This window comes from Triticum urartu, chromosome 1, assembly GCF_003073215.2.
Source record: "Triticum urartu cultivar G1812 chromosome 1, Tu2.1, whole genome shotgun sequence".
Classification (NCBI taxonomy): Eukaryota; Viridiplantae; Streptophyta; class Magnoliopsida; order Poales; family Poaceae; genus Triticum; species Triticum urartu.
The window spans coordinates 441,501,868-441,573,956 of NC_053022.1; the positions used below are offsets into that span (position 1 = coordinate 441,501,868).

Consider the following 72,089-nt stretch of genomic DNA (forward strand, 5'->3'; position numbering starts at 1 on the left):
CGCATCAAGCCATAGGATGGATTCTCCATGTACAATCCTCCAAGCTGGGTAAGTTATATCTCCCTGCCCCCATTTTTCCCGCATTCTTAGTCGTAAGTATTCACCTGGCCACTTTGCGGCAAGAACTGCGAAAAGCCATAAAGGAGGTCAGCAGCCCTTCTCCACAACCAGAGGAGCCTGACCGGGCCCTCGATTCCGGACTTGAAGAAGATCCGGTTATCTCCGTGGAATTGATAGACCGGCAGTTCTATCAGTTAAGCTGCGACGATGCCCTGGTGGCCATTACGGCCGACTATCCCGGACTGCTCCCTGCATCACAGGTAAGAAAAATCAAAAAGTCCCAACTCCAAAACTAGGATCCCCTTTTACGCACTTCACCCACCATATACACATGACATCTTTTACAGGGAAGGCATTTGGGACGCCCTGTCGAACCCGCAACAACTCGCCAACAAGAGGCACCGAGGCCGGGTAGGCCAAAAAGGAAGGCAGTCAGGACGGAGACGCCGGCTCAAAGGTATAGGAAAAACCCCGCTCCGTGGTTGTCGTCTTTCTCAAAATGTAATGATGCCCGCGTTTCTTTAACAGAAAAAACGCTCGCTGGAATATGTCCGGCGATGCTGCCAATCAAGCTTCCACCAGTCAGGCGCCAGGACCGGACATGCAGGCGGAAGACGATATGGGGCAGGCGCCGGATAATCCCCCTATAGAGGATGCGGATAGATTATCCGCTACAAACTCAGAAGTGGAAAGCACCATGAATCATAGGCGCCGCCGGGCCGTACTCCGCGACGCTTGTTTCTCACCAGAGGCGTTCGACACCTTCAATTCTGGAGAGGCGTACCTCCGTGCTACTCAAGATGGTCTAGCCAGAGCCACGAATCAGTATGTAAAGGATGTACGGGTGAGTAAATCTGGCGATTTATATGTATCAGTAGCCCCTAAGACTTAAAACAGTTAGCAGAACTGATTTAAGGATCATCTTTAATATGCATGTTCTTACAGAGAAGAATACTAGGCTGTCCCAGGAGCTGGAGGAATGCAAGACCCAAATGCGGGCCGCTCTTGCCGCATTGCAGGAACAGAAAAAGCCTCCCGCTGGTAACATTTACTTTGAAGAATGATGGTTACCATATAGTGTGCGGCGTGTCTGCAGATCTAACAATTGATTTTGCAGATGAATCCAGAGAAAATCCGGGGGACCAGCATGTTATGCGACAGCTAGAGGCTAGCAAACGCGTGCTGACTGAGGTTATGCGGGAGAAAAACAATCTCCAAGACGCCAATATTAAGCTGAACGTGGAACTAAAAGACGTTTGGGGACAGCTTGCGGACTCCGAGAAGGAGAATAAGCGGCTTCGGTGCGGCATTTTCAGTAAGTGTTTGAACGAATCCTTTTAAAGGAGTCCGGCGAACAAACTGACTAACAGTGTTATGTCTGTAGGTATGCTGACGGGTCATCCCGCGGAGGAAATGCCCAGGTCTGCGGGTGATCTTCTATCCGATCTGCCACGTATGCACGAACAAGTTCGGCAGGTGATGCAGGGTGTTGCCCAGGCCTTGTGGCCGTCCGTCTCCCTGCCAGAAGGCGTTGCAGAGCTTGCGGAGAAGCTAAAGGGAGCACGGCGGCGCTTCCGATTATGGAAGATATCAGCGTGCCGACAGGGTGCCAGAGAAGCCTGGGCCATGGTGAAGACGCGGTATACCAAGGCACACCCAAAATCACATGGCCGAAGTCGGACCTGTGGGGCCCGACGGAAAAGAGATCCCCGTTAGCTTAGTTTATGGGCAAGTAGAATTAGCCGCAAAGTATTCCCAATAGGATTGTAAGCTAGACCGCCTGTTGGATGGTATAGAGGAGGAATTTAGTCAGTCGCATGACTATGTAATTAAAGTGACATGTATAATGCCTTCTAGCCGAATTGTAGATCATTTGTCGTTGCGGACCTTTTCGCTTCAACCTCCGGGCCCGATAGTCCGGAGTGAATCCGAATACCCGCTCAGTTATATAAAACCGGGGTATGCGTGGAGACCAGGCGTAGGGGTCATTAGTGCTTTATCAGACAAGTGCCCAACTGTTATGTTATATTACATGGGTAGTAAGAAACATCTTCCAGGGAGAATAGTTCCGTTAAGGGTTCCTTTCCCTGGGTAAGCATGCCCTAAAGTGCATGTCTGGACTGCGATAGGAAACGCAGAAAAAACATCTGGGGGCAGATATGGACAATAAATAAAAATCATCTTTTGTTCACCGACTGAATATTCCCTTAAGAACGCTAGCTTTCGGCTTCACCCAGTCTGAGGTACACATCCGGCTGACCCAGCAGTAACAATCGCAGAGGTGCTCCCCTTATGCCCTAGCCGAATTAACGGGAACGTAGGGCATAAATACAAGAGCCAGGCAACCCAGCTTGGCCAAAACTTAAGTCATATTGATGCATATAATGGTGAAAAAAGGTACATGCGGAAGTATAACACATGTGTTGGGCATGAGGCCCAGATAAATAATTTAAGCTTCTGTGAAAGAAGCCCCCAAGTATGAAGAGTGTGGCTAGCGCATCTGTAATGTACAAGCGAGGCACAAGGTGACCCTTGAAGGCCTAGAGAAATAATAAAAGAAAGAAAGAAAGGGAAACAAGACAGATGATGTATATGCAGAAAATGGACAAAGGGAGGGGACTAACATAGAGTCCGGTGCTAGGCATAGAATCTTCGGAGCCTGGCCGCGTTCCATGGGTTCGGCTCGAGTCGACTAGTCGATGCATCCCGTAGTTGGTACGATCCACCGGTCAGAACTTGGTCAATAATGAAAGGACCTTCCCATTTGGGCTCGAGCTTGTTCTTTTTCTTATCCGGTAGGCGTAGAACTAGTTCGCCAATGTTATAAGTTTTGGCCCGTACTTCTCTGCTTTGGTATCTGCGAGCCTGTTGCTGATAAAATGCGGAACGGGCTTTGGCTACGTCGCGCTCCTCTTCCAGGGTGTCTAGACTATCCTGCCGATCGAGCTCGGCTTCTCTTTCTTCGTACATGCGCACTCGAGGTGAGTCATGAATTATGTCACGGGGCAAGACTGCCTCTGTGCCGTACACCATAAAGAAGGGTGTATATCTGGTACTACAATTCGGCATGGTCTGCAGCCCCCAGAGTACGGATTCTAGCTCCTCTACCCAGTGCGTGTTAGACTCCGTTAAGGAGCGTACTAATCTGGGTTTAATGCCGCTCATTATAAGACCGTTTGCTCGCTCGACTTGACCGTTGGTTTGTGGGTGATAGACTGAAGCGTAATCGAGCTTGATGCCCATTTTGCTGCACTAGAGTTTTACCTCATCGGCCGTGAAGTTCGTGCCATTATCAGTGATGATGCTGTGGGGGACGCCATAACGGTGTACAACCCCGGATATGAAGTCTATCACTGGTCCGGATTCGGCTATTTTAACAGGTTTGGCCTCTATCCATTTGGTGAATTTATCCACCATGACCAATAAGTATTTTTTCTTGTGGGTTTCCCCTTTAAGGGGTCCAACCATGTCAAGCCCCCAGACCGCAAAGGGCCATGTAATGGGGATTGTTTGGAGGGCGGTGGGTAGCATGTGGCTTTGATTTGCAAAGAGCTGGCAACCGGCGCAACGTTGGACCAAGTCCTGTGCATCTGCCCGGCCATTGGCCAATAGAATCCTGTACGGAAGGCCTTGCTTACAAGAGACCGGGCTGCAGCGTGATGACCGCCGAGTCCGGCGTGAATTTCTGCCAAAAGATTCCACCCTTCCAGTTCGGAGATGCACCTTTGAAGGACTCCGGTAGTACTTTTTTTGTACAATTCTCCCTCATGGACCCTGTAGGCCTTGGATCACCGCACTATGCAGCGTGCCTCATTTTGGTCCTTCGGAAGTTCCTGTCTAGTTAGGTAGGCCAGGAATGGTTCAGTCCACGGGGCAATAATGGCCATTATTTCGTGGGCTGAAGGTGTTATTTCGGTGACGGAGCCTCCGATTGTGTCAGAGAGTTCGGTATCGGGTATTTTGGCCGGGTCCGGACTGTTGTTACCGGTGTCCCCTTCCCATACTACGGATGGTTTAAACAACCTTTCCAAAAATATGTTAGGGGGACTGCATCGCGTTTTGCGCCGATGCGGGCGAGGATATCCGCCGCCTGATTGTTTTCCCGAGCCACATGGTGAAATTCGAGCCCCTCGAACCGAGTTGACATTTTTAGGACGGCGTTTCGATAGGCCGCCATTTTCGGATCCTTGGCGTCAAAGTCTCCATTTATTTGGGATATTGCGAGGTTTGAATCCCCACGCACCTCCAAACGTTGAATGCCCATGGAGACTACCATCCGAAGACCATGCAACAGAGCTTCGTATTCGGCTGCATTCTTGGAGTCTGTATACAATATTTGTAGCACGTACTGAACGGTATCTCCGGTTGGGGACGTCAGGACGACGCCAGCCCCTAGACCAGCCAGCATTTTAGAACCGTCGAAGTGCATGATCCAATTGGAGTATGCGTCGTACTCTTTAGGGAGTTCGGCCTCCGTTCATTCGGCGACGAAGTCGGCCAATACTTGCGACTTGATGGCTCGTCGAGGTTTATATGTTATGTCGAACGGGAGGAGCTCAATGGCCCATTTGGCAATCCGGCCCGTAACGTCGCGGTTGTTTATAATATCATTAAGTGGCACTTCCGAGGCTACTGTAATCGAACACTCTTGAAAGTAGTGTCATAGCTTCCGGGATGCCATGAATACCGCATAGGCTATCTTTTGATAATGTGGGTACCGTGATTTGCATGGAGTGAGGACAGTGGATACATAGTATACCGGCTTTTGAAGAGGGAATTTGTGTCCGTCTGCTTCTTGTTCGATGACGAGCACTGCGCTGACAACTTGATGAGTTGCCGCAATGTACAACAGCATTGGTTCACCGATGTTTGGCGCAGCCAGGATTGGGTTGGTTGCCAAAATGGCCTTTATTTCTTCCAGTCCGGCTGTGGCCGCGTCCGTCCACTCGAAGTGTTCGGTGCGCCGAAGGAGGCGATAAAGGAGTAAAGCCTTTTCTCCGAAGCGGGAGATAAAGCGGCTTAGAGCCGCCACGCATCTAGTTAACTTCTGGATTTGTTTGAGATCTGTTGGGGTAGCCAACTGTGACAAAGCTCGGATTTTGGCCGGATTAGCTTCAATACCTCTACTGGAGACAATGAAACCTAGGAGCTTTCTGGCTGGTACGCTGAAAACGCATTTTTCCAGATTGAGCTTGATGTCGTATGTTCGGAGGTTGTCGAATGTGAGCCTCAAGTCGTCTATCAAAGAGTCGACGTGTTTGGTTTTGACGACCACATCGTCTACGTATGCCTCTACTGTTTTGCCGATTTGTTTCTCCAGACATGTCTGAATCATGCGCTGATATGTTGCGCCGGCTTTTTGAGCCCAAAAGGCATTGTGTTAAAACAGAAGGGGCCTTATGGTGTGATGAATGCCGTTGCGGCTTGGTCGGACTCCGCCATCTTTATTTGGTGGTAACCGGAGTGTGCGTCGAGGAAACACAATGACTCGTGTCCTGCGGTAGCATCAATGATTTGATCGATGCGTGGGAGGGGGAAGGGATCCTTTGGGCAAGCTTTATTGAGGTCTTTGAAATCGACATAAAGGCGCCAGGATTTGTCCTTCTTTGGTACCATCACCAGGTTTGCTAGCCAGTCTGGGTGTTTTATTTCTCTGATGAATCTGGCCTCCAATAACTTGGCTAGTTCCTCTCCCATGGCCTGTCTCTTAGGTTCGGAGAAACGCCGAAGAGCTTGCTTGACCGGCTTGAATCCCTTTAGGATATTGAGGCTATGCTTGGCCAGCCTGCGTGGGAATCCTGGCATGTCTGAGGGATGCCATGCGAATATGTCCCAGTTCTTACGCAGGAACTCTCGTAGTGCGGCGTCCACAGCGGGTGAGGGAGTCCTGGATTAGGGGGTGTCTGGATAGCCGGACTATAACCTTTGGCCGGACTCTTGGACTATGAAGATACAAGATTGAAGACTTCATCCCGTGTCCGGATGGGACTTTCCTTGGCGTGGAAGGCAAGCTTGGCAATATGGATATGTAGATCTCCTCCCATTGTAACCGACTCTGTGTAACCCTAGCCCTCTCCGGTGTCTATATAAACTGGAGGGTTTTAGTCCATAGGACGAACAACAATCATACCATAGGCTAGCTTCTAGGGTTTAGCCTCTCTGATCTCATGGTAGATCTACTCTTGTACTACCCGTATCATCAATATTAATCAAGCAGGACGTAGGGTTTTACCTCCATCAAGAGGGCCCGAACCTAGGTAAAACATTGTGTCCCCTGCCTCCTGTTACCATCTGGCCTAGACGCACAGTTCGGGACCCCCTACCCGAGATCCGCCGGTTTTGACACCGACATTGGTGCTTTCATTGAGAGTTCCTCTGTGTCGTCGCCATTAGGCTTGATGGCTCCTACTATCATCGATAGCGATGCAGTCCAGGGTGATACTTTTCTCCCCTGACATATCTTCATGTTCGGCAGCTTTGCATTGCGGGCCAATTCGCTTGGCCATCTGGAGCAGATTGAAAGTTACGCCCCTAGCCACCAGGTCAGGTTTGGAAGCTTAAACTACACGACCGATATCCGTGGAGATTTGATCTTCGACGGATTCGAGCCTCTGCCTTGTGCGCCATGCGGTCACGATGAGTATGACTTAGCTCTCCCATCGGACAATGTTAAGGAGATCACACCGGCAGCCGCTCCGACCCTCAATTCGGAGCCAGTTGCGCCTTCCGCGGACGGGTGGATGGACCCCACCACGGAGGCCTTACCCTCAGCGGCGATCGAGCCGAACATCGACCTTACCTTGCACGAGAGCCGTGTTGTTAAACTGCCGGATCCTTCTCCGGCCATGGACTCCAAACCGCCTGCGCCCGTTCCTATCGAATCTGATTGGGTGCCGATCATGGAATTTACCTCCGTGGATATTTTTCAGCACTTGCCATTTGGCGACATACTGAACTCGTTAAGGTCTCTCTCCTTATAAGGAGGATCCTGTTCGAACTATGTCCGATAGGACTGGGATGTGGACGACGAAGAAATTCGCGACCCACCCACCACCCACTTAGTAGCCACTGTCGATGACTTAACCGACATGCTCGACTTCGACTCCGAAAACATCGACGGTATGGACGACGATGCGAGAGACAAAGAGGAACCATTGCCCATAGGGCACTGGACGTCCACCTCATCACATGACGTATACATGGTGGACACACCAAAGGAAAATGACGACAAGGAACGGAAGGACGCAACGAAGGGCTGTCCCCTCGAGAAGCAGTCAAAGCAGCGACGTAAGCGCCGCCCCAAATCCCGCCTTGACAGAAATAATGATCATATAGACCCAGCGTTAGAGCAGGGCGAACCACTGCCGGACCACGGCAACGCGGAGAATCAAACCGAACAAACCAACTCTGTCAAGGATAATAGTCCGGAGGACATAACATCGGACAGACGCCCGGAGCAACAAAATGCCCATCAAAGGCTTGTTGCCACCGCGAGGAGTCTAAAAAGGCAGAAGCAAAGGCTCAAGGCGGCGCAAGACACACTCCAAATCAGATGGAGTAAAGTACTCAACACAGCAGTGAAGTATGGCGGTAATCGCCTCACCAAGAGCTACTCGAAGCAGAAGTTGCTACCTGAATTTGATGAGGAGGCCTTAGATCCCCCGCAACCAAAAATTAAAACGGCCACCCGGCCGGATAGACGACCTCACGGCCAACATGGAGCGGCAAGCAACGCCGCACAGAAGCCAATATGCGATCCACGCAAGTGCTCGCATCAAAAGGACGGAGCAACTAGATCCATCTATGGACCGCCCAAGTGCACTCCAGCACACGATGCAACACACCAAACATCCGAACACCACGGCACGCCCAGATACAGGGGCGCCACACACCCCCTATGTTTCACCGATGAGGTGCTGGACCATGAATTTCCAAAGGGATTCAAACCCGTAAGCATAGAGGCATACGACGGAACAACAGACCCTGAGGTATGGATTGAGGACTATATCCTCCACATCCATATGGCTCGAGGAGACGTTCTCCACGCCATTAAATACTTACCCCTCAAACTCAAAGGGCCAGCTCGGCACTAGCTTAAAAGCCTCCCCGAAAACTCCATTGGAAGCTGGGAAGAGCTCGAAGATGCTTTTCGGGCAAATTTTTAAGGGACTTATGTCCGACCTCCAGACGCGGATGATTTGAGTCATATAACTCAACAGCCCGGAGAGTCAGCCCAAAAGCTTTGGAACAGGTTTCTTACTAAAAAGAACCAAATAGTTGACTGTCCGGACGCCGAAGCCTTGGCAGCTTTTTAGCATAGCGTCCGTGACGAATGGCTTGCCAGACACCTCGGCCAAGAAAAGCCGAGAACAATGGCAGCATTAACAAGCCTCATGACCCGCTTTTGCGTGGGTGAGGATAGCTGGCTAGCCAGATGCAGCACCAGCGACCCCAGTACATCTGAAGCTAGAGATGGAAACAGGAAATCACGGTGCAACAACAATAACAAACGCCGAAATAAAGAAGACAGCACGAAGAGCACGGCAGTAAACGCCGGATTCAAAAGCTCTCGGCCAAGTCAGCAAAAGCCGCCCTCTAAAGGCGCCAGAGACGAACTGTCCAGCCTAAACAAAATTCTGGACCAAATATGTCAGATCCATAGCACGCCTGGTAAACCCGCTAATCATACCCATAGAGAATGTTGGGTCTTCAAGCAGTGCGGCAAGCTCAACGCCGTACACAAGGGGGAGGATACACCAAGCGAAGACGAGGATGAGCCTCTCAAGCAAGACACTGGGGAACAAAAAAAGTTTCCACTAGAAGTCAAAATAGTCAACGTGTTACACGTGATCAAGGGAAGCAAAGCGGCACTCCCAAAGAGACATGCCCAAGGGCCTATCACAGCGAAGTCCTACCACTGGTCGTCTCAAACGATCACTTTCGACCATCGTGATTACTCAGCAAGTATCCGGCGTGCAGGATGGGCTGTCCTGGTATTAGACCCAATAATTAATGGATACCACTTTACACGAGTCCTGATGGACGGTGGCAGCAGTTTAAACCTGATATACCAGGATACAATCCGCGAAATGGGGATAGACCCAACAAAAATCCGCCATAGCAACACTACCTTTAAAGGAGTAACGCCAGGCCCAGGGGCTCACTGCACGGGCTCCCTGCTACTAAAAGTTATATTTGGCTTCCCCGATAACTTCTGTAGCGAACATTTAACCTTCCACATTGCTCCGTTCCAAAGTGGTTATCAAGCACTACTTGGACGCGAAGCTTTTGCTAGCTTTAATGCAATACCGCATTACACTTCCCTCACACTCAAGATGCCCAGTCCACGTGGCATCATTACAGTGAACGGAAATATTAAGCGATCTTTGCGCGCCGAAAAGAATGCGATTGCCTTAGCAGCCGCACACTAAAAACGGCCTCACCAACTAAAGCATTCGATAGGTCGTCAAGACCACGGACACGGTTAGACGAGTCCGGCGCAACTATATGTAATTCATACCGGATTGAGGGCCACACCCCTATTACAAATACAAGGGGCTCAACGCGCGCAGACAAGTGGCAATTTTTTACTCATTTTTTATACATGGTTTCTTTAAAAAACCACCTTTTTGCATGACAACTTTTTCACCTAAGTTCCTCTCTTTTACAGATGACCATCGTGCTACACCCGTCCAGGATACGGCACAACGGAGACACAGCCGCAGACATGCAGCAGGGACTCGCTCCAAGGATTCTTTTTAGATTAAGACCCTGCGTAAACCTTTTTTACTGTCTCTTGTTGATACACATCCCTTAAATTCTCAGCACAATTGAGAAGGATGCTGACGTCTTGGCATGTGGCCACGTCAGAATAATGCACGTACCTAGACACAAGGGGCTTCTTACAAAGGGCACTATTTAGGCCCGGTTTATACCATAAAGACCGAATACCTTAGGGAGTGTTCGGCCTTGCGAGTTCGGCCTTATATGCATCAGCTCCGAATCATTGTCTTTGGTCAAATGTTGGGTTTGCCCGGCTCCTATGTTTTGGTGCCTTACATTCCGCTTTAACGGCTAAGGCAGCACCAAGAGAACTACTGCGATTGTGCCCTGGTTCATCCGGACGGGCACCTTAGTAGAGAAAGCCGAAAACTAACTGTCATGATATAGCGTGAGACTGGTCAACCACTCGATGACCTATCGGAATGTTAGAATTCCTCCGCCTTAACGAAGGGCCGTTTTCCGGCCAGGCATGTACGCACCCCGAGATCGGGAGAGTGCGGAGCCACCAGGGGCTATCTAGTAGCCCCACTGTCAAACTCCTATGGCTAAGTGAAAGTGTTAAAGCATTATAGTCTGGTTGCCTCATTCACTGCGCTATCACCTCCTTAATAGGACCAAGACATTGGGTTAAGTGTGAACACGCGTCTTCTGCAAACACCTCCGCATTATATGCGTGGGGGCTGAAGTCGACGACTGCAATCTTTCAGGTTATACACATGTATACATAAACGGCCGCACAGGAGACATCATATTACTTTCAGGCAAAAGTATAAACACAACCTTAATAAATTTCATAAAAACATTGTGTTTACAATGGGAATACATATCACTCAAACATAATATTCTTCGAGCACTGGGCCTCTATCAAACGAGCACCCTCGAGAACCTCTTCGAAATAGTGCTCGACAGCCACTCGGCCTATGGCCGAACCCTGCACCGCAACAGTGGTAGCATCCATCTCCACCCAGTATGCTTTAACACGGGCAAAGGCCATCCACGAGCCTTCTATGCACGCCGACCTCTTCATCGCATTGATGCGTGGCACCGCACCAAGGAACTGATGCACTAAGCTGAAATAGCTGTTCGGCTTCGGCTTCTCCGGCCACAAATGATCTACGACGGACCTCATGGCAAGTCCGGACAACCTATTAAGTTGGGACCATTCGGCTAGTTGATCAGTCAAGGGAAGCGGACGCTCTGGAGCGTTAAATTGCAACCAGAACAGCTTGTCCACTTCACGATCTGTCTGATCTTGGAAGTATTCGACCGCATCAACGGCGCTTGCTGCCAAGTCCATATATGCATTTGCCAAACTCCATAGCCGATCCAGAGGGGCATACCGCGGATCTCCGAACTTCCTCTGCAGCAGAAAGGGCTTCCCAGCCGCAATATCCCCAGCTTCGCACAGCTCCTCCTTCTTCGCCCTCATAGCAGAGCGAGTGTCTTTGGTCACCATCGTAGCCTTTTCAACATCCGCTGCCTTCACCCGGTTCTCCTTTTCAAGGAACTGGCAACGGTCGGCAGTGTCTTTTAATTCTACGGCCATCTTGGCCATCTTCTCTTTGCTTTCGCAATGCGCGGCCTTCTCGGCTCTTAACTCTTCGGCCGCCTTCAAAGCAGCCGCATTACTAACCCTCGCTTGTTCCTTGGCTCGGGCGAGTTCTGCCCGAAGGGTCTCCATGGTGGTAGCTCCGTCTGCAGTCACAAAATATTAAAGATACTGCCATCATGCTGCTCTTATTATGTGACATTCACCAGAAAACATTACTTACCCTGTGATTCGTCAAGCCGCTTGTTAACAAGCTCAATGTCGGCGTCTGCCGCATCCAGTTGCCGCTTTAATTCGGCAAACTCACTAGTCCGGCTAGCCACCTGAGCTTCCACCACCTGCACGTAAAGGCAGTCTGGTTATTGCCTGGGACTATGATCCTCTGTTCGCTGCCATTCTCGACGACAACCGGAGTCTCGGGGGCTACTATCTACACAAGGCACACCTAATATGTGCGGTACTATCAAATATCATTTCACGTACCTGAAAGCCTGTCAGTAGACTCGTAAAGGCTTCATGTAATCCGCTTTCGGCGGACGAAATTCTTTCCATCACCGTACCCATTAGCGTACGGTGTTCTTCTGAGATGGCCGCTCGCTCCGACAGCTCCCTCGGAACGTCCGACCGCATACCAGACGGTGCCGGACTCTTTTGTTTGCTCTCTTCGAGAGCCGGACGTTGGGGACTTTGGGTGACTATGGGATTATCTTCTGGCCTCACCGGATCCGGAGAGGCCCTCCGTGACGACACTTCGGGGTCGCCCGCTTCTTGAGCGGAGGAGTCCGGGGGAGGCGTTTCGCTCTCCATCATCTCCGGAAGAAGATCCCCCGAAGACGAGCTCAGCTGAGAAGGGCTAAGACCCGAACTGCATGATATATGTGGCGGTTATTCTCCTCAGAGGAAAGGTAGTATGCCTTCACTATTAAAGTATTTTTTGAATCACTTACGACTCGTTGGAGGACTGATCCTCCCGCGGACTTTGTGCGGCAAGAGCACCCCTCGAGGCAGGACCCTCTGTTGGAGACTTCTTCTCTCGTTTGGAGGCCTCGGCTTCCAGATCCTCAGAAGCAGTCCTCTTCCTCCCCCGATTATCCTCCTTTATGGAGGCGCTCATTCCCTCGGTTGGAACTGGCAGCAATGGGGGCCCGCTTTCGCTCATATTATTCCCCCTGTATCTTCCTTCAAGGGCTCCGGGCAAGGTGCGAGCTCGAGCATCTTTTCCAGCACCGGATTTTCCAAACCCTCAGGGAGGGGGGCCGAACACCGAATCATCTTCGCTTTTGTTAGCCAGTCCTGGTCAAAGAGCGAGTTCTCAGAGATGACGTCATTATGAATAAAAGACGGTGTGTTCGGCTAGAGGATTACTTACTTGTTCGGTGGCGCGGTTACTGCTCAGGCCCATGTCCTCGGTAGTATCTGGACACTCTATTTGAGGTCCGAAGAATGACTCGTACATTTCCTCATGCGTCAGGCCGGGGAAACTTTGAATAGCACATGGTCCTTCTGGGTTGAACTCCCATAAGCGAAGGGGCCGGCATTTGCAGGGCTGGACTCGACGAACCAGCATAACTTGCACTACCACAACCAAATTAAAATCTCCCTCGAAGAGATCTTGAATGCGTCTTTGCAGTATAAGCACGTCATTGGCTGGACCCCGGCTCAGTCCTCTGCTAATCCATGACATCAGTTGTGATGGGGGGCCCGAGCGGAAAGAGGGGGCAGCCGCCCACTTGGCACTTCTGGGAGCCGTGATGTAAAACCACTCCCATTGCCATAATACGGACACCTCTAGAAAGGAACCTTTCGGCCACGGAGCTCCTGCCATCTTGCTTATTGACGCGCCTCCGCACGCTGCATGTTGCCCCTCGATCATCTTCGGCTTCACTTCAAAGGTCTGGAGCCACATGCCAAAGTGAGGGGTAATGCGGAGGAAGGCCTCACACACGACAATAAATGTCGAGATGTGGAGAAAGGAGTCCGGAGCTAGATCGTGGAAATCTAGCCCGTAATAGAACATCAAACCCCTGACGAAGGGATCCAGAGTGAGGCCTAGGCCTCGGAGGAAGTGGGAGACGAACACGACGTTCTCATTGGGTTCGGGAGTGGGGACGACCTGCCCTCGAGCAGGCAGCCGATGTGAAACCTCGGCGGTCAGGTATCTGGCCTCCCTCAACTTCTTGATATCCTCTTCCGTGACGGAGGAGGGCATCCATCGGCCTTGAAGGCTGGATCCGGACATGATTGAATATCCGGAGCACCTGACCTGGGCTTTGGGTGTTAGAACTCGAGGCGGGGGAGGGGTTCGATTGAGCACGAGAGGGAAAAAGCGAAAACCTTGTCCCTTTATAAAGAGGGTGAATATCAAGCGTCCTTTCTGTAGCCGTTTGGGACTTGCCTATAATCTAGGAGTCCAAGACACGGTTGGGTTACCCACGACCGTATTAATGAGAATCCCGTAATTGGGGGAACACGATCTCTGCTTTGACAAGACGTGTCAAGAAACCGCCTCGCGTTATGTGTGGAGCTGGTTGAAGAAAAACGGTTCGAATAAGCACTGGGCCATGGCATAATGTCATGTTGCCAAAACGTGTCAGCAGATTAAGATTTGTGTAAATATTATTCTCTCTACGACAGTATGTGGAACTTATTTTGCAGAGCCGGACACTATCCTTGTGTTCAAAATCTTCTATGAAGTATTCGGAGGAGGAACCCGCCTTGCAATGCCGAAGACAATCTGCGCGCCGGACTCGTTGTCATTGAAGCCTGGTTTAGGGGCTACTGAGGGAGTCCTGGATTAGGGGGTGTCTGGATAGCCAGACTATAACCTTTCACCGGACTCTTGGACTATGAAGATACAAGATTGAAGACTTTGTCCCGTGTCCGGATGGGACTTTCCTTGGCGTGGAAGGCAAGCTTGGCAATACGGATATCTAGATCTCCTCCCATTGTAACTGACTCTGTGTAACCCTAGCCCTCTCCGGTGTCTATATAAACCGGAGGGTTTTAGTCCATAGGACGAACAACAATCATACCATAGGCTAGCTTCTAGGGTTTAGCCTCTCTGATCTCGTGGTAGATCTACTCTTGTACTACCCATATCATCAATATTAATCAAGCAGGACGTAGGGTTTTACCTCCATCAAGAGGGCCCGAACCTGGGTAAAACATTGTGTCCCCTGCCTCCTATTACCATCCGGCCTAGACACACAGTTCGGGACCCCCTACCCGAGATCCGCCGGTTTTGACACCGACAGCGGGGTTTAACTGTGCCCCGATGGAGGCTGTTTTTGTAGGGTCCGTTGGGTGGACTTGGAATTTGACTATTTCATCCGCTGGTTTAAAAGAGGTGGACTTGGATCTCTTGTCGAGTATCACGTCGTCCCTGTCCATTGTGGAGCGCAGCATGGTTAATTCCTCGGCCGAGAGGGCTTCGGATAATGCCTCAAGGGCCAGTGCGGCAGTTTTGTTTTCGGCACGGAGTGCTGTGTCCGGATCACTGGCGAGAGTGATGATTCCGTTGGGCCCGGGCATTTTGAGCTTCATGTACCTGTAATGGGGTATGGCTTGGAAGATTGTGAACGCCTCCCGTCCTAAAAGAGCGTGATAACCACTGCTGAACGGGGCCACTTGGAATGTAATTTCTTCGGACCTGTAATTATCCGGCGTGCCGAATACCACATCTAGTGTGATTTTCCCAGCGCAGCGTGCTTCCCGACTAGGGATGATTCCTCTAAAGGTTGTGCTACTTTGCTCAATGCGGTTCTAGTCTATTTCCATCTTTTGAAGAGTTTCCTCATAGATGAGGTTTAATCCGCTGCCGCCGTCCATGAGTACTTTGGTGAGTTGAAAGCCGTCCACGATTGGACTAAGGACCAGTGCGGCTGGTGCTCGGGCCGTTCGGAATTTAGGTTTGTCTCTGGCATTGAAGGTAATAGTCGTGTCACTCCATGGATTTATTGCTGCTACGTGGCAGATTTCGACCATGCTGCGGAGTGTTCGCTTGCGCCTATTATTTGACGCGAAGGTCTCGAAGACCGTTAACACCGTATTGTTATCCACGGGATGGTGCTCTGTGGTATTTGGGAGAAGAAGATCCTCACCACTTTTGGCCACCTGCCGGAGTATCCAACATGCTCTGAGGCTGTGCGTTGGTATTGTATCCACTGTACTATGAATTTTGCAGGGTCCGTTGAGCCATCCCTCCAGTACGGTTCCATACCCTGTAGAGGGTTTTTGCTTTTTGGTGGTTGACCCGGGTGTATTGTGATAATGCACCCTTTTGTTTTGGACTGGGTTTGTATTCAGGGCCGGATTATCCCAAAAGTGTATTTCGGTTCTCCAGGCACTTTCCATCGCAGTACTTTCGTACTATGGACGCCAAGTCAGCGAAGCGTGTTATCTCACGGAGTTTTATGGCCTTAAGGATTCCCTTGTCCGTGCAATTATTGCAGAAAAATAGGATTGCATCTTCCTCGCGACAGTCCTTAACCTTGTTCATCGCAAGGAGGAATCTTGCCTGATGTGGGAAAGATCGCTTATGTTTGGGTGGGTGGGTGGAATTGAATCCGAACCCTCACCTGATCTGGGATCCAGGGGCCGAGGAATTTCCAGTTTTGGAAGTTCTGGTTCCGGGGTGTGACCCGATAATCCTGGCCCGCTGCTTGACTCTAAGTTCAGGGATCGGGTGATGTCCTCCCGCGAACGGGCGTCCGGCTCAGAGAGCTCGGGAATTCGGACATAGTTGGTCCTCAAGATGGAGGAAAGGTCGCCACATTGTTCCTCCACCACTGCAACATGATGGGTGACCGATGGAGAGTTAATCTTCCTTTGATCGGGTTTAAGCCCAATCCGATCATAGTCCGTAGCGACTCCCAAGGCGGCGATGCGATCCAAGAGCTCATTTAAGGAGGTGAGCTCCATTGGATCCATCTGTTCGGCGAGTGCCGATTTGACATGGAGGCTGTTTTTGATGACCCGAGAAGTCATCGTCGGCGTAGCGGCCGAACAGGCGGTCATGATGAAACCGCATAGCCGGAGAGTTTGGCCGACAGCCAAAGTCCCCCCGACAGTAGTACCGTTTTTAAAGACGAGACGAGACATCCTTCCTTCTGGCGACGGCACAGAGGAACTCTCAATGAAAGCATCAATGTCGGTGTCAAAACCGGCGGATCTCGGGTAGGGGGTCCCGAACTGTGCGTCTAGGCGGATGGTAACAGGAGGCAGGGGACATGAAGTTTTGCCCAGGTTCGGGCCCTCTTGATGGAGGTAAAACCCTACGTCCTGCTTGATTAATATTGATGATATGGGTAGTACAAGAGTAGATCTACCACGAGATCAGAGAGGCTAAACCCTAGAAGCTAGCCTATGGTATGATTGTGTGTAGTCCTACCGACTAAAACCCTCCGGTTTATATAGACACCGGAGAGGGCTAGGGTTACACAAGGTCGGTTACAAAGGAGGAGATATGCATATCCGTATTGCCTAGCTTGCCTTCCACGCCAAGTAGAGTCCCATCCGGACACGAGACGAAGTCTTCAATCTTGTATCTTCATAGTCTAACAGTCCGGCCAAAGAATATAGTCCGGCTGTCCGGAGACCCCCTAATCCAGGACTCCCTCAGTCACTAATAGCAGAGAACAAGCGAAGAGATTATGGTAGGGTACGAAACCACCTCAAAGTTATCATTTCTGATCGATCTATTCAAGAGTCTGTAGTAAAATAACACGAAGCTATTCTTTTTGTTCAATCTATCATAGAGTTCGTACTAGAATAACACCTTAAGACGCAGATCAACCAAAACCCTAATGTCACCTAGATACTCCAATGTCACCTCAAGTATCCGTGGGTATGATTATATGATATGCATCACACAATCTCAGATTCATCTATTCAACCAACACAAAGAACTTCAAAGAGTGCCCCAAAGTTTCTACCGGAGAGTCAAGACGAAAGCATGTGCCAACCCCTATGCATAAGTTCACAAGGTCACGGAACTCGCAAGTTGATCACCAAAACATACATCAAGTGGATCACGTGATATCCCATTGTCACCATAGATAAGCACATGCAAGACATACATCAAGTGTTCTCAAATCCTTAAAGACTCAATCCGATAAGACAACTTCAAAGGGAAAACTCAATTCATCACAAGAGAGTAGAGGGGGAGAAACATCATAAGATCCAACTATAATAGCAAAGCTCGCGATACATCAATATCGTGACAACTCAAGAACACGAGAGAGAGAGAGAGAGAGAGATCAAACACATAGCTACTGGTACATACCCTCAGCCCCGAGGGTGGACTACTCCCTCCTCGTCATGGAGAGCGCCGGGATGATGAAGATGGCCACCGGAGAGGGATTCCTCCCTCCGGCAGGGTGCCGGAACGGGTCTAGATTTGTTTTCGATGGCTACGGAGACTTCTGGCGGCGGAACTCCCGATCTATTCTGTTCCCCGATGTTTTAGGGTATATGGACATATATAGGCGAAAGAACTCGGTCAGGGGAGCCACGAGGGGCCCACGAGGGTGGGGGGCGCCCAGGGGGTAGGGCGCGCCTCCCTGCCTCGTGGCCACCTCGAAGCTTCCCACACGTCTACTCCAAGTCTCCTGGATTGCTTCCGTTCCAAAAATAACTCTCCTGAAGGTTTCATTCCATTTGGACTCTGTTTGATATTCCTTTTCTTTGAAACACTGAAATAGGCAAGAAAACAACAATTTGGGCTGGGCCTCCAGTTAATAGGTTAGTCCCAAAAATAATATAAAAGTGTATAATAAAGCCCATAAACATCCAAAACAGATAATATAATAGCATGGAACAATAAAAAATTATAGATACGTTGGAGACGTATCACTCCGTGGCGTTCAAAACATCTTTGAAGCCCCAATTCTAAGCCGTAAAGCATGGTGCACTAAACTATCAAGTAGTCATCATATCGAACTCGCCAAGCGTTCATAACGTCTGCATCTGCTCCTGCAATCGGTCTGTCACCTAGCGGTGCATCAAGGACATAATTCTTCTGTGCAACAATGAGGATAATCCTCATATCACGGATCCAATCCGCATCATTGCTACTAACATCTTCCAACTTAGTTTTTCTCTAGGAACATATCAAAATAAACGGGGAGCTACGTAGCGAGCTATTGATCTACAACATAGTTATGCAAATACTATCAGGACTAAGTTCATGATAAATTTAAGTTCAATTAATCATATTACTTAAGAACTCCCACTTAGATAGATATCCCTCTAATTATCTAAGTGATTACGTGATCCAAATCAACTAAACCATAACCGATCATCATGTGAAATGGAGTAGTTTTCAATGGTGAACATCACTATGTTGATCATATCTACTATATGATTCACGCTCGACCTTTCGGTCTCAGTGTTCCGAGGCCATATCTGTTATATGCTAGGCTCGTCAAGTTTAACCTGAGTATTCCGCGTGTGCAACTGTTTTGCACCCGTTGTATTTGAACGTAGAGCCTATCACACCCGATCATCACGTGGTGTCTCGGCACGACGAACTTTTGCAACGGTGCATACTCAGGGAGAACACTTGTACCTTGAAATTTTTAGTGAGAGATCATCTTATAATGCTACTGCCAAACTAAGCAAAATAAGATGCATAAAGGATAAACATCACATGCAATCAAAATATGTGACATGATATGGCCATCATCATCTTGTGCCTTTGGTCTCCATCTCCAAGGTACCGTCATGATCTCTATCGTCACCGACATGACACCATGATCTCCATCATCTTGATCTCTATCAATGTGTCGTCACATGGTCGTCTCGCCAACTATTGCTCTTGCAACTATTGCTATCGCATAGCGATAAAGTAAAACAATTGTTTGGCGCTTGCATCTTATGCAATACAGAGACAACCATAAGGCTTCTGCCGGTTGCCGATAACTTCAACAAAACATGATCATCTCATACAACAACTTATATCTCATCACGTCTTGACCATATCGCATCACAACAAGCTCTGCAAAAACAAATTAGACGTCCTCTACTTTATTGTTGCAAGTTTTACGTGGCTGCTACGGGCTGAGCAAGAACCGTTCTTACCTACGCATCAAAACCACAACGATAGTTCGTCAATTTAGTGTTGTTTTAACCTTCAACAAGGACCAGGCGTAGTCACACTCGGTTCAACTAAAGTTGGAGAAACTGACACCTGCCAGCCACCTGTGTGCAAAGCACGTCGGTAGAACCAGTCTCGCGTAAGCATACGCGTAATGTCGGTCTGGGCCGCTTCATCCAACAATACCGCGAACCAAAGTATGACATGCTGGTAAGTAGTATGACTTGTATCGCCCACAACTCACTTGTGTTCTACTCATGCATATAACATATACGCATAAACCTGGCTCGGATGCCACTGTTGGGGAACGTAGTAATTTCAAAAAAAATTCCTACGCACACGCAAGATCATGGTGATGCATAGCAACGAGAGGGGAGAGTGTCGTCCACGTACCCTCGTAGACCGTTAAGCGGAAGCGTTATGACAACGCGGTTGATGTAGTCGTACGTCTTCACAATCGACCGATCCTCAGTACCGAACGTACGGCACCTCCGCGTTCAACACACGTTCAGCTCGGTGACGTCCCGCAAACTCACGATCCAGTAGAGCTCGAGGGAGAGTTTCGTCAGCACGATGGCATGGTGACGATGTTGATGAAGCTACCGACGCAGGGCTTCGCCTAAGCACCGCTACGATATGACCGAGGTGGATTATGGTGGAGGGAGGCACCGCACACGGCTGGGAGAGATCAATGATCAACTTGTGTGTTCTAGGGTGCCCCCTGCCCCCGTATATAAAGGAGCAAGGGGGAGGCCGGCCGGCCCTGTAGGGCGCACCAGGAGGAGGAGTCCTCCTAGTAGGAGTAGGACCTTTCCTACTCCTACTAGGAGGAGGAAAGGAAGGGGGAAGGGGAGAAGGAAGGAGAGGGAGGAAAGGAGGAAAGGGGGGCGGCCCCCTAGTCCAATTCGGTTTGGGCTAGGGGGGCCACGCGCCCTGCCTCCTCTCTTCCACCACTTGGCCCATGAGGCCCAATACTTCTTCCTCGTATTCCCGTAACTCCCCAGTACTCCGAAAAATACCCGAATCACTCGGAACCTTTCCGGTGTCCGAATATAGTCGTCCAATATATCGATCTTTACGTCTCGACCATTTCGAGACTCCTCGTCATGTCCCTGACCTCATTCGGGACTCCGAACTACCTTCGGTACATCAGATCACATAAACTCATAATACCGATCGTCACCGAACGTTAAGCGTGCGGACCCTACGGGTTCGAGAACTATGTAGAGATGATCAAGACATGTCTCCGGTCAATAACCAATAGCGGAACCTAAATGTTCATATTGGCTCCTACATATCCTCGAAGATCTTTATCAGTCAAACCGCATAACAACATACGTTGTTCCCTTTGTCATAGTTATGTTACTTGCCCGAGATTCGATCGTCGGTATCTCAATACCTAGTTCAATCTCGTTACCGGCAAGTCTCTTTACTCGTTCCGCAATGCATCATCTCGTAACTAACTCATTAGTCACATTGCTTGCAAGGCTTATAGTGATGTGCATTACCGAGAGGGCCCATAGATACCTCTCCGACAATCGGAGTGACAAATCCTATTCTCGATCTATGCCAACTCAACGAACACCATCGGAGACACCTGTAGAGCACCTTTATAATCACCCAGTTACGTTGTGACGTTTGGTAGCACACAAAGTGTTCTTCCGGTAATCGGGAGTTGCATAATCACATAGTCATAGAAACATGTATAAGTCATGAAGAAAGCAATAACAGTAAACTAAACGATCAAGTGCTAAGCTAACGGAATGGGTCATGTCAATCACATCATTCTTCTAATGATGTGATCCCGTTTATCAAATGACAACTCATGTCTATGGTTAGGAAACATAACCATCTTTGACCAACGAGCTAGTCAAGTAGAGGCATACTAGTAACACTCTGTTTGTCTATGTATTCACACATGTATTATGTTTCCGGTTAATACAATTCTAGCATGAATAATAAATATTTATCATGAAATAAGGAAATAAATAATAACTTTATTATTGCCTCTAGGGCATATTTCCTTCACCAGCTTCCGTCGATAACAGTTCAAACATCTACATCACATGGTTGTAGCTCTACTACTAGTTGGTTTCAGCAAAAATCAGAGGATTGCGAGTCGTCGCCTTTGCCCGCCCTTGCTGCAAAAAACCAACGGCTCCAGCATCCCCGTTACCCGGTTGTAGCAAATCGTCGACGACGGTGTCTCCGCTGAGCACGGTTGTAGCAAAAACCATCGACTACAGCATCGCCGGTTGTAGCTGGAAGTTCAGAGGTAGGGGATTGGGAGTAGAGAGAAACATGTGACAACGAGTGGTTGCGCTGCGTTATGGGATAAGACAAAGAAGTGCACGAGGGAACGAGAGTGGACGATCTGCACACGGGGGCATCTGCACCCGCTTTTCAAAAATATACTTTTTACGCGTTTTGTAATGTTCCAAAATTCTAAAAAAAAATTATGCATACATGTTGGCAAAGGTATGTCCACGTTACAAAGTTTTGTGTAAAAAAGTATTTATGTTTTGTCTCAGCAAAAAAACAAATTTTACTGCTTCTAAATAGCATTTCACGGCACAAAATTTTGTCTTTTTGCACAGGCTACAAAAAAAATTGTTGTTCTATGAAACTTTCTACACACATAGAATATGGAGATGTCCGCGCGCATATTTTTTCAGAATTTGTTGACATTGCAAATTGTGTTTTTCAAAGTGAGTTCATATGTATCCGGGTTCATTCATGCACTTCTCACGAGGGCACACGTGTGTTAGCGAGCGAGGCGTCCGGCGCGCCAGATACAAGCGTTTACCAATAGCTTTTGTTCTTTTTTCTTATATATACTGAACCTTGTATCGTTTATTTTCGAAAAATTAATAAAAGATGCAGTCCAGCTGTTTCCTTGGTGAAAAAAAACCCTGAATAACGCGCACCGTGTAGGCGTGTGAACACAGTGCACGGGCGAAGGCACGGGAGAGGGAATCCAGGCCGTCGATCGCCGCACCGAAGGCTCGCCGAAACGGGCGAGGAAACCGCAATAAAATCCCATCCCATCCCCTCCCCAACGGTCGTCTCTCAGCAGTACGCAGCCCCAATCCCGAACCCCCGCAGGTTCAAAAATCAAATCCGCCGCTGCCCAAATCTCACATTCCTCTCTCTCCGTCTCCCGTCTCCTCCCCCAATCTCGTCTCCGCCCTCCGCCCTCCGCCCCCGAACCCCCCGACTCCCCGACCCGAAGATCTCTGCTCCTCCCGCTCCGCTCCGGCCCCAGATCGCGGCGATGGGAGCGGATCCGGCCGCCTCGTCCCCCTCGCCGGCGGCGTCTCCGTCACGGCAGCCGCGGCAAGGTACGCGACGCGCGGGTCTGGGGTTCCGTCGTATACCGAGGTGTTGGGTTTCTCTTGTTGTCTCATGGCGAGGGTTTTTCTTTCGGCAGGCGAGGAAGAGCTCCGCGCCGTGGAGGACCACCTGAGCCCGAGCCGCCACGCGGATTCGAGCCCTGCGCCGCCGCCGTCGCCCGCGTCCGCCGCGCCGGTGCCCCAGCATCCCGAAGGTACGGTCCTCGGTCCTGTTTGCAAGCAATTGAGCGCTAGGGTTTGTTGGTATCCGTTTCACGGTGCGGGATTTGTCCACAGTGTCAGGCGAGGACGCGGAGCTGGCCAGCGAGGAGGCGGTGGAGGAACAGCCCGCCCTTGAGGAGGGGGTGGTGGAGGCGGAGGCCGCTGTTGCAGGAGGAGATGGGGAGGCTCTCCGCAGCTTCCTGGAGGTGGGGAATTTTGGGTTCTTGCGCTCAGATCTCGTGAATTCCGGCTCCTAACAATTATAAAATCCTGAGCCTTCTCTCCTTTACATCTGGCCCATTGTTTGTGTTCTATGCCAATGATTTCTAGATTTCTTCTTGCAGGAATTCGGGGATCAAGCGGACGATTGTCTTATCCCATCTCCGCGGCTGAAGGGGATCGCAACTCCTGACTGCCCTGCTGCCCTCCAATTCCTAGGTACACATCCAAGCATAATCCTTCCTTATGGATGGATGGTAAAACTTATTTGCTTAATTGCTTGCAGAACATACATTTGATCTTGTTTGTTGTACCTGTAGGGGGGAGGTACAATAGCCTGATGGAGAAGTACAAGCAGCAGGTGGCTAAGTGTGCCGAGGAGTGTGCACCAAGGTTCGATGGCTTGAAGAAGAAGTACACGGCGGAGTGTGCAGAGCGGCGTCGTTTGTACAATGAGCTCATCGAGCTGAGGGGAAACATCAGGGTATTCTGCCGGTGCCGCCCTCTAAGTTCCGATGAGATCTCCCGTGGCTGCTCATCAGTGGTTGAGGTTGATCCGTCCCAGGAGATGGACCTTCAGTTTGTTCCCACGGAAAAAGAGAGGAAGACCTTTAAATTTGACCATGTTTTTGGACCGGCTGATGATCAAGGTATTTACTGTCCTTACTCTGCTTGACATATACCCTAACCTATGTTTCAGATTCATAGTTTTGTGATATGAAATGGAGGTTAATCGCATATCCCACGCAATATGTTGCAGTAATAATTTGATTGAACTAATTGCATATGCATTCCTTCTCTGAATCTATTTTATACTCCCTCTGTAAAGTAGATCTTATATTAGTTCATAGAGGGAGTACATGATTGTACAGTTGAAGAATGTTGAATCTAATGGGTTTTATTCTAATTGTTTCCTTCAGAGGCTGTATTTGCTGAGAGCCTGCCAGTCGTGAGGTCCGTCATGGATGGTTTCAATGTATGCATCTTTGCATATGGGCAAACTGGAACAGGGAAAACCTTCACTATGGAAGGTGTTCCAGAGAATAGGGGTGTTAATTACAGGGCTCTTGAAGAACTGTTCAGGATCTCAGAGGAGAGAAGCTCATCTGTCTCGTACTCATTTGGTGTGAGTATCTTGGAAGTCTATAATGAAAAAATCAGGGACCTTCTTGATGACAACTCTGAACATACATCAAAAAGGTACGTCTCCTTTCTTATCATTTATCCTGACTCTCTAGTAAGGATTGGAGCTTAATATCATGTTGCATCTGAAGGTTGGACATAAAGCAAAGTGCTGATGGGGCACAAGAGGTGCCTGGCTTGGTTGAAGCTCCAATTTCTACAATAGATGGTGTGTGGGAGAAACTGAAAGCTGGCGCTAGAAATAGATCTGTTGGATCAACCAGTGTGAATGAACTGAGCAGTCGCTCCCATAGGTATTGTTTCTGCACTTGTATGACACTCGTTCTAATTAATTCAACTCATGATTGACTGTTAACAACTACTCCTAGATTCAAATTAGTATACTTGACATAGTAATGACATTATTTCAGCAATGCGATAATGATATCTGGACTTCTGTTGTACTTTCAGCTTGGTTAGGGTCACCGTTACAAGTGAGCATTTGGTGACTGGGGAAAGGAGCAGAAGCCACATGTGGTTGGTTGACCTTGCTGGAAGTGAGCGCTTGGCTAAAACTGAAGTAGAAGGAGAGAGGCTGAAGGAGGCAAAGTTCATCAACAAGTCACTCTCTGCACTGGGTGATGTTATTGCTGCCCTTGCCTCTAAAAATGCCCACATCCCATATCGGTCAGTCTTATTTATTATCCACATGCTTCAACATCTGCCTTGCTCAGTTACTAAAAGAAGCATACCCTCAGCTGAGTCTTACCACTACTCTTTGCTGTCAAATGTAGGAACTCCAAGCTAACTCATCTGCTCCAAAGCTCGTTAGGTAAGTGACTTTCTAAAAGAGTTATGCAAGTGCACTGATTTCTATCTAAATGGTTATGATTATGTCTCGTTTTATTGAACTTGCTTATATGCACTGGAATGTCCAAAGACAAAAATGAAGAGATAAAGAGTGTTCACCTTGCATTAACTGTTGCAGGTGGAGATTGCAAGACACTTATGTTTGTGCAGATAAGTCCAAGCTCTACAGATTCAGGAGAAACTTTATGCTCGCTAAATTTTGCTAGTAGAGTTCGAGCTATTGAACATGGCCCTGCTCGTAAACAAGTGGATCCAGCTGAAAACTTCAAGATCAAGCAGATGGTACTTTATTTCTGACCTTGTTGAATAATTATAACATGATTCAGCTATTGTATTAACTGGAAATTGTTCCAGGCCGAAAAGCTCTGCCATGAGGAAAAGGAAAATGCGAAGTTGAACGAAAGCTTGCAACTGATGCAACTCAAGTATGCTTCTCGTGAGAATGTCTTCAGAACTCTTCAAGATAAGGTATGTGGTGCCAACCAGAATTGCTAACTGACAGACTAAAAACCAATTCTTTTTTTTAAACAAAAAAAACAATTCATATATGGAACTAAGTTTTCACATATATGAATTTTGTGCAACAGATAAGGGAGACTGAGCAAGCCTGCAGAACTCATCAGCAGCGGGTAAGTAAGAGATTCAGTTCTGCTTGCTTGAGCAAGCCTGCAGAACTCATCTGCATGTATTTTCCTATGCTGGTATGTGTTTATGACAGTTCTATTTGTACAGGCTAGAGAGCTGGAGAATGAATTAGCTAATGAGAAGAAGGCTGCGAGGGATACGGGTAAATCGGCGAAGCCATCATTTGCAGCTCCTGTGAGGCAGAGACCACCACTTGCTCCTATGAGGCAGAGACCACCAAGCAACAACATGCCACAACCTTCAGGCCCTTCCAGACTGAGGTTCGCTGGTAAGGGATCTTCAGTTCAGAACAAAGAGAACATCCCTACGATGAACAAAACAACTGTGGACAAGACTGCTGGCAAAGCGCGGCGTGTATCTTTAGTTCCCATGATGCGACAGATCCCTCTCCAGCCTAAGAGGCGATCCTCGATCGCGATCCTACCAGGCGAGAGAGAGCGGATGTCCATATTTCCCGAGAAGAAGGCGATGTCACGACTGTCCCATGTCCAAATGTCAAGAACAGCAAGACCACAGGCTTTTAACTCAATTCCAGAAACACCACAAGCAGCAGTCGACGCAACTCCAGATGTCAGAGGGAAGTTTAGAAGAATGGAGTTCGGCAGCAGCAGCAGGTTCTCAAGCCCTCCAACGCTGTCCATGCGGAAGTCAAGGAACAATATCTCGTCTCCACAGCAGAGGTTGAGGATGCAGTCGGGCTCTGGAAATGCCAGCAAGCTATGCTTCAGCATCCAGAAAAGAGTCGCTCTTGGTTCACCTGCTCCAGCAAGAACGACTTCCATGACGTCTGGTACTGGCATCTTTGATCCAGCTCTGCGTGAACAAATAATGGCTGGGAGATTTGGCAATGCGCAGCGGGTGTTCAACGGCAAGAGGAGAATGTCTGTCCTCTAAGGTGAAGAAGATCGGTTCGGAATGTTGCGACAGCGGTGCGGAACCGGGATGCTGAAGGAATGTGGTGGTACTTTTGCTTCCTCGGAGAAGACCAACCATGGCTGGCTGGGGCTGGCTGGCTGGGGCTGGGAACTTGTGTTGATAAGAGGACTTGTAACTTGTGTTAGGGTTCTCTTGGCGATGATAAATGTCTACTTTGAGGGTTGTGTATAATTTTATACCCTGACGGGTTGGTTGGATTAGCCTTTGGCATCAGTCTGGATGCTCTTTCCCTCCTAGAAGCTGCTTGCCTATTATGCTACTTACTGATAAGAAAACTTAGGTTCCAGTTATTCATATCATTTGTTTGGAATGATATATATATGTTACATGACTCAATTATTCTGACTTGAATTTGCTTGCATCTGAACAGTAGTCTGTTGCCTATGGGTTATGTTTCCTTGCTAAGTACTCCCTCCGTTCGGAATTACTTGCGTAGAAATGGATGTATCTAGATGTATTTTAGTTTTAGATACATCCATATTCGAGACAAATAATTCCGAACAGAGGGAGTAATTTGTATCCATGCTACTACTGGTTGCAGCAATCCAGTAGCCAATTTGTTAGTTCTTGGTTCACTTGCCAATCATCACAGATCCTGTTATGCGACTCAATAGAATCAGATGATGCACATGTAAAGAACACAAGCCATCAACAGATCTTTGAAAAGCCAGATTCATCTGCCCACAGGATACTTGGCAACATATAAGTTAAACCCTGGTACTGTCATAGGACAGAATACTGTTTCCCAACTCGGTGGTGCAAATTTAAACAGATGAATGGACTGCTTTACAAGAATAATTTATGTAATCTGAACGCACAAACATTCAGATATACAAGAATAATCAGTAATCAGCAAAACTGTAGGCCCTACATAGCTTGCTCTAGCAAAACTCACTGGCACTACCACTATAGCTTGAATCTTTTCATCCATTGACACAATGAACCTGAACCGGCAATCTCTAGTGAAACCGCTGCATGTTTCTCCAGCTGCAAGCAGCAGCTCCCAAATGTCTCCAGGTTCACTTTCAGCCTGAAGTCCAGATTAAACAGCAAATCCAACTCAGGCTGATTCATATCGAATGCACTGATTCCTCCCACCCTATGCATGTTAGAATGCACTGTTGGAAAACCTGCAACACATGTATTACTGGAAAACCTGTGCATGTTTGTGATATACGATAAAACAATTGCAGTTGCTGTGCCAGTGGGTACTTACGCATCATCAGTGAATCTGGCAGCAACCACCACACCTGTAATTAGCAAGCGGTGAACACTAAAGGGCGTCATGTGCACATCTGGTTGCTAGCTATATCTCCATGTACACTAGTGCCAACACAAGGCAAGATGGCCTACACTCAGCATACTTGAAAATACGTTCTGCATAGAACTGTATACCTGACATTAGAACCTAGTACTTTTTTATTTTTCTGAATCGACCTGCCAAGATACGTTGCAAGAAGTGACAGCACCTTTGGAAACTTGGTATGTCCTTTCTTTGATTATGATACTGTCAAACCCCATGTCAGGTAGCTCTCCAAATGCTTATCACTAGCATCAGTTGTAGATGACCCCATAGGTGCTTCGGGGCAGTTGCCTGCCCTGCTCGTAACTGGACACTGTCCACATGCGCTTCTGGCCCGTGGACCGTGGTGGCATTGACAAGGGCATGCAAGTCCTATTATATACATAGAGTAACAGTCTATCAGATCACACTAAGTAACCGCCCGACGGCAAAATCCTATACAATTCTAACAAGAGATCACCACCAACCTGTGTACAAGATCTGTAGCAAAAAGATGTCAAGTAAATTAATCAGTCAGTAAGACAAACATGACGTCAAGTAAATTAATCAATCTGTAAGACAAGATACTATACGCATCACCATATATAAACACGAAGTAAAACCTGATTGCTGTTCTTTGCCTACATACTGGAGGATCAGATTTCTGCACCCTCTTGGGATAATGGCTTTTTCTTGATGCTCATAGTGCTTGCCTGCTTAACAATCCGCAGCTTAAGCTGCCTTACTGTCAGGTCATGGTAACCACATGACCATTCTGAGACGGTCCTAGCTGAATAATTACGTTAGTTGCCAGCTCACAGAGTGCAATCCAGGAACTGCTGAAGGCAATCAAATCCCTTACTCTCCTTGGGATCTTGTGTATGAATTATATCAACACAACCAGGAGCATGAATGCAATCCATCATGGAGATCTCATCCATCATGTCCCAGAACAATAGATCTAAAACTGCATACGTAGCTTCGCTTCCTTGATGCAATATTTCTTCAGATGTAAACACATGGATTTCATTCTTGATGCAGAGCCAGCTACATTCCCCAGCCTTCTTTGCACCTAAAGCTTCCATTGACCTCCACATTCTGGCCATGCTTTCCCACTTACATCTTGCACCATATGTTCGAGCCAGAACAGTGTATGGCAGTGATGACCGAGGCTTCAGTTTCAACATATTCTCTGCGATTGACTCTGCCATGGCGAAATCCCCTTGAATCATGCAAGCCTCAAGAATATTGAGGAGGGCAGCAGTATTGCATTTCTGCAACTTGTGCTGGACTAGATCTTCTGCCTCTCTAAACAATCCTGCACGGCTTAACATGTCAGCCACACATGCATAGTGCTCCAGACCAGGGACGACATGGTACTTGGCTTTAAACAGGGAAATTATATCCATTGCTTCATTAACCAGACCTCCCAAGCTACAAGCAGATAAAGCTCCGAAAAGAGTAATTCTATCTGGCTTGACACCACAGTCCAGCATCCACCAAAACACTCCAAGAGCTTCCCTACCTCTCCCATTCTGCGATAGACCGATGATCATTGTATTCCATAACACCAAATCCTTGACACAAACACTATCGAAGAGTTTCCTGGCATGCTTCAAGGAACCTAACTTACAATACATGTCAATGAGAGCAGTGGCAACAATCATATCATCCTCAAACCCACATTTACATACCAGCGCATGGATTTGGGTGCCCTGCTCCATCAGACCAAAACACGAACTCCATCTCAGCACACTCGCAAAAGTGAACTCAGTTGGAAGAACAGCATTTCGCAGAGCAATCACAAAGAGGCCCAGAGCTTGCTCCATCAAACCAGTCCTGGCATAGCACGATATCATTGCGTTACATGTTTCTGAGTCCCATTTTGTTAGTCCCTCGAAAAGCCTGACAGCATCAGGTAGTCTGTCAGACATGGACAATAGGCCGATCACAGCACTACAGATGATAGAATTTGACAGGAGTCCTGTTTTGACGCAGAGGGCCAAGAGCTGGTCACCCTTAGCCAAATCCTCGATATCTGTGCACGCGGTAAGCACCGTTGACACACTGCATTCGTCAACCGAAAACCCATGGCCTCTAGTCAACCGGAAACACTCAAACACCGCACTGCTCTGGCCATCATCCTTGTACACTGACATGACAGAGTTCATCGAAACCATGTCCAGTTCATTCATACTCCAAAAGACGCGCATGGCATATTCCAAGAGGCCGACACGCCGATACATGTCGACAAGCGTGTTGCCGACGACGGCATTGTGTTGGGCAGAGCCATGACGGACAGCAGCTGCATGGACCTGCATCCCGTGGGGAGCAGAGCAGACCGCGGACGAGACAATGGAGAAGGTGAAGGCGCTAGGCCTGACGCCTAGCTCCCTCATCCTGCGCACAAGCCGGAGCGCCTCCTCGGCGCGCCCGCTTTGAGCGTAGCCGGAGATCATGGAATTGTAGGCCACGGTGTCCCTGAGAGGCATTTCGTCGAACAGCCTCCGCGCCGCCGGGAGGTCACGGGACTTGAGCAGTGCGGCGAGGAGGATGTTGTGGGAGAAGCGGTTGGCTGCGCCGCCGGGCGCGTGGGTGAGCAGGGCGATGGCGGCAGGGGTGGCGCCGAGGCGGGAGTAAGCGGCGGCGAGGCAGTTGGCGAGGAAGGGGTGGCTGAAGAGGCGCGAGGAGCGGAGGAGGCGGGCGTGGAGCGCCGCAGCGGCGGACAGAGAAGCGGAGCGGGCAAGAAGCGCTGAGAGGGCGGCGACTGTCGGGTTGTCCCTCACCATTCGGCCGCCGTCACCCTCCGGCGCCGAGGAGGAGCCTTCCTGCCCCCTGCATCCCTGCCGGCGAGGCTGCGGCCCTCGACTCCGGTTGATGCCGTGCTGGAGAAGTTGATCAGAGCTTTATGTACTACAACCAGTAAACCAAAGTGGAAGCATCAAAGGAAGTGAATTCTTTTTTGAATTCTAGCCGCTTTCTTTTGAATCCAAGTTCAAATTAGATTAGAAAGACCCCATTTACTTTTTTTTGGATAAAGAGTGAAAATAGTTGTGTTCTTTTTTTCCCCGCGTAGTTTTCATAGTTGTGTTCGATAGAAAAACCTACGTACCTATCAACAACAAGGATACATTCCGTTTTCATAGTTGTGTTCTTTGTGGGTAGTTTTTATAATTTTGTTTGATAGAAAGACCCTACGTGCCTATTAGCAGCATGAAGAGACCCCCCCAGGGTCTCGCAACTAGGGTTTTCCAGTCTTCAAGCGGCGACGGCGCCATGAATTCATTCTTCCGGCTCTCCGCCGTTCACAAGTTCTCCCTCCTCCTTCTCCGCTGTTCACAAGTTCTCCCTCCTCCTTCTTGGGCCGATCTTGGGGACAACTCACTTGTCTACCCGACCTTGGTTGGACGATGGGAGTGTCTAGGGTCTAGGGGTTGTTGTCAGGCTTCTACAAGTTTTAACAATGACGGAATCACATGAAGGGATTGGTTCTCAGGATCAAGGATGAATGAGGCCACCAGGTTGCTAGAGCGGCTAAACATGTAGGATGAAGAGATTGATGATATGGTTTGGGATGAGGAATTGGACGTGGATGAAATCAAGTCGAAGTGGCTCGCGTTGGGTTGTCTCTTGATAGGAAGTTTCAGTCATAACGCCATGTTAGCTGGTATGAGGGTAACATGGAGCTCAGCTCAAGCAATAGTGTGGAGGAGGGTTAATTCCAACTTATTTGTAATTCAATTAAATTGTCTAGGGAACTGGAAGAAAGAAATGCATAAGAGTACGATGGCTTCTCAAGTCCTGAAAAAGTAAACTTGACAAGCTTGAGACTTGGCATGAGATACATAGATTGCTTGATCGGGTGCTAAGAAGTAAGTCTTTCCTTGAGAACTTCGCAAGTAGGATAGGTGAGGTACAGAAGGTGTAAGTTCCTTACCAACTGGCTTTCTTGGTCAATTCATCGGAGTGAGATTTAAATTGGATGTTAGTAAAAAAATTGACACGTTTTGTTTGGTTTTACAAAGGGTGGTGTGATGGAGCAGTATCAAGTGAAGTTCGAAAAGCTCCCAACTTTTTGTCATGCATGTGAAAAAATGGGACAATGGCATGAGGAATGCAGATGTGGTGAACATGATCAAACGAAACTTGAATGGGCCCCCTTCATACTTGCTCCAACTGAGAGGTGGGGGAGGAGGTTGTGGCGGGCGTGCAAATGGAGGAGGCCGTGGGGCTGATAATGTCAGAGCTAGATCCGGTAGATCCCTCGGTAGGGTATCTTACCTTAGATGATTTGACCCGATGGTAACAGGAGGCAAGGTTTACCCAGGTTCGGGTAGGTGTCGTCAGTCAGGATCAAATTGCGCATGGACATATGTTCCGTCCAACATGGAGCAAGGGTAGGGAAGTTTGATCAGAGCTTTATGTACAACCAGTAAACCAAAGTGGAAGCATCAAAGGAAGTAAATTCTAGCCGCTTTCTTTTGAATCCAAGTTCAAATTAGATTAGAAAGATCCCACTTACTTTATTTTTGGAGGAAGAGTGAATTTATTAGCTAGCAATAGAGATACGTTCAATTTTCATAGTTGTGTTCAATAGAAAAACCCTACGCACCTATTAGCGGCGTGAAGAGATTCCCCCTCCCCCCTAGGGTCTCGCGAATAGGGTTTTCCAGTCCTCAAGCGGCAGCGGCGGTGTGAGTTCATTCCTTCGGCCGTTCACAAGTCCCCCACCCCTCCTCCCTCCTTGCCCCCTTCTCCTTCTTGGGCCGATCTTGGGGACAACTCACTTGTCTACCCGACCTTGGTTGGACGACGGGAGTGTCTAGGGTCTAGGGGTTGTTGTCAGGCTTCTACGATTTTTGATATTGATGCGGAGCATCCTACGGTCATCCCGAAGGACCCACCATCGTCTCACGAAGTGCCAAGAGGACCCATGACTCGAGCTAGAGCTAGAGCTCTCGAGACCGAGGTGACTTCTTTCCTTAGTGATATTGCTTATGATCCCCTCGAGACATGGCTACTACGGTACTACCTAAGTCCGAGATGTTGTGCATGGTCAGGTACCAAGAGGACCCTCCCAAAGATGCACGTGAAGACAGACAAGCCGCCAAGTCCACGGATGAAGAGGAACGCTGAAAGGAGAAGAAGGCATCTCCAGGGCCCGGACATCCGGCCGCTGGAGGCATCCGCTACAGCAACCTCCCAGCCGCTGGACATCTCCAGGCCCCGGACATCCGGCCTGAGCCCGGACGTCCGGCCTCTCGCCCGGATATCCGGACAAGCTGCAACAGAGAACAGAAGGAAGCCCCTGCCATCTCGGACATTCGGCCACTCCAGCCCGGACATCGGGCCTTCCGCGAAAGCCCGGACATCCGGCTCGACGCCCGGACGTCCGGCCTCCCCTGTCTGCGCACAGTGTAAGGGCCCGAGGCCCGTGTACCCCTTCGCCCACCTAGACTATATATACTCTTCTCCTACCTACGTTTTAGGGTTAGCAAAGGATTAGCTCATATTTCGTGTGAGAGCTTTGCTCATCCACTTGGTTACCTTCTCCTCGGAGATCGCGCCTCCTCGGAGAAGATCCCCCAAGCGGATTCAAGACCCCTTTACGGGAAGAACCTCAAGACCTCCTCACGGAGAAGACCGGTTACCTTTGTATCGTCCCTGGTTGACCGTGGATCATGTGATCTCTTATGTACTCGAGGATCTAGCATATGTGTGACTATTTCTTGTTGGTTTTAGTGATTCTCCCATGTTTCCCCTCGTGATTTCCTTCGTTTTCCCCCTCGTGTTCCTTGTGTTCTTCGCAGGATCCGCTCCTTTCGTGAAAGATCGGCCCCTAGGGTTCCTACCCTACACCATCTTGGTATCTAGAGCCACATTGATCACGATTTCGGAGCCTCCCCGTTGTGTTTCTAGCCTAGCGTTTGTTGATTTTGTCCCTAATTCTAAAATTCCCCACAAAAATAGCCCCAATTTTTTTGTGATTTGTTGGTGTGATGAAGTTTTGTTGGATTTGATCCGCGGATTTCGTGTGTTGCATGTAGATCTAGCTTTCCATCCACTTTCCCCCAATTTCCATCCACAAATCTCTGCGAATTTTGCCCGGATTTGACCTTTCCACGCGGTGTTCATCACGTTCGTCCATGGATCCAGAGCCCGGACATCCGCCCTGACAGCCCAGACATCCGGCACCCCGGACATCCTTCCATCAAGCCTGGATATCCGCCCCCTGGCAGCATCACTTCCTCTCCACCGCCCGTTTTCCATCCATATTTTGCCCAATTTTGTCCCGGTGCCCACATACACTTCCGCATACCACCACCACTTCCGCATAGCACCGCCATATACCACATACACCACCATCGCTTACCACTACCAACTCCGACAACCTTGTCATGTTTTGCTTTGAGAATTTGAGTTGCGGTTCCGTGTCCTATTATGTTTCGGCTATTTAGGTACGGTTCGACATCAACATCACCGCTGCTCATCTTCGCCACGGACGCGTCATCAATAATGACCATCTCGACAACATCATATTGGTATTCGTGCTACTCATTGGATCACCGTCATCTGTTCTTGCTTACGGACAAGGAACCAAGAAACGGTAACTTCGTCTTGGTATCGTGATACATCATTCTTTCCTTTACATTGATGGCCATCATAACCTTACTCCTTTGCCTCGTTTACCCATCGAGACTAGCCTTTGAGTATTGCCGTCAAAGTGACTTATGCACATTAGTGATCATACTTCCCATAGCATACATACATCATCGGTGCATATCTTGGTATCATCTCTTGTGTCACAAGGTTGTCATCGCATACACAATTGATATCTTGGTTCGTGAAGCATTGCATGAGAAAAGAGCTCAAACAACAAGGAGCCAAACAAGCTTTTAAGCAAAAGGGAAAGATAAGCAAAGAGCTTTTAAGCAAGAACCATAGCATCATACAACATTAAGATTGTCATACTAGATCATCTTGGATCATATCATCGAAACACCATACATAGAGCATACTTGGGATAAAAGTCGTTGCATTTTTGCTTAGTAGGTCGTGCACAAGTCTTCGTATCCGCCTATTGTGCAATTGTGCTAGCGTCTCTCTAGTGTTGTGCAACAAGAGCATTTTTGTGGATTCCACATTTTGCCTCATCCTTGGTTGCACGACCCCACTTATCTTTTTGCATGTGTGTTTCCGTGTACCGTATATTGCTTGGTCTACTTGTTGCATTGCAAACTTGCGAATCTTTTCTAACATTATTGAAGCTCACTTACAATTGCATCAAATTTTGTGCCACCATCCTAACCAAGCTCCACCATAAGCTTTTACTTGTGTAGGTGTGAGAAACCGACAAGAATTGGTACCAATTGTGTTATTTCCTTGTCCACATTGGAGTGATCATTGATCCACCTTCAACTTCGGTCAAGGTACATTTGGTATACGTTCTTCTCTTTATACCACTCATATTTATCTCTTGGAATGATGGATAGGCCAAGTACATCTACCAACCCACTCCTCATTGAGCACGATGACGACATGAACTCCTACGTCACCAAGAGCCACCTCTTTGGTGCACAACGTGCTTTGCATCAAGAGCAACAAGCAATGAGTGAACGCATCGACAACCTCGCCGCCGACTTGTGACTCTCCGAGCAATGTACAAGGGACTACTTCGACCACATGCTCGACGATCACAAGCAAGAGAACGACGCAAGAATGGATGAGATTCGTGCTTTGTTGCTCAACCGCTCTTCTTCCACTTCGTCCTCATCAAGACGGAGCCGCTCAAGTCGTCACTCCGACTTCACCCTCTCCGGCTCAAGTACACCGACATCGAACACTCTTCGACGTGCCGCGCGCAACGATCGTCAAGCCAACCTCAATCCTCTCTGCGACAATGACTCTCAAGAGCACCGGCAACGTCAAACCCAAGAAGATTTTGCGCTAGCACAAGAACGGCAACGACAACACCAACATGAAGAGGAAGAGCAAGCGCGTTTACACCAAGATGCACAAGATGCCGAGGCACAACACCAAGAACAACAACTCCGTGAAGCTCAAGCACTTGAGGCGCATCGTGCCCTCCGAGATTCAAGTCGAGCCATAGCCAACCGAGGCTGACAAGCTCGTGAACATGAAGAAGCACTTCGCGAAGAAGTTCACGAACGAAGATATCAAGCTCGCGTGCAACGTCAAGCTCGACAAGTACCTCCACAAGCTCGCCAAGAACATGAAGTTCGCCAAGAGCATGAAGACAATGGAAATCCTCCACAACAAGGGCAACATGAGGTCGACAACCCTCCTCGCCAAGAGCACAACGAATTTGACAATCATCAACAACATGGGCGGCATCATCCCCGACCCCAACACAATGAAGAGCAACGCTACGGCAAGCTAAAGTTCACCATGCCCAAATTCAATGGAAGCAACGATCCCAAAGAGTACCTTTCATGGGCATTGAAGGTCGACAAAATCTTCAGCTTGCACAACTATGACGAAGAGAAGAAGATCGCGATGGCATCCCTTGAGTTCCAAGACTATGTCCTCATTTGGTGGGAACAAGTCATCGAGCGTCGTGAGGCAAGAGGTGAACCACCCATCACTACTTGGGTGCAAATGAAGGATGTCATGAGAGCACGCTTCGTGCCTACCTACTGCAACCGCGGCCTATTCAAGAAACTCCAACTACTCAAGCAAGGAACCAAGAGCGTTGAAGAGTACTACAAGGAAATGGAGATTGCCATGATAAGAACCAAAGTCACGGAAGATGATGAGCAAACTATGGCACGTTTCTTGAATGGACTCAACCATCCTATCAAGAAGATCGCCGACTTCCAACCATACTCGAACCTCATCGAGCTAGTGCATCAAGCTACCAAGGCGGAACGTCAAGTACAAGATGATTTCAACTATGCCAAGTTCTCATCCAAGACATATGGCTTCTCCAACACCCAAGCTTCAATGACTCCAACATCGTCTACCAAGACTTCTACCGTAGATTTGCGAAGGACTTTAGCACCATTGCTTCACCTTTGCATGCTTTGAGCAAGAAAAATGCACCTTTTGTTTGGGGACCATCCCAAGATACCGCTTTCAATGAGCTTAAGAATTTGCTTACTCATGCTCCTGTGCTTGCTTTACCCAACTTTGACAAGCCCTTTGAGATTCATTGTGATGCCAGTGGTAATGGCATAGGAGGTGTGCTAACGCAAGAGAAGCGCCCCATAGCTTACTTTAGTGAGAAACTTTCCGGAGCGCAACTCAATTACCCCATCTATGACAAACATCTATATGCTTTAGTGCGAGTTTTGCATGAATGGGAACACTATCTTCGCCCTCATGAATTTATCATTCATACCGATCATGAAACGCTTAAATACCTTAAGGGTCAAACCAAGTTGAACAAGCGTCATGCTAAGTGGAGTGAGTTCATAGAGTCTTTTCCTTATGTCATCAAGTACATTAAAGGTAAGGAAAATATTGTGGCGGATGCCCTTTCCCGCATATGCATGCTTGTTACTAAACTTGAATTGGATGTCATTGGCTTTGAGCACATAAAAGACTTGTATGCGCATGACCCAACTTTTTCTACTCCCTATGCCAAGTGTTTGAAGCATACATCTTGGGAACGCTATTACATCAAAGATGGATATCTTATGAGAGCTAACAAACTTTGCATCCCTGAGTCTTCTCTTCGTGTGTTGCTTTTGCAGGAATCCCATGGAGGAGGTGTAACGCCCCGAGACCGTTGCGCCAGGTGTCTTCCAGTTATTCGTTGTTGTTGCCTTGTCATTTGTTTGCGTGTCATGCATTTCATATCATGTCATCATGTGCATCGCATTTGCATACGTGTTCGTCTCATGCATCCGAGCATCTTCCCCGTTGTCCGTTTTGCAATCCGACACTCCTATGTCCTCCGGCGCCCCCTTTTGCCTCTTTTCATGTGCGGGTGTTAAACTTTCTCGGAATGGACCAAGATTTGCCAAGTGGCCTTGGTACACCACCGGTAGACCGCCTGTCAAGTTTCGTGCCATTTGGAGTCCGTTTGATACTCCAACGGTTAACCGGGGAACCGTAAAGGCATCGTGTGTGTTGCAGCCCAACACCCTTCAAAGTGGTCCAATAACCCATCCAAACCCCGTCCATCCTCTCGGTCGTTCGATCACGATCGCTTGGCTGAAAACCGCACCTCATTTGGACTCTCCTAGCTCCCGCTACATATAAATATGTGCACCCCTCCGAAATTTTCGGGCGAAACCCTAGTCTTCTCCTCCCTCTCGCCCGGCGGACATGTCCGCGCGCCGCCGGACGAAACCCGCCGCCACACCGCACCAGTGAGACGACGCCACATGGCAGCGCCACCCGCGCCGCGCTGTGGCCCGCGGCCGCCCCCGCAGCCCGCGCGCCTCGCCCCGCCGCCCCGACTCCCCGCGCCGCTCCTCCACGCCGGCGAGCTCGCTGCCCGGCTGCCCGGCGACCTCCGCCGCCCCGCTCGGCCGCACCATCGCCGGAGTGCACCCGCCGCCTCGCCGCCTCCACCGCATCGTCGCCTTCCCACTCCAGCCCCAACCCCGGCGAGCTCCCACGACGTCGGCCACCGCGTCCCTCAACTCCGGCGAAGGCCCCGACCATCCTCGGTTCACGTGCCAGATCTGGATGTGAAACCCTAGGTTGACCCGTTTTTCCCTAAGTCCCTAACTTTTTCTAGCTCTATTCATCATGCCATAACTCTGTCATCGTAGCTCCGTTTTGTGCGTGCCATATATCAAAATGTTCATCTGGATGTGCTCTTCATTTTGTTCCATTGTGCCATGCTTGTTTGAGTCCATCTTGATGCCCAAATGACTGTTGCAAGAGTGCTATAAAATGTTAGTTCCTGATTCTTATCAGTTTATGAGCATTTGTCATTTTTGCCATGATTATTGTGTGCTGCATATGGCTATGAGCCCTACATGTGTTTTGGGCTATGCCATGCCATCTTTACAGGGGTGTATGCCATGTATTTTTGTGATCAATGTGGTGACTAGCACAAGCATGCAAAGTAGCTCTCGTGATATTGTTGATTACAGGGACTTAGAATTTCACTAAGTCTTTGCTCTGCTGTTATTTTTATGCCATGTGTTCATGTTGCTACAGAGAAATCCATGCTTCTTTTGAGTATGTTCAGTAAGGATGATTTTGACATATGGTTATGCTCTATCCGTCCATATCCCTGTTTGCATTTATGGAGTACCCTAGCATGACTCAATCTTGCTCTACTTTTGCTATAAAATGTTCCTGGCAGATTGTTTACGTGTTAATCAATTTTGCCAAGGTTGTTGTAGTTGATCCATGCATGCTATGAGATTGTTCTTGCCATGGTTAGCTTCTTGAACATGTCTTCTTCCTGGTACTATGCTTAGCTTGTCATGCAATGCCTTGTGTTGAGTGCATCGAGCTCGCAAACATGCCTTCATAATTCTGATTATGCCATGCTCAGTTCTCTGCTAAGTCTGAATCTGTTATCGAAACTTGCTATGTTTACATGGGTGCCATCTTATCTTATGATCCTTTTTGGCTTATGGTCAGTAAGGGACTTTTGTTATATGCTTTGAGTAGATTCATGCCATGCCTTTGTTTGCTATGTCCTGTTCCTGTAGCATGTTGTTAGCTTGCTCTAAACATGTCTTCCTGATGTTAATTCCTGGCATGTTAGTATTTTCTCTAAGTCTGTGATGCTGATATCTTTTGCACTTTTCCCATGCTTGTTTGAACCTGCTCTTGTGTGATTTAGCCATAGCTTAGTGTTTATCTTTTGTCAAGAATCTTGAGTAGATCACTGCCATGTGCTTTGTTGCTATGTTGGAGTGCAGTAGCTTAGTTTCTTGTTGCATTCTAGGTGGCATCATGCTGTTAATCGCAGAATTGTGCCATTCTTGTTTTGCTTGCCATTTGCAAACCGTTCATCCGATTCCGGTGATCTTTATATCGATTTCGATCGAAATCAACTCATCCTTACAGTGACACACTTGGTTTTCCAAGTTGAGGCCTGGTTCAATCTTTTCCTTCCAGAGCTCGCATATGCATTGCATATCACATCCCGCATATCATGCCATGTTTTGCATCATGTTGCTTGCGCATTGCACCGTGGTTGATTGTGGTTTCCTTTGCTTGTGTTCTTGCCTTGGGTAAAGCCAGGAGACGATTACGTGATCGAGGAACCCGTTGAGTACGCTTACGAGGATCAAGCTTTCGTCAACACGGAGAACTTTGCAGGCAAGATGACCATACCCTCGAAATCACTTCTATTTTTGCTTGCTAGTTGCTCGCTCTATTGCTATGCTGCGATACCTACCACTTGCTATATCATGCCTCCCATATTGCCATGTCAAGCCTCTAACACACCTTTCCTAGCAAACCGTTGTTTGGCTATGTTACCGCTTTGCTCAGCCCCTCTTATAGCGTTGTTAGTTGTAGGTGAAGATGGAGTTTGTTCCTTGTTGGAACATGTTTATTTTGGGATATCATTATTATATCTTTATTACACTAATGCATCTATATACTTGGTAAAGGGTGGAAGGCTCGGCCTTATGCCTGGTGTTTTGTTCCACTCTTGCCGCCCTAGTTTCCGTCATGCCGGTGTTATGTTCCTTGATTTTGCGTTCCTTACACGGTTGGGTTATAATGGGAACCCCTTGACAGACCGCTTTGAATAAAACTCCTCCAGCAAGGCCCAACCTTGGTTTTACCATTTGCCACCTAAGACTTTTTCCCTTGGGTTCTGCAGACTCAAGGGTCATCTTTATTTTAAACCCCCCCAGGCCAGTGCTCATCTGAGTGTTGGTTCGAAATGGGCAGCCTGCGGAGCCACTTCGGGGCAACTCGAGGGTTGGTTTTACTTGTAGCTTGACCTATCCGGTGTGCCCTGAGAACGAGATACGTGTGACTCCTATCGGGATTTGTCGGCACATCAGGCGGCTTTGCTGGTCTTGTTTTACCATTGTCGAGATGTCTTGTAACCGGGATTCCAAGTCTGACCGGGTCTTCCTGGGAGAAGGAATATCCTTCATTGACCATGAGAGCTTGTGATGGGCTAAGTTGGGAAACCCCTGCAGGGATTTAAACTTTCAAAAGCCGTGCCCGCGGTTATGGGCAGATGGGAATTTGTTAATATCCAGTTGTAGAGAACTTGACACTTGACTTAATTAAAATGCATCAACCGTGTGTGTAGCCATGATGGTCTCTTCTCGGCGGAGTCCGGGAAGTGAACACGGTTCTTGTGTTATGCTTGAACATAAGTAGTTTCAGGATCACTTCTTGATCATTATAGCTTCTCGACCGTGCCTTGCTTCTCTTCTCGCTCTCATTTGCGTAAGTTAGCCACCATATATGCTAGTGCTTGTTGCAGCTCCACCTTACTACCTTTTCCTACCCATAAGCTTAAATAGTCTTGATCGTGAGGGTGTGAGATTGCCGAGTCCCCGTGACTCACATATTACTTCCAAAAACCAGATGCAGGTGCCGACGATGCCAGTGTAGGGGACGCAACCGAACTCAAGTGGGAGTTCGACGAGGATTCAGGACGTTACTATGTTTCCTTTCCAGACGATCAGTAGTGGAGCCCAGTTGGGGCGATCGGGGATCTATTGCATTTGGGGTTGTCTTTATTTTGGTTCCGTAGTCGGACCTTGATTGTATTTTGGATGATGTAATGCTATATTTATGTATTGTGTGAAGTGGCGATTGTAAGCCAACTCTTTATCTCTTTCTTATTCAGTACATGGGATGTGTAAAGATTACCCCTCTTGCGACATGCCTACTATGCGGCTATGCCTCTAAGTCGTGCTCCGACACGTGGGAGATATAGCCGCATCGTGGGTGTTACAAGTTGGTATCAGAGCCTTCCCTGACTTAGGAACCCCCTTCTTGATCGAATCGCTGGCGTTGTTGAGTCTAGGAAAAATGTTTTGAGTCTTATAGGATTATATATATCAAAGAGTAGGATTCTTTTTACTCCTCAGTCCCTTCGTCGCTTTGGTGAGGCCTCCTGACGTAGAGTTTTGACTCTTCTCTTCTCAAATTTCACTAAAAAAAATTTAGGATCACGCGGGTATCTTGGAATCGTTCCGATGGTTTTGTGACGAGAACATTGTTCTTGGTGCCTCCTGACATTTAGGGGTTGTAGCAGTGTCCCGGGGAGTTGAGGTCCGAGGTGTTGTCGTCACAATTTTATCGTTGCAGTTCTGGAATACCTGAGTTTCGCCGACATCGAAAATCTCTTTTATGCAGTTGTTGGTGAGATAACCTCGACGCCACCTAGTACTGGGGCGGGAGTTCGGGAGTATTTCCATAACTCGTATAACGGATGCTTTTCGAAGGTTGAGGTACACGATTTCCGAAGGTTTCTTGGTTATGTGTTGAAGGATGGATACAACTGGATGTAGGATTTGTTAGTTTTGGGTGAGATATTATGCTTCCCCTGTATCCCCAACATCTGATTGCATAACCAGAAAGTTTCGGGAGTTTATAAGTGGGAATTCAAGTATATCGTAGGATATCTTTCCAACATACACATGATACGATATGGGATCTATCATATGTTTGTTTCCGGCTTATTTTGCAAGCCAATCCTTTGTTTTCTTTTATTTGTGGTATTTGAGTTGCTTCAAAGTCAAGTGTTGATTCCATACCTTGCCTAAGCGGTGTTCTCATACTCCTATGTGAATACTAATCCTTCATGATAATCGAGATTGTCATGTCAATCCTTTTCAACCGACGTGCTTCTCTTCAAGTGGATCTGATCATTTTCAACATCCGCAAGATCAAATCTAAGTTTTCTCAATGGTGTTTGCTTCATCCGTTCCAAGTTGTCTTTGTTTTCCCGCCCTCCCACCCTTTTTCTTCAAGGACTCAGATTTCTTAATCAAGTATCCATCTTATGGATGTGAAGTCTCTTCATTCTTTACTTTCAATGTTCTTATTCGGTGATTCTCAGGAAGATTCTAACGGAGACTCAAGTTCATCATTCTTCGTTCTTTTCCTTCTCCGGTGGTTTCAATGCAAGCTTTCGGTGTTGATCATATCTTTTTATTTGGTTCGCATGATTTCCATGTTGGAAGTGCTTATCGAAGACTCTTATTTATTCACCTCTCGCTATTCATTTGTTCTGGAGTGCTGAAGATATCTCAAAAGATGCTAGTGTTTATTCTCATTCATTCAAGATCTTTCGAGAATGTTATCTCATTCAAGTCATTTAATTCAACCTGTGCAATCTCTCTTTTAAATCGTTCAACGGTGTATCTTTTGAGTGGGCCCTAACCCACAGGTCTTTTCCCAGGATCTTACCTGACTCTTTTAGTTTTCCGGAGGTATTCTCAAATTCTTTTCGAAGTTTGACGTAAGAATGATTTGTCATCAGTCAAATGTCTTTCTCCAAGATCTTTCAAATTCTTTTCATCGTTGGCTCAACCTCTTCGCTTTTGATTCTTCCAGAGTGTCTAAATAATTCATGGTGGTGTTTCTCGTCGTAATTCTCAGATTTTGAAGACCGAAGAAGAGTTTTCCTCCATATCCTATCCGTTCTCTCAAAGATGTGTACTTCAAGCTTGATGCCATCGTCTCATAATTGTTTTCGATTGTGAGAATTCTTTTCACTCATCCGGAGCTATTCAGGAGTCTTTTCAGTTTGTTTCTCCGCAGACCATCATCTCAGAATTATTCATTCTCAGCTTTCAGCTCTCGTTCTCCAAATCTTACCGGTGCTTCATTCAAGTATTCTCTAATCAGATCATGATCTCTTTGTTTCACTTGTACCTAAATCCTCTCAAGTATCTTCGTTCTCTAATTCTTCCTGGTGTTTCTTTATATTTTTCTTTGTTCATTTTCAATTCTTACGGTGGTTTGTTCAAATATTCTATCATATCAATTAATTCGTTCTTTCAAATCCTACCGGTGGTTCGCAGAAGACCTTTCTCAAGTTTATGTTATATCTCTCTTAATCCTTTTCAACGAGAATAAGTAGTATGCCAAATCCGTTTGCTCGTCATCAATTTAATTGGTGAAGGATACGCATAATGTAATTCTTATAATTGTTTCATCCAAGTGATCTAATTCCTGTTTTCCGGAGTGGTTCATCATATCACATTCTCGGTTTGAGATGCTATATCTTTTCTTTTCCAAGAGTTCCAAGCTCTCGCAATTATATCACCACAGAGATTCACCTAAATCATTGCAAGGATTCACCTTGTGTTTTCAACTTCTCTTTCCTTTTGTTTGATCATACTTTTGTTACCGGAGTTCTTCATGGAGCCTGCATGGTGGTTTGTCAAGGATTCTTTTCACTCTTCAATTGTTCTTCAAGATTTCTCTCGAAGTTAAGATCTGCCAACCTATACTCAAAATTAAACATGGTGTTCAACACATGTCTTGTTTTGAGGAGTTCAAGCATTCTTCATCTTGCATTCCGAAGTGCAATTCTTCCTACTTTATCTTTTGAGGTGGTTTTATGTCATTTTTGACAATTTCTGTGTGTTTCATGATTCACAAGGTCAGGAATGAGATATTTAAACCCATCATTCTCTTCATTGGAGTTATCTTGGGTTATATTTCACCTAAAGTTTTCCCTAAGGATTTTGCTATTAATGGTGCTTATAAATGACCCAAGTTCTTCATTTATCATCCCCGTGAAATAAGTTTCTCGTCTCCTTGTTTATATCAATCCAATCTATTTTTTTTCCTTAGTGGCAAAATTTCACCTCAAATTTAGAGATGTTTTTTATAAGCCCACAACAAGCTTACTCTTTTCGTTGTTGGTTTTCCAACAACTCCGTTCGACCCTTCTCCTAAAGATGCTTTCAAGCTCATTCGAGGTAGAAGATATTGTTTTCTCCTCCGTTCATTCCATTCCATCCTCTCATTTCTTCCGGAGGCATTGTGATGTTGCTCTCTTCAACCCATCTTCTTGTTTTGTCAGGATCGTGTTCTTTTCGTGCTTATCCATTTAACCGGAGTGTTGTGCCCTTTGCTCAAGTTCTTTCATCTTATCAAGTCTTGCATCTCTTTTCAACCGGAGTGCTGCCCAAATTTGTTCTTCCTTGTTCCTCTTTTATAACAGAGTGTTTTCAACTTTGTTCATCTCTGTTGTATTCTTTTCTCGAAATTGGTTAACCTATCAAGGTTCTTTGGTTTCACTCGTTTGTCAAAGAAGCAACTTAGTTTTACCTCTCTTCTTCCTCTTCCTTTTCCCTCCGGTGCCAAGTTGAGGCCTGGTTCAATATTTTCCTTCCGGAGCTCGCATATGCATTGCATATCACATCCCGCATATCATGCCATGTTTTGCATCATGTTGCTTGCGCATTGCACCGTGGTTGATTGTAGTTTCCTTTGCTTGTGTTCTTGCCTTGGGTAGAGCCGGGAGATGATTACGTGATTGAGGAACCCGTTGAGTACGGTTACGAGGATCAAGCTTTCGTCAACTCGGAGAACTTTGCAGGCAAGATGACCATACCCTCGAAATCACTTCTATCTTTGCTTGCTAGTTTCTCGCTCTATTGCTATGCTGCGATACCTACCACTTGCTATATCATGCCTCCCATATTGCCATGTCAAGCCTCTAATCCACCTTTCCTAGCAAACCGTTGTTTGGCTATGTTACCGCTTTGCTCAGCCCCTCTTATAGCGTTGTTAGTTGTAGGTGAAGATGGAGGTTGTTCCTTGTTGGAACATGTTTATTTTGGGATATCATTATTATATCTTGATTACACTAATGCATCTATATACTTGGTAAATGGTGGAAGGCTCGGCCTTATGCCTGGTGTTTTGTTCCACTCTTGCCGCCCTAGTTTCTATCATGCCGGTGTTATGTTCCTTGATTTTGCGTTCCTTACGCGGTTGGGTTATAATGGGAACCCCTTGACAGATCGCTTTGAATAAAACTCCTCCAGCAAGGCCCAACCTTGGTTTTACCATTTGCCACCTAAGCCTTTTTCCCTTGGGTTCTGCAGACTCAAGGGTCATCTTTATTTTAAACCCCCCCGGGCCAGTGCTCCTCCGAGTGTTGGTCCGAAACGGGCAGCTTGCGGGGCCACCTCGGGGCAACTCGAGGGTTGGTTTTACTCGTAGCTTGACCTATCCGGTGTGCCCTGAGAACGAGATACGTGCGACTCCTATCGGGATTTGTCAGCACATCGGGCGGCTTTGCTGGTCTTGTTTTACCATTGTCGAGATGTTTTGTAACCGGGATTCCAAGTCTGATCGGGTCTTCCTAGGAGAAGGAATATCCTTCGTTGACCGTGAGAGCTTGTGATGGGCTAAGTTGGGACATGATACGTCTCCAACGTATCTATAATGTTTGATTGCTCCATGCTATATTATCTACTGTTTTGGGCAATATTGGGCTTTATTATCCACTTTTGTATTACTTTTGGGACTAACCTATTAACCGGAGGCCCAGCCTAGATTTGTTGTTTTATGCCTATTTTAGTGTTTCGAAGAAAAGGAATATCAAACGGAGTTGAAACGGAACGAAATCAACTGGAGAAGTTATTTTTGGAAGGAAACCTACTGGATAGACTTGGACCCTACGTCAGAAGATGAAGGAGGTGCTCACGTGGGCAGGGGGCGCGCCCTGGGCGCGCCCCCTGCCTCGTGGCCCCCCCTTCCGTCCACCGACGTACCCCTTGTACCCACATATACCTATGTATCATAAAACTTCCGGAGAACAGAATAGATCGGGAGTTCCGCCGCCAGAAGCCTCCGTAGCCACCGAAAACCAATCTAGACCCGTTCCGGCACCCTGTCGGAGGGGGCAATCCTTCTTCGGTGGCCATCTTCATCATCCCGGTGCTCTCCATGACGAGGAGGGAGTAGTTCTCCCTCAGGGTTGAGGGTATGTACCAGTAGCTATGTGTTTGATCTCTCTCTCTCTCGTGTTCTTGAGGTGATACGATCTTGATGTATCAGCGAGCTTTGCTATTATAGTTGAATATTATGTTTCTCCTCCCCCTCTACTCTCTTGTAATGAATTGAGTTTCCCCTTTGGAGTTATCTTATCGGATTGAGTCTTTAAAGATTTGAGAACACTTGATGTATGTCTTGCCGTGGATATCTGTGGTGACAATGGGATATCACGTGATTCACTTGATGTATGTTTTGGTGATCAACTTGCGGGTTCCGCCCATGAACCTATGCATAGGGGTTGGCACACGTTTTCGTCGTGATTCTCCGGTAGAAACTTTGGGGCACTCTTTGAGGTTCTATGTGTTGGTTGAATAGATGAATTTGAGATTGTGTGATGCATATCGTATAATCATACCCACGGATACTTGAGGTGACATTGGAGTATCTAGGTGACATTAGGGTTTTGGTTGATTTGTTTCTTAAGGTGTTATTCTAGTACGAAATCTAGGGCTGTTTGTGACACTTATAGGAATAGCCCAACGGATTGATTGGAAAGAATAACTTGGAGGTGGTTTCGTACCCTACCATAATCTCTTTGTTCGTTCTCCGCTATTAGTGACTTTGGAGTGACTCTTTGTTGCATGTTGAGGGATAGTTATGTTGATCCAATTATGTTATTATTGTTGAGGGAACTTACACTAGCGAAAGTATGAACCCTAGGCCTTGTTTCAACGCATTGCAATACCGTTTACGCTCACTTTTATCACTTGTTACCTTGCTGTTTTTACTATTTCAGATTACAAATACCTTTATCTACTATCCATATACCACTTGTATCACCATCTCTTCGCCGAACTAGTGCACCTATACAATTTACCATTGTATTGGGTGTGTTGGGGACACAAGAGACTCTTTGTTATTTGGTTGCAGGGTTGCTTGAGAGAGACCATCTTCATCCTACGCCTGCTACGGATTGATAAACCTTAGGTCATCCACTTGAGGGAAATTTGCTACTGTCCTACAAACCTCTGCACTTGGAGGCCCAACAACGTCTACAAGAAGAAGGTTGTGTAGTAGACATCAAGCTCTTTTCTGGCGCCGTTGCCAGGGAGGTGAGTGCTTAAAGGTATATCTTTAGATCTTGCAATCGAGTCTTTTAGTTTCTTGTTTTATCACTAGTTTAGTTTATAAAAGAAAACTACAAAAAGTGGAATTGAGTTTGTCTCATACGCTTCACCTTTTTAATATCTTTCGTGAGTATGATGGAAAGGATAATTGTGCTCAAGTGCTACAAGAAGAATGCATTAAAATGTTTGGCACTAAATCTTCGAATGATGAGCATGATTGCAATGTTGTTAGTACGAATTCTTTGAATATCCATGATGCTAATGATGATTGCACTAGTTATGATGAAAATGCCTCCTATAAACATGTCAATTTTTGTGGAGTAGATTGGGTTCGCAAGTACACACCAAATAGGGAAGATAGATATTGTAAGAGGCATAAGTACTTAGAAACCAAATTGTTGCAAGAAGAGCTAGATGAATGTGCTGAAAATTTATCTTTTCTTAGCCCTACTTGTGAACTTTGCAATGAACGTGATCATTTTAGTACCCAATGCAAATTGTTTCATGAGCGTATCGTGTCCAAAAATTGTGATGACTTGATTTCCCTTGCACATCATAATGAACTTAGTTTGCTCTTGGGTTATGAAGAAATTAAACGTAGAACTAAGGATATTCAAAAATTTGTCCTTGAAAAAGTTCTTAATTTTAATCTAGAAGAAATTTATATGTATTGTGCGGTGAATTGCATTGAAAATCCTTATATTGCCAATTACATAAAGAAAAGAAAACAAATAGAGGATGAAGAGAATACTAATGAAAGGGAAGAGACTTCCCAATATCCTCCTATTATTTCTTATGATGAATCTGAAGGAAATATGCCCTAGAGGCAATAATAAAGTTATTATTTATTTCCTTATATCATGATAAATGTTTATTATTCATGCTAGAATTGTATTATCCGGAAACATAATACTTGTGTGAATACATAGACAAACTAAACGCCACTAGTCTGCCTCTACTTGACTAGCTCGTTAATCGAAGATGGTTATGTTTCCTAACCATAGACATGTGTTGTCATTTGATTAACGGGATCACATCATTAGGAGAATGATGTGATTGACATGACCCATTCCATTAGCTTAGCACCCGATCGTTTAGCATGTTGCTATTGCTTTCTTCATGACTTATACATGTTCCTATGACTATGAGATTATGCAACTCCCGTTTGCCGGATGAACACTTTGTGTGCTACCAAACGTCACAACGTAACCGGGTGATTATAAAGGAGCTCTACAGGTGTCTCCAAAGGTACATGTTGGGTTGGCGTATTTCGAGATTAGGATTTGTCACTCGGATTGTCGGAGAGGTATCTCTAGGCCCTCTCGGTAATGCACATCACATAAGCCTTGCAAGCATATGATGTATTACGAAACGAGTAAAGAAACTTGCCAGTAACGAGATTGAACTAGGTATTGAGATACCGACGATCGAATCTCGGGCAAGTAACATACCGATGACAAAGGGAACAACGTATGTTGTTATGTGGCCTGACCGATAAAAGATCTTCGTAGAATATGTGGGAGCCAATATGAGCATCCAGGTTCCGCTATTGGTTATTGACCGGAGACATGTCTCGGTCATGTCTACATTGTTCTCGAACCCGTAGGGTCCGCACGCTTAACGTTACGATGACAGTTTCATTATGAGTTTATATATTTTGATGTACCGAAGTTTGTTCGGAGTCCTAGATGTGATCACGGACATGACGAGGAATCTCGAAATGGTCGAGACATAAAGATTGATATATTGGAAGCCTATATTTGGACATCGGAAGTGTTCCGGGTGAAATCGGCATTTTACCGGAGTACCGGGAGGTTACCGGAACCCCCCCGGTAACCTAATGGGCCTTAATGGGCCTAGTGGAGAAAGAGGAGAGGAGGCCTAGGGGCTGCCGCGCGCCCCTCCCCCCCAGTCCGAATTGGACAAGGAAGGGGGGCGGCGCCCCCCCCCCTTTTCCTTTCTTCCCTCTCCTCCTTCCCCCCAGTCCTAATCCAACTAGGGAAAGGGGGGAGTCCTACTCCCGGTAGGAGTAGGACTCCTCCGACGCACCTCCTCCTAGGGCCGGCCGCACCCCCCTTGCTCCTTTATATACGGGGGCAGGGGGCACCTCTAGACACACAAGTTGATCCTCGTGATCGTTTTCTTAGCCGTGTGCGGTGCCCCCCTCCACCATACTCAATAATATTGCAGCGGTGCTTAGGCGAAGCCCTGCGACAGTAGAACATCAAGATCGTCACCATGCCGTCGTGCTGACGGAACTCTTCCCCGACACTTTGCTGGATCAGAGTCCGGGGATCTTCATCGAGCTGAACGTGTGCTAAAACTCGGAGGTGTCGTAGTTTCGGTGCTTGATCGGTCGGACCGTGAAGACATACGACTACATCAACCGCGTTGTCATAACACTTCCGCTGTCGGTCTACGAGGGTACGTAGACAACACTCTCCCCTCTCGTTGCTATGCATCACCATGATCTTGCGTGTGCGTAGGAATTTTTTTGAAATTACTACGTTCCCCAACAGTGGTATCAGAGCCTAGGTTTTATGTGTTGATGTTGTGCACGAGTAGCACACAAGTGAGTTGTGGGTGATATAAGTCATACTGCTTACCAGCATGTCATACTTTGGTTTGGCGGTATTGTTGGATGAAGCGGCCCGGACCGAAATTACGCGTACGCTTACGCGAGACTGGTTCTACCGACGTGTTTTGCACACAGGTGGCTGGCGGGTGTCAGTTTCTCCAACCTTAGTTGAACCGAGTGTGGCTACGCCCGGTCCTTGCGAAGGTTAAAACAACACCAACTTGACAAACTATCGTTGTGGTTTTGATGCTTAGGTAAGATTGGTTCTTGCTTAAGCCCGTAGCAGCCACGTAAAACTTGCAACAACAAAGTAGAGGACGTCTAACTTGTTTTTGCAGGGCATGTTGTGATGTGATATGGTCAAGACATGATGCTAAATTTTATTGTATGAGATGATCATGTTTTGTAACCGAGTTATCGGCAACTGGTAGGAGCCATATGGTTGTCGCTTTATTGTATGCAATGCAATTAAGTTGTAATGCTTTACTTTATCACTAAGCGGTAGCGATAGTCGTGGAAGCATAAGATTGGCGAGACGACAACGATGCTACGATGGAGATCAAGGTGTCGCACCGGTGACGATGGTGATCATGACGGTGCTTCGAAGATAGAGATCGCAAGCACAAGATGATGATGGCCATATCATATCACTTATATTGATTGCATGTGATGTTTATCTTTTATGCATCTTATCTTGCTTTGATTGACGGTAGCATTTTAAGATGATCTCTCACTAATTATCAAGAAGTGTTCTCCCTGAGTATGCACCGTTGCGAAAGTTCTTCCTGCTGAGACAGCACGTGATGATCGGGTGTGATAGGCTCTACGTTCAAATACAGTGGGTGCAAAACAGTTGCACACGCGGAATACTCAGGTTATACTTGACGAGCCAAGCATATACAGATATGGCCTCGGAACACGGAGATCGAAAGGTCGAGCGTGAATCATATAGTAGATATGATCAACATAGTCATGTTCACCAATGAAACTACTCCATCTCACGTGATGATCGGACATGGTTTAGTTGATTTGGATCACGTGATCACTTAGAGGATTAGAGGGATGTCTATCTAAGTGGGAGTTCTTTAGTAATATGATTAATTGAACTTAAATTTATCATGAACTTAGTACCTGATAGTATCTTGCTTGTTTATGTTTGATTGTAGATAGATGGCCCGTGCTGTTGTTCCGTTGAATTTTAATGCGTTCCTTGAGAAAGCAAAGTTGAAAGATGATGGTAGCAATTACACGAAGTGGGTCCGTAACTTGAGGATTATCCTCATTGTTGCATAGAAGAATTACGTCCTGGAAGCACCGCTGGGTGCCAGGCCTACTGCTGGAGCAACACCAGATGTTATGAACGTCTGGCAGAGCAAAGCTGATGACTACTCAATAGTTTAGTGTGCCATGCTTTACGGCTTAGAATCGGGACTTCAACGACGTTTTGAACGTCATGGAGCATATGAGATGTTCCAGGAGTTGAATTTAATATTTCAAGCAAATGCTCGGATTGAGAGATATGAAGTCTCCAATAAGTTCTATAGCTGCAAGATGGAGGAGAACAGTTCTGTCAGTGAGCATATACTCAAAATGTCTGGGTATAATAATCACTTGATTCAATTGGGAGTTAATCTTCCAGATGATTGCGTCATTGACAGAATTCTCCAATCACTTCCACCTAGCTACAAGAGCTTCGTGATGAACTATAATATGCAAGGGATGGTTAAGACAATTCCCGAGCTCTTCGCAATGCTGAAAGCTGCGGGGGTAGAAATCAAGAAGGAGCATCAAGTGTTGATGGTCAACAAGACCACTAGTTTCAAGAAAAAGGGCAAAGGGAAGAAGAAGGGGAACTTCAAAAAGAACAGCAAGCAAGTTGCTGCTCAGGAGAAGAAACCCAAATCTGGACCTAAGCCTGAAACTGAGTGCTTCTACTGCAAGCAGAATGGTCACTGGAAGCGGAATTTCCCCAAATATTTGGCGGATAAGAAGGATGGCAACGTGAACAAAGGTATATATGATATACATGTTATTGATGTGTACCTTACTAATGCTCGCAGTAGCACCTGGGTATTTGATACTGGTTTTGTTGCTAATATTTGCAACTCGAAACAGGGACTACGGATTAAGCGAAGATTGGCTAAGGACGAGGTGACGATGCGCGTGGGAAATGGTTCCAAAGTCGATGTGATCGCGGTCGGCACGCTACCTCTACATCTACCTTCGGGATTAGTATTAGACCTAAATAATTGTTATTTGGTGCCAACGTTGAGCATGAACATTATATCTGGATCTTGTTTGATGCCAGACGGGTATTCATTTAAATCAGAGAATAATGGTTGTTCTATTTATATGAGTAATATCTTTTATGGTCATGCACCCTTGAAGAGTGGTCTATTCTTATTAAATCTCGATAGTAGTGACACACATATTCATAATGTTGAAGCCAAAAGATGCAGAGTTGATAATGATAGTGCAACTTATTTGTGGCACTGCCGTTTAGGTCATATCGGTGTAAAGCACATGAAGAAACTCCATACTGATGGACTTTTGGAACCACTTGATTATGAATCACTTGGTACTTGCGAACCGTGTCTTATGGGCTAGATGACCAAAACACCGTTCTCCGGTAGTATGGAGAGAGCAACAGATTTGTTAGAAATCATACATACAGATGTATGTGGTCCGATGAATATTGAGGCTCGTGGCGGATATCGTTATTTTCTCACCTTCACAGATGACTTAAGCAGATATGGTATATCTACTTAAGGAAACATAAGTTTGAAACATTTGAAAAGTTCAAAGAATTTCAGAGTGAAGTTGAAAATCATCGTAACAAGAAAATAAAATTCCTATGATCTGATCGTGGAGGAGAATATTTGAGTTACGAGTTTGGTGTACATTTGAACAATGCGGAATAGTTTCGCAACTCACGCCACCCGGAACACCACAGCGTAATGGTGTGTCCGAACGTCGTAATCGTACTTTACTAGATATGGTGCGATCTATGATGTCTCTTACTGATTTACTGCTATCGTTTTGGGGTTATGCTTTAGAGACAGCCGCATTCACGTTAAATAGGGCACCATCAAAATCTGTTGAGACGACGCCTTATGAACTGTGGTTTGGCAAGAAACCAAAGTTGTCGTTTCTGAAAGTTTGGGGCTGCGATGCTTATGTGAAAAAGCTTCAACCTGATAAGCTCGAACCCAAATCGGAGAAATGTGTCTTCATAGGATATCCAAAGGAAACTATTGGATACACCTTCTATCACAGATCCGAAGGGAAGACTTTTGTTGCTAAATTCGGAAACTTTCTAGAGAAGGAGTTTCTCTCGAAAGAAGTGAGTGGGAGGAAAGTAGAACTTGATGAGGTAATTGTACCTGCTCCCTTATTGGAAAGTAGTACATCACAGAAACCGGTTTCTGTGACACCTACACCAATTATTGAGGAAGCTAATCATGATGATCATGAAACTTCAGAACAAGATACTACTAAACCTCGTAGATCAACCAGAGTAAGATCCGCACCAGAGTGGTACGGTAATCCTGTTCTGGAAGTCATGCTACTAGATCATGATGAACCTACGAACTATGGAGAAGCGATGGTGAGCCCAGATTCCGCAAAATGGCTTGAAGCCATGAGATCTGAGATGGGATCCATGTATGAAGAACAAAGTGTGGACTTTGGTTGACTTGCCCGAAGATCGGCAAGCAATTGAGAATAAATTGATCTTCAAGAAGAAGACTGACGCTAACGGTAATGTTACTGTCTACAAAGCTCGACTTGTCGCAAAAGGTTTTTGACAAGTTCAAGGGATTTACTATGATGAGACCTTCTCACCCGTAGCGATGCTTAAGTCTGTCCGAATCATGTTAGCAATTGCCGCATTTTATGATTATGAAATTTGGCAGATGGATGTCAAAACTGCATTCCTGAATGGATTTCTGGAAGAAGAGTTGTATATGATGCAGCCAGAAGGTTTTGTCGATCCAAAGGGAGCTAACAAAGTGTGCAAGCTCCATAGATCCATTTATGGACTGGTGCAAGCCTCTCGGAGTTGGAATAAACGCTTTGATAATGTGATCAAAGCATTTGGTTTTGTACAGACTTTTGGAGAAGCCTGTATTTACAAGTAAGTGAGTGGGAGCTCTGTAGCATTTCTGATATTATATGTAGATGACATATTACTAATCGGAAATGATATAGAATTTCTGGATAGCATAAAGGGATACTTGAATAAGAGTTTTTCAATGAAAGACCTCGGTGAAGCTGCTTACATATTGGGCATTAAGATCTATAGAGATAGATCAAGAATCTTAATTGGACTTTCACAAAGCACATACCTTGACAAAGTTTTGAAGAAGTTCAAAATGGATCAAGTAAAGAAAGGATTCTTGCCTGCGTTACAAGGTGTGAAATTGAGTAAGACTCAATGCCCGACCACTTCAGAAGATAGAGAGAAAATGAAAGATGTTCCCTATGCTTCAGCCATAGGCTCTATCATGTATGCAATGCTGTGTACCAGACCTGATGTATGTCTTGCTATAAGTCTAGCAGGGAGGTACCAAAGTAATCCAGGAGTGGATCACTGGACAGCGGTCAAGAACATCCTGAAATACCTGAAAAGGACTAAGGATATGTTTCTCATATATGGAGGTGACAAAGAGCTCATCGTAAATGGTTACGTTGATGCAAGCTTTGACACTGATCCGGACGATTCTAAATCGCAAACCGGATACGTGTTTACATTAAACGGTGGAGCTGTCAGTTGGTGCAGTTCTAAACAAAGCGTTGTGGCGGGATCTACATGTGAAGCGGAGTACATAGCTACTTCGGAAGCAGCAAACGAAGGAGTCTGGATGAAGGAGTTCATATCCGATCTAGGTGTCATACCTAGTGCATCGAGTCCAATGAAAATCTTTTGTGACAATACTGGTGCAATTGCCTTGGCAAAAGAATCCAGATTTCACAAGAGAACCAAGCACATCAAGAGACGCTTCAATTCCATCCGGGATCTAGTCCAGGTGGGAGACATAGAGATTTGCAAGATACATACGGATCTGAATGTAGCAGACCCGTTGACTAAGCCTCTTCCACGAGCAAAACATGATCAACACCAAAGCTCCATGGGTGTTAGAATTATTACTGTGTAATCTAGATTATTGACTCTAGTGCCAGTGGGAGACTGAAGGAAATATGCCCTAGAGGCAATAATAAAGTTATTATTTATTTCCTTATATCATGATAAATGTTTATTATTCATGCTAGAATTGTATTATCCGGAAACATAATACTTGTGCGAATACATAGACAAACTAAACGTCACTAGTGTGCCTCTACTTGACTAGCTCGTTAATGAAAGATGGTTATGTTTCCTAACCATAGACATGTGTTGTCATTTGATTAATGTCACATCCCTAGTTATGGTATGACCTAGGCTAGCCTTCATGTGTGCATCATGTTTAAATTCCATTTAAATTTGAAATGGGGATTGGTGAAACCCTCAGAATCATTTCTGGAAATAACCCAGATAAAAATTGCTCCAAAAGGGTCCAAGAAAATGTTCATGTTGCTCTCTGAAAATATTGGTCAGAGTTAAAATTCAAACCAATATTTTAGGAGCTCATAAATATTTATTTTGGCCATTTGGAATTAATCTAGTAATTATTTGCGTTGGATAAATATTTTATTATTTATAAAATATTGTCCAATAATTCTGAATTTTGGTGAGGGGCTTTGGAGTGGTCCAACTAGTCCCTACTAAAATTTACAGAATAAAATAAAATGATTTGGTATTTTTATCAAATCAAAACAAATGGCAGATAAATAGAAAAGAAACAGAAATGGTAAAAACCCACCTGTGCTTACCTGCGGCCCAGCTCCTGTGCTGGCCCAGCACTATGCAGCCCAGCAGCAGCCCAGCCCACCTGTCCCCCTCCCCTGTCGTCTTCCTCCTGCCAGGAGGACAGCGCGTGTGGCCGCCACGCGCGAGCACGCGCCGTCCACCTCCTGCTTCCCCGCTCGCTGCTGGAGGCCCCCGACGATGCCACGCACTCCCCTCGACTCTCTCTCACTCTCTCTCGCTCTCCCTCCTCCTCTGGATCCCTCTCTCTCGACCCGCCCGAGCGCTGCCGTCGCCGCCGCTCGCCGTTGCCGTAGCCACCGACTTTCCCTCGCCTCGCTTTTGTGTCCAGAAGCTCCGCCACGTCTGCGTCTACCTCCTCGTCGAGCCACACGCCTTGGGAGGCCCTGGAGCGCCTCCATCGTCGTCGTCTTCATCTCCGGCCGCCGTGGATCCCCATCGCCGCACCGTCGACCTCAGCGCGTCCCCGAGCTCGCTGACGACGTCTACGATCTCCCCGTGAGCTCTACTTCGTTCTCCTCTCCTCCCCGTGCTCGTTTGCCCCGCCTAGCTAGCTCAGCTGCCACGCCCGAGACCTCATCGCCGCCGGCCATGGCGCCATCATGGCCAGAGGCCGAGCCAGCCGCTCCCGCGCGCGTCACCGTGCTCCTGGTGACGCCAGGAGGCCGTAGAGGGCCTCCGCAGTTCCTGCCGTGCCCCGCAGCCTGTTTTTCGCCCGAAGCCGTGCTCCGGCCGCCGTCGCGAGCCTCGCTTCGGCAAGCTCCGGCCACCCCTCCTCCTCCCATCTATCCCACTAGATGCGGGAGAGCACGGGCTACGCCCCGGTGCTCTGCGCCGTCCTTTTGGTCACCGGAATGGTGATCCCGAGCCCCTTCGCCGCGTTCGGCCTCGCCGGCGGCTAAACGCCGGTGGGGTTGACCGGTCTAACCCCCCAGTTGACCTGGGGTTTGACTACCCAGGGACAATGACAGGTGGGGCCCGGCCTGCTAATGTTTCTGTTAGGATTAGTTTAATTTCTAATTAACACTATTAACTAACAATGAGCCAATGACATGTGGGACCCGGTCGTCAGGTTTGACCTGGTCAGCTCCGTTGACCTGCTGACGCAGGCATGACGCAATGCTGACGCAGTTATTCTTTTTCTGGAATTATTTTTAAACAGGAAATTCCAGAAAATGTTCAAAACTTCAAAAATTCATAGAAATTCAACCGTAGCTCAGATTGAAATAATTTATATATGAAAAATTATCAGAAAAATTCAATCTATCCATCTGTACCATTTTCATGCATGACAAACCATCTATACATGCTGTATATATGAAAACACACTTATGGCATATTTAAGAACTTAATTTGGAGTTGTATTTGAACCCTTGGTTCAAATGGACTTGAACCAAATAAATACTAGATGCATTAACTCAAACAACATCACATACTCATGCCATGTTCATGCATAATAATGTTGCATATGCTTGTGTTTGATTTCTGACACCGTTCCTTCTCGATAGGTCCTGCTCCGGAGAGTGTTCGAGAGTACCTGTCTGAGGAGTAGTGCCCCCCTGTTGATCTACCAGGCAAGCTACCCCCCCTTGTTCATTCCGATAAAATCCCACTCTCTCGCTCCTGCTCTCATTTATTGCATTAGGACAACAACGATTCAACTGCTACTTTATGCTGCGGTAGTTGAACCCATTCCTCTGCATGACCTGTCATTGCCACAGTAAATAGTTAAAACCCACTAGCACGTGTAGTAGTTGTTTAATCCATGTTGTGTTCCTGCCATGCCTGCTATTGCTTAGAGTTGTGTCAGGTCTGATTCATCGGGAATGAATTGGAATGTTATGATATGTTCTGGTAATGAGAGTTAAGCGTGTGAACACGATTTGGTAAAGGTAGCGGTGAGAGGCCATGTAGGAGTACATGGTGGGTTGTCTCATTGGGACCGTCCTTAAGAACTGAGTTCTGTGTAAGTTGTCCAATGACTAGCTACTACCACACATTGGGCTCCGGGCGCTCCAAGCTCTCTCGACTTATTAACCGCCTTGAACTCTGTCCAGGAGTTGCAAATAGTTTCTGGTGTTTGTAGGTAGTGCTATTTTTCTACCGAGTGGCACCCGGCAGGGTGGACTTGGGACAGACTAGGCACACGTGGCCCGGTGTACCGAGTGGCACCCGAATGGTGGGCTCGGGAACCCTGTACACATCGTTTGGGGCCGTGAGCGAAACCTTGGCCGGATCTCCTTGCGGATGGAACCCGAATAGGCGATAAACCTGGACTAGAGTCTTGTGTGGTTAGTCAGGTCATGGCCGACACCCTCGCCAGGCTTCCGCTTGAAGGTTGCCGAGATACATGACGGGTATACGGTGATAAGTGGTGAGAGCGTGTGTGATGAAGTACACCCCTACAGGGTTATCATGATCTATTCAAATAGCCGTGTCCTTGGTTATGGACTTCTTGGATGCTTACGTGGTACATAGACAACCTGAAGTGGATACTCTAAAATGCTCAAGATAAGTGTGAGTGCCATGGATGGCCTTCTCGTAGGAGAGACGGGGATGAATCCATAGTAGTGTATTGATGTGGTGATTAGTGGACTCGTGTGCGCTGCCCCACCTCAAAGAAGTTTCTCATTGTCGTAGAACAGGATAGCCACTGAGTCAAAGCTGGCTTGCTGCAACTAAACCCCACATTACCTTCTTGATACAAATGCATGTATGATAGGATCTGATGTAAGTCTTGCTGAGTACCTTTGTACTCATGTTTGCTTTATTTATGTTTTGCAGGTGAGACATCTGTCTCACTAGTAGTACCGCTTGGACTTCGACGAGTAGCTTGTTACCTCAGCTACGATCTTGTACCTTGGAGGGACTTGTAGATAGTCAGGCTTCTCGGCCTTTTTCTTTTGTAGTTGTCTGTACTCAGCCATGTAATGCTTCCGTTGCTTGTATGCTCTGAATCATGGGTCATGTGACCCCTGTTTGTATTTATGCTATATGGATCTTCTGAGCCTTTATCTATATGAGTTGCGTTATGTTGTGATGCCATGTTGTACCTCACATACTTGCATGTTATGCGTACGTGTGACGTGTATTGCTATGTGTGGGATTCGACAATCTAGTTGTTTGTCCTTGGCAGCCTCTCTTATGGGGAAATGTAGTGTAGTGCTTCCTTGAGCCATAGTAGTCTGCTACAGCCCGGTTCACCGGAGTCCTGCTAGCCCAGCACTACTGCTCAGAACACTTGACTGGCCGGCATGTGTTCCACTTCGTTCCTATGTCTGTCCCTTCGGGGAAATGTCACGCGGTGACTTCCAGAGTCCTGTTAGCCCAGTGCTACAGCCCGGATTCATACGCTGTTGACCGACATGCTCGATGTGATTCATGTATGCCTGTCTCCATAGGTCTGTGTCGCTTTGGGTTCACGACTAGCCATGTCATCCTGGGTTCTCTGTCATATGGATGCTAGCGACACTATCATATACGTGAGCCAAAAGGCGCAAACGATTCCGGGCCATGGTAAGGCGACACCCGTGGGGATACCGTGCGTGAGGCCGCAAAGTGATATGAGATGTTACATGCTAGATCGGTGTGACTTAGAATCGGGGTCCCGACAGCTTTGGTATCAGAGCCTGACTGCCTGTAGGATTTCCAAGCCAACCTGGTCGAAGTTGAGTCTAGAAATTCTTTAGCTATATAGGGGAATTGATTGTGGAAGGGAACGTAAGGCTCTTTTTACTCCTTATGCCTCATGCCTTCTGATCTGAGTCATCCTATCTTTCCTACGGGGTTAAGGAACTAGGTTTCCTCTTCTGTCTATCAGGATCACATGTTACTACTCCGTAGTCCCTTAGGATTGGTTGATCAGACTCTTATCCCAGTTTGAGTACCTCCGGTGTAACCTATTTAGTAATATCTCAGAACCTTGAGTGATGATGTTGAGTATGGTGCTACTCCGTTTTTTGCAGAATGTCTCATTTCGAGCATTTTACTGCCATTATGCTGCCGGAATTGTCCTAGGAGTTCAAGAGATAGTATTTTTCCTCGTACTATATTCTACATCCTTATCATGATGCTGAATCCATCCTTGTTTCCTTGGTTGGTTCTTCAGGATGTCGTCAGTTAACCGAAGTTCTGTTGCTCATAGCCGGAACCACGGAGATGGTAGGGATGAGGATCCTCCCGACCAGCCTTCGTTGACAGAGTTCATGTTAGAGATGGAGAGGAACAAGCATGAGTCTAACCGCTTGTTAGCACGTATCGAGGAGAACACCGCACCCCAGTGCAAAGAGTCAGCGACCATCTATGATTTCATTGGTCTGAAACCACCTACCTTCCATCATTCCATTGAACCACTCGATGCAGATGACTGGCTCCGTAGTATCACACACAAGCTGCGTTCTGCGAACGTAGCTGAAAGTGACAAGGTCACCTACGCTGCATATCACCTGGAAGGTCCTGCTAGTCTTTGGTGGCAGAACTATGAGGCTATGCTTCCAGCTGGCCAGATACCTACCTGGAAGGATTTCACTGAGGCTTTTCGTGAGCATCACATTCCTCAAGCCCTCATTGACCGCAAGAGAGAAGAGTTCTGTAGTTTCACACAGGGTAAGATGGCCGTTGATGCTTACAGTAGAGAATTTGAGAACCTTGCCCGCTATGCTACAGAAGAAGTGTCCACAGACGCCAAGAAGCAGGCTAGATTCCGGAAGGGTCTCAATCCCAAGTTGCGTCGTGATCTCCACTTGCATCATTGCAATACCTTCCAGGCTCTTGTGAACAAGGCCATTAATGCGGAGACAGCTTAGCTCACTTACGAGAAGTCTCGTAAGCACACCCGTGATTTGGGTTCCTCTTTCGGTTCTACTTTGCAGAAGCACCGGATTTGGGTTCCGAACTCCGCTCTTCCACCCGGTTATACACCAAGGCCATCTTTTGTGGCACCTCACCCAGTTCAACAGTATGCTCCACCCAGGCCTATTGGTAGACCGCTTGTCAAAGCGGGTCCACGTCCTACTTCAGGGACTTGTTTCACATGCGGAGAGCCAGGACACTATGCACGTGACTGCTCTCAAACCAACTATGCTCCACCCCAGCCTGAGAAGTCCGTTGGTCGTGGTAAGCCATCACGCAAGATGATTAGTGTCAAGTCAGCTCCCACTGAATGTGGATGTGTGCATCACGTCTCAGCTAAAGACACTCATGATGATCCGGATGTCGTTCTTGGTACCCTCCTTGTCAATTGCCATCCATCTTCGGTTCTGTTCGATACTGGAGCATCTCACTCCTTCATTTCTGAAGGCTATGCTCATTTGCACGACATGTCATTTTGCGATATGCCAACTCCACTTGAAATCCAAACTCCAGGGTCTAGATGGCAAACTACCAGAATAAGCCATGGTAATGAAATCCTTGTTGACAGACTTGTATTCCTTGCATCACTTATAGCCCTCAAGTCTACGGATATTAACATCATCTTGGGTATGGACTGGATGAAAGCTCATCATGCCAAGATTGATTGTTACACAAGGTCTGTTCAGCTTACACACCCATTCCGGCAAGATAGTCACCATCTCCACTAGAGTTGCAAAGCGTCAGCTCTATTCTCTTAATGCCAACCCTCTTCCTGACCTTGAAGATATCCCAGTAGTCTGTGACTTTCCGGATGTTTTTCCAGAGGAACTGCCAGGTATTCCACCTGACAAAGATGTAGAATTTGTCATAGATCTTATCCCAGGAACCGCTCCAATCTCTAGAAGACCTTACAAGATGGCACCCTCAGAACTAGCTGAGCTTAAGAAACAACTCGATGAATCCTTGCAAAAGGGTTTCATCCGCCCTAGTTCTTCTCCCTGGGCTTGCCCCGTTCTCTTCGTCAAGAAGAAGGATGGTACGGACCGGATGGTTGTAGAGTATCGTCCCGTTAATTTGGTCACGATAAAGAACAAGTATCCGCTCCCCAGGATCAACGACTTGTATGATCAGCTCACTGGATCCTCAGTCTTTTCCAAGATGGATTTGAGGTTAGGCTACCACCAAATCAAGATCAGAAATGGGGACATTCCTAAGACGGCTTTTGTCACTCGTTATGGTCAGTACGAGTACACCGTCATGTCCTTTGGTCTAACCAACGCTCTTTAGATGTGGATTTTGTTCCTGTTTAGTAATAAATAATTCATCTAGCCTCTGTTTAGATGTGTTTTTATGCTTTTAATTAGTGTTTGTGCCAAGTAGAACCTTTGGGGAGACTTGGGGAAAGTCTTGTTGATCATGCTGTAAAAAACAGAAACTTTAGCGCTCACTAGAATTGCTGACATTTTTATTTGGAGAGTGCTATTTAGTTAATTATTTTTGAAGATGATTAATAGATAAATTAATCAGGTCCAGCAATTTATTTTAGAATTTTTGGGGTTCCAGAAGTATACGTTTGATCCAGATTACTACAGACTGTTCTGTTTTTGACAGATTCTGTTTTCGATGTGTTGTTTACTTATTTTGATGAATCTATGGCTAGTAAAATAGTTTATAAACCATAGAGAAGTTGGAATGCAGTAGGTTTAACACCAATATAAATAAATAATGAGTTCATTACAGTACCTTGAAGTGGTGATTTATTTTCTTATACTAACGGAGCTTACGAGTTTTCTGTTAAGTTTTGTGTTGTGAAGTTTTCAAGTTTTGGGTAAAGATTCGATGGACTATGGAATAAGGAGTGGAAAGAGCCTAAGATTGGGTATGCCCATGGCACCGCCAAGATAATCTAAGGACACCTAAAATCCAAAGCTTGGGGATGCCCCAGAAGGCATCCCCTCTTTCGTCTTCGTTCATCGGTAACTTTACTTGGAGCTATATTTTTATTTACCACATGATATGTGTTTTGCTTGGAGCGTCAATTTATTTTGTTAGGATTTGCTTTCTGTTATTTATAACAATGTTTTTCATCTTTTATTTCAATAAAAGTGGCATTGATAGCCTTTACTATGCATATGTTACAAGTATACATGTTGCAGTTTGAAAACAGAAAGTTTACCGCTGTTGCAATAATTACCTAGAAAAGTCAGAATGTGATAAAATGTTGAAACCTTTTGAATATTAAGCTCTGATAAATTTACTACAGTGGAAATTTTCTTTCATAATTTTTGGAGCTAGGGAAGTATGGATGTTGCTGCATTCTTTACAGACTATCCTGTTTAGGCAGATTGCTGTTATGTTTGCATTGTTTGCATATGTTTGCTTCTTTAATGATTCTATTTGAGGATAGGACTATTAAATATGCAGAGGCATTTAGTATGAAATGTTGAATAATAATTTTAGTGGTTTGCTACAGTAGATTATGATAAGGTTTTTGCAATGGTTTATACTAACTTATCTCACGAGTCCTTATTGAGTTTTGTGTGGATGAAGCTTTTGAGATTTAGGGAGACCGTGATATGAGAGGAATTAAGGAGACAAAAAAGCTCAAGCTTGGGGATGCCCAAGGCACCCCAAGATAATATTTCAAGAAGTCTCAAGCATCTAAGCTTTGGGATGCCCCGGTTGGCATCCCACCTTTCTTCTTCAACAACTATCGGTTAGTATCGGTTGATCCTAAGTTTTTGCTTCTTCACATGATGTTTGCCATTCTTAGAATGTCATTTTATTTTGCTTTGCTTGCTGTTTGAATAAAATACCAAGATCTGAAATTCTTAAATGTTAGAGAGTCTTCACATAGTTGCATAATTATTCAACTACTCATTGATCTTCACTTATATCTTTCGGAGTAGTTTGTTGTTTGCTCTAGTGCTTCACTTATATCTTTTAGAGCATGGTGGTAGTTTTATTTTGAAAAATAGATGAACTCTCATGCTTCACTTATATTATTTTGAGAGTCTTAAATAGCATGGTAATTTGCTTAAAATCCTAATATGCTAGGTATTCAAGAATAATAAAATTCTCTTATGAGTGTGTTGAATACTAAGAGAAGTTTGATACTTGATGATTGTTTTGAGATATGGAGATGGTGATATTAGAGTCATGCTAGTTGAGTAGTTGTGAATTTGAGAAATACTTGTGTTGAAGCTTGTGATTCCCGTAGCATGCACGTATGGTGAACCGTTATGTGGTGAAGTCAGAGCATGATTTATTTTTTGATTGCCTTCCTTATAAGTGGCAGTCGGGGACGAGCGATGGTATTTTCCTACCAATCTATCCCCCTAGTAGCATGCGCATAGTACTTTGTTTCGATAACTAATAGATTTTTGCAATAAGTATGTGAGTTCTTTATGACTAATGTTGAGTCCATGGATTATACGCACTCTCACCCTTCCACCATTGCTAGCCTCTCTAGTACCGCGCAACTTTCACCGGTACCATAAACCCACCATATACCTTCCTCAAAACATCCACCATACCTACCTATTATGGCATTTCCATAGCCATTCCGAGATATATTGCCATGCAACTTTCCACCGTTCCGTTTATGACACACTCCATCATTGTCATATTGCTTTGCATGATCATGTAGTTGACATCGTATTTGTGGCAAAGCCACCGTTCATAATTCTTTGATACATGTCACTCATGCATCATTGCACATCCCGGTACACCGCCGGAGGCATTCATATAGAGTCATATCTTGTTCTAAGTATCGAATTGTAATTCTTGAGTTGTAAGTAAATAAAAGTGTGATGATCATCATTATTAGAGCATTGTCCCGGTGAGGAAAGGATGATGGATACTATGATTCCCCCACAAGTCAGGATGAGACTCCGAACGGAAAAAAATAAAAAATAAAAGAGGCCAAAGAAGCCCAAAAAAAGAGGCCATAAAAAAGCCCCAAATAAAAAATGAGAGAAAAAGAGAGAAGGGACAATGTTACTATCCTTTTACCACACTTGTGCTTCAAAGTAGCACCATGATATTCATGATAGAGAGTCTCCTATGTTGTCACTTTCATATACTAGTGGGAATCTTTCATTATAGAACTTGGCTTGTATATTCCAATGATGGGCTTCCTCAAAATGCCCTAGGTCTTCGTGAGCAAGCGAGTTGGATGCACGCCCACTTAGTTTCCTTTTTGAGCTTTCATATACTTATAGCTCTAGTGCATCCGTTGCATGGCAATCCCTACTCACTCACATTGATATCTATTGATGGGCATCTCCATAGCCCGTTGATACGCCTAGTTGATGTGAGACTATCTTCTCCCTTTTTGTCTTCTCCACAACCACCATTCTATTCCACCTATAGTGCTATGTCCATGGCTCACGCTCATGTATTGCGTGAAGATTGAAAAAGTTTGAGAACATCAAAAGTATGAAACAATTGCTTGGCTTGTCATCGGGGTTGTGCATGATTTAAATATTTTGTGTGGTGAAGATGCAGCATAGCCAGACTATATGATTTTGTAGGGATAACTTTCTTTGGCCAGGTTATTTTGAGAAAACATAATTGCTTAGTTAGTATGCTTGAAGTATTATTGTTTTTATGTCAATATTAAACTTTTGTCTTGAATCTTATGGATCTAAATATTCATACCACAATTAAGAAGAATTACATTGAAATTATGCCAAGTAGCACTCCGCATAAAAAATTCTTTCTTTTATCATTTACCTACTCGAGGACGAGCAGGAATTAAGCTTGGGGATGCTTGATACGCCTCCAACGTATCTATAATTTTTTATTGCTCCATGCTATATTATCTACTGTTTTGGGCAATATTGGGCTTTATTATCCACTTTTATATTACTTTTGGGACTAACCTATTAACCGGAGGCCCAGCCCAGATTTGCTGTTTTATGCCTATTTCAGTGTTTCGAAGAAAAGGAATATCAAACGGAGTCAAAACGGAACGAAATCAACTGGAGAAGTTATTTTTGGAAGGAAACCTACCGGATAGACTTGGACCCTACGTCAGAAGATGAAGGAGGTGCTCACGTGGGCAGGGGGCGCGCCCCCCTGCCTCGTGGCCCCCCCTTCCGTCCACCGACGTACCCCTTGTACCCACATATACCTATGTATCATAAAACTTCCAGAGAACAGAATAGATCGGAAGTTCCATTGCCAGAAGCATCCGTAGCCACCGAAACCCAATCTAGACCCGTTCCGGCACCCTACCGGAGGGGGCAATCCTTCTCCGGTGGCCATCTTCATCATCCCGGTGCTCTCCATGACGAGGAGGGAGTAGTTCTCCCTCGGGGCCGAGGGTATGTACCAGTAGCTATGTGTTTGATCTCTCTCTCTCTCGTGTTCTTGAGGTGATACGATCTTGATGTATCGCGAGCTTTGCTATTATAGCTGGATCTTATGTTTCTCCTCCCCCTCTACTCTCTTGTAATGAACTGAGTTTCCTCTTTGGAGTTATCTTATCGGATTGAGTCTTTAAAGATTTGAGAACACTTGATGTATGTCTTGCCGTGGATATCTGTGGTGACAATGGGATATCACGTGATTCACTTGATGTATGTTTTGGTGATCAACTTGCGGGTTCCGCCCATGAACCTATGCATAGGGGTTGGCACACGTTTTCGTCGTGATTCTCCGGTAGAAACTTTGTGGAACTCTTTGAGGTTCTATGTGTTGGTTGAATAGATGAATTTGAGATTGTGTGATGCATATCGTATAATCATACCCACGGATACTTGAGGTGACATTGGAGTATCTAGGTGACATTAGGGTTTTGGTTGATTTGTGTCTTAAGGTGTTATTCTAGTACGAACTCTAGGGCTGTTTGTGACACTTATAGGAATAGCCCAACGGATTGATTGGAAAGAATAACTTTGAGGTGGTTTCATACCCTACCATAATCTCTTCGTTCGTTCTCCGCTATTAGTGACTTTGGAGTGACTCTTTGTTGCATGTTGAGGGATAGTTATGTGATCCAATTATGTTATTATTGTTGAGGGAACTTACACTAGCGAAAGTATGAACCCTGGGCCTTGTTTCAATGCATTGCAATACCATTTACGCTCACTTTTATCACTTGTTACCTTGCTGTTTTTATAATTTCAGATTACAAATACCTTTATCTACTATCCATATACCACTTGTATCACCATATCTTCGCCGAACTAGTGCACCTATACAATTTACCATTGTATTGGGTGTGTTGGGGACACAAGAGACTCTTTGTTATTTGGTTGTAGGGTTGCTTGAGAGAGACCATCTTCATCCTACGCCTGCTATGGATTGATAAACCTTAGGTCATCCACTTGAGGGAAATTTGCTACTGTCCTACAAACCTCTGCACTTGGAGGCCCAACAATGTCTACAAGAAGAAGGTTGTGTAGTAGACATCAGGACACCCCTACAGGGATTTGAACTTTCGAAAGTCGTGCCCGCGGTTATGGGCAGATGGGAATTTGTTAATATCCAGTTGTAGAGAACTTGACACTTGACTTAATTAAAATGCATCAACCGTGTGTGTAGCCGTGATGGTCTCTTCTCGGCGGAGTCTGGGAAGTGAACACGGTTCTTGTGTTATGCTTGAACGTAAGTAGCTTCAGGATCACTTCTTGATCATTATAGCCTCTCGACTGTGCCTTGTTTCTCTTCTCGCTCTCATTTGCGTAAGTTAGCCACCATATATGCTAGTGCTTGCTGCAGCTCCACCTCACTACCTTTTCCTACCCATAAGCTTAAATAGTCTTGATCACGAGGGTGTGAGATTGCTGAGTCCCCGTGATTCATAGATTACTTCCAAAAACCAGATGCAGGTGCCGACGATGCCAGTGCAGGGGACGCGACCGAACTCAAGTGGGAGTTCGACGAGGATTCAAGACGTTACTATGTTTCCTTTCCAGACGATCAGTAGTGGAGCCCAGTTGGGGCGATCGGGGATCTATTGCATTTGGGGTTGTCTTTATTTTGGTTCCGTAGTCGGACCTTGATTGTATTCTGGATGATGTAATGCTATATTTATGTATTGTGTCAAGTGGCGATTGTAAGGCAACTCTTTATCTCTTTCTTATTCAGTACATGGGATGTGTAAAGATTACCCCTCTTGCGACATGCCTACTATGCGGCTATGCCTCTAAGTCGTGCTCCGAGACGTGGGAGATATAGCTGCATCGTGGGTGTTACAGAAGGACTAATGGGACATTTTGGACGTGACAAGACTTTTGCTACGCTCTCCAAGAACTATTATTGGCCTAAGATGTTTCGCGACGTCAACTGCTTCACCAACCGATGCTCTGCATGTCGCAAAGCTAAGTCTAAAGCTCAATCCCATGGCCTTTACATGCCTCTACCAATTCCATACCAACCATGGGAAGATATTTGCATGGAGTTTGTACTTGGATTGCCTAGAACTCGAAATGGAAAGGATTCGGTATTTGCTGTTGTGGACCGTTTCTCTAAGATGGCACATTTCATTCCTTGCAACAAGATAGACGATGCTTCACATGTTGACAATCTCTTTTGTAGGGAAATATTGCATCTCCATGGAGTACCAAAGATGATTGTCTCGGACCGTGACGTCAAGTTCCTAAGCTACTTTTGGAATACCCTATGTGCCAAGCTCGGAATCAAGTTGTTCTTCTCCACAGCTTACCATCCTGAAACCGACGGCTAAACGGAGGTGACCAATCACACCCTCACCGCTCTACTTCGAGTGCTCATCAAGAAGAACATCAAGGAGTGGGAGGAGTGTCTACCTATCGCCGAGTTCGCCTACAACCGTGCAAGACACTCAACAACCGGCAAGTCCCCCTTCGAGGTCGTCTACGGATTCAACCCATTGTCCCCTTTGGACATTCTCCCGCTACCACTACAAGAGCGCATCAATATGGACGCAAGTGCACGTGTGAATCATCTCAAGAAGGTGCATGAAGATACAAGGCAAACCATAGAGCGCCAAGTACAACGACTTGCGACCAAGCGCAACATCAACAAGCACCCCATGGTATTCCACATTGGAGATCTTGTGTGGCTACACCTTCGCAAGGACCGCTTCCCCCATGAACTCAAGTCCAAACTTCGACTGCGACCGGATGGACCCTTCAAGGTGCTTGCACGCTACAACAACAACGCATACAAGATCGACCTCCCGCGCGACAAGTACTTCGTGAGCAACATCTTCAACGTCAAGGATCTCTCACCCTACCATGGTGATGAGGATTTTGATCCGAGGTCGGATCTTCCCCAAGGGAGGGGAGATGATACGGAGCATCCTACGGTCATCCCCAAGGACCCACCATCGTCTCACGATCTCCGCGAAAGACCCCACTTACTTTATTTTTGGAGGAAGAGTGAATTTATTAGCTAGCAATAGATATACGTTCAATTTTCATAGTGTGTTCAATAGAAAAACCCTACGCACCTATTAGCGGCGTGAAGAGATTTTTTCCCCTAGGGTCTCGCGACTAGGGTTTTCCAGTCCTCAAGTGGCGGCGGCGGTGTGAGTTCATTCCTTCGGCCGTTCACAAGTCCCCCACCCCTCCTCCCTCCTTGCCCCCTTCTCCTTCTTGGGCCGATCTTGGGGACAACTCACTTGTCTACCCAACCTTGGTTGGACAACGGGAGTGTCTAGGGTCTAGGGGTTGTTGTCAGGCTTCTGTGATTTTTGATATTGATGCAGAGCATCCTACGGTCATCCCCAAGGACCCACCATTGTCTCACGAAGTGCCAAGAGGACCCATGACTCGAGCTAGAGCTAGAGCTCTCGAGACCGAGGTGACTTCTTTCCTTAGTGATATTGCTTATGTTCCCCTCGAGACATGGCTACTACCTATGTAACACCCACGATGCGGCTATATCTCTCACGTGTCGGAGCACGACTTAGAGGCATAACCGCATAGTAGGCATGTCGCAAGAGGGGTAATCTTTACACATCCCATGTACTGAATAAGAAAGGGATAAAGAGTTGGCTTACAATCGCCACTTCACACAAAACATAAAAATATAGCATTACATCATCCAGAATACAATCAAGGTCCGACTATGGAACCAAAATAAAGAAAGACCACCCCTAATGCAAAAGATCCCCGATCGTCCCAACTAGGCTCCTCTACTGATCAACTGGAAACGAAAAAAACACAACGAACAAGATCTTCATCGAGCTCCCATCTGAGATGGGTTGTGTCACCTGCACTGGTATCATCGGCACCTGCAACTGTTTGGGAGTAATCTGTGAGCCACGAGGAGTCAGCAATCTCGCACCCTCGCGATCAAGACTATTTAAGCTTATAGGTAGGAAAAGGTAGTGAGGTGGAGCTACAGAAAGCACTAGCATATATGGTGGCTAACATATGCAAATAAGAGCGAGAAGAGAAGCAAAGCACGGTCGTGAACTAGAGGTGACCAAGAAGTGATCCTGAAACTACTTAAGTTCAAGCATAACTCCAAAGTCGTGTTCACTTCCTGGACTCTGCCGGAAAGAGACCATCAAGGCTACACACGTGCTTGACGCATTTTAATTAAGTTAAGTGTCAAGTTCTCTACAACCGGATATTAACAAATTCCCATCTGCCCATAACCGCGGGCACGACTTTTGAAAGTTCAAAACCCTGCAGGGGTGTCCCAACTTAGCCCATCACAAGCTCTCACGGTCAACGAAGGATATTCCTTCTCCCAGGAAGACCTAATTAGACTCGGAATCCCGGTTACAAGACATTTCGACAATGGTAAAACAAGACCAGCAAAGCCACCCGAATGTGCCGACAAATCCCGATAGGAGCTGCACATATCTCGTTCTCAGGGCACACCGGATTGTCCAAGGTTCCGGTAGGCCAGCCCAGAGTTGCCCCTGGTGGCCACCGGCAGCTGACAGGTTGGACCAACACTCAGAGGAGCACTTCCCCGGGGGTTTAAATAAAGATGACCCTTGAGTCTGCAGAACCCAAGGGAAAGAAAAGGCTAGGTGGCAAATGGTAAAACCAATGTTGGGCCTTTCTGGAGGAGTTTTATCCAAGGCGAACTGTCAAGGGGTTCCCATTATAACCTAACCGCGTAAGGAACGCAAAATCAAGGAACATAACACCGGTATGATGGAAACTAGGGTGGCAAGAGTGGAACAAAACACCAGGCATAAGGCCGAGCCTTCCACCCTTTACCGAGTATATAGATGCATTAATTAAAATAAGAGATATTGTGATATCCCAACATAACTATGTTCCAACATGGAACAAACTTCAACTTCAACTTCACCTGCAACTAGCAACGCTATAAGAGTGTCTGAGCAAAGCGGTAACATAGCCAAACAACGGTTTGCTAGGAAAGGTGGGTTAGAGGCTTGACATGGCAATATGGGAGGCATGATATAGCAAGTGGTAGGTATCGCGGCATAGCAAAAGAGCGAACAACTAGCAAGCAAATATAGAAGTGATTTCGAGGGTATGGTCATCTTGCCTGAGATCCCGTAAGGAAGAAGAACGAATCCAAGAAGTAGATGAACGGACGTAGTCGAACGGATCCTTACAAATGCGATGTTATCGGAACTAACCTGAAGAAGCAACACCGGAAAGAAGCAAACAACATAGTAAACAACCATCACATAAACATGGCATGATGCACAACCAAGTATGATGCATGTCCGGTTTAAAGAGGCATGG

General features: G+C 46.4%; 2 protein-coding genes across 4 annotated transcripts; one reads left to right on the forward strand and one right to left on the reverse strand.

Moving 5' to 3' along the window:
• The first annotated feature begins 22,553 nt into the window (after positions 1-22,553).
• LOC125517121 (kinesin-like protein KIN-14J) lies at positions 22,554-27,184 on the forward strand. Its single transcript, XM_048682312.1, has 13 exons — positions 22,554-22,828; positions 22,918-23,034; positions 23,117-23,247; positions 23,386-23,479; positions 23,581-23,910; positions 24,181-24,460; positions 24,535-24,696; positions 24,854-25,069; positions 25,177-25,214; positions 25,371-25,534; positions 25,607-25,720; positions 25,840-25,881; positions 25,985-27,184. The coding sequence occupies exons 1-13, from the start codon at positions 22,762-22,764 to the stop codon at positions 26,789-26,791; spliced, it is 2,562 nt and encodes an 853-aa protein (XP_048538269.1). The 5' UTR covers positions 22,554-22,761; the 3' UTR covers positions 26,792-27,184.
• A 284-nt stretch (positions 27,185-27,468) lies between these two features.
• LOC125517132 (pentatricopeptide repeat-containing protein At1g43980, mitochondrial) lies at positions 27,469-31,048 on the reverse strand. Of its 3 annotated transcripts, XM_048682336.1 has the most exons (5): positions 28,739-31,048; positions 28,604-28,616; positions 28,303-28,508; positions 28,050-28,220; positions 27,469-27,963 (listed from the first exon to the last, which is right to left on the reverse strand). In XM_048682336.1, the coding sequence occupies exon 1, from the start codon at positions 30,902-30,904 to the stop codon at positions 28,931-28,933; it is 1,974 nt and encodes a 657-aa protein (XP_048538293.1). In that variant the 5' UTR covers positions 30,905-31,048; the 3' UTR covers positions 27,469-27,963; positions 28,050-28,220; positions 28,303-28,508; positions 28,604-28,616; positions 28,739-28,930. The 3 variants fall into 3 exon arrangements, with proteins under 3 accessions (XP_048538293.1, XP_048538285.1, XP_048538279.1); XM_048682328.1 differs by having other exon boundaries at positions 28,604-31,048; XM_048682322.1 differs by having other exon boundaries at positions 28,303-31,048.
• Between the last annotated feature and the right edge of the window lie 41,041 nt (positions 31,049-72,089).

Bases quoted from the DNA above. Each gene is read 5' to 3' on its own strand.
- LOC125517132 (XM_048682336.1), bottom strand. From the start codon at position 30,904: ATGGTGAGGGACAACCCGACAGTCGCCGCCCTCTCAGCGCTTCTTGCC.
- LOC125517121 (XM_048682312.1), top strand. From the start codon at position 22,762: ATGGGAGCGGATCCGGCCGCCTCGTCCCCCTCGCCGGCGGCGTCTCCG. The intron at 23,480-23,580 runs GTACACATCCAA...TTGTACCTGTAG, and splicing joins TGCTGCCCTCCAATTCCTAG to GGGGGAGGTACAATAGCCTG. The intron at 24,461-24,534 runs GTACGTCTCCTT...TTGCATCTGAAG, and splicing joins TCTGAACATACATCAAAAAG to GTTGGACATAAAGCAAAGTG.